The following is a 71,860-nucleotide window of genomic DNA, read 5'->3' on the forward strand; positions in this document are numbered from 1 at the left end:
ATTCCCACTGAGTCTGTTTGATTGGCTAAAAGGCGGACCCAGGGACGAACCGAATTTACATCAATGAGATGAATGCATAAACAGACACACATTGACTCAAAGAGCACTGGCATACTGGTTTGACTGAAATGAATTAAAGTGATTTGAAGTGTTCTAAACAAGAATTAAAGTTCTAAACAAGAATTAAATAATTTCTGTTAGAAACACTGCATCAAGGAAAAAAGGCTGAAAATCTTCAGAAAGCCACCAGAAATGCCACATCAGCGTAAACGCCGCAGGGGGACATGATGAAGGGGACATCATGCATTTTGTTGTTGTGTTGAACGCTTAAAATTTTACTACTGTACAGCTAAGTTTAAAATTTTACTAAGTATTGTAATCCATATCCTCATCAGTCTTAACATAATGAAAGAAAATGAATCACATTGCAGAAGTAATTTCCCATTTATTTATTCATTTACTTTTATTGAACATATTTTTATACTGCCCCAATCTGGGCAGTTTACAGCAAAATAAAAACAGAAAATAAAACATTAGTTAAAAACACAAACAAGAAATTTAAAACACAAATATTTAATTTTTTTAAACAATATTCTAAAACAAAATTAAAATATTAATTAAAAGCCTGGATGATTAGATGCATCCTTACATCTGTTACACTTCATAAGAAAGTTTCTTTTATTTATTAAGCACATCACATTATATACTTCAAACTGCACTTCAAAGGAAACATTGGTTGCTTCCCCCACCCCATCACATTCCAAAAATTATACATTTCGAATTGTACTTCAAAGGAAACTTTCGAAGTCCGAATTATCACTCTCCGGAATAAAAAAGTTCAACAATTACTGCAGTGTCTGAATCAGAGGTGTCTAGCGACTCCTCTTATGTGGTTAGGCTGGATCAGTTTCAGTTTGTGACTCGTGAGGATGTAGACAAGTTGCTTGGAGTGATGCGGCTGACCACCTATTCTTCTGACCCTTGCCCGATGTGGCTAATACTATCTGGCAGGGAGGTTGTTGTAGAAGGCCTGGTAAAGATCACATTAAATGCTTCTCTGAGGGAGGGCAGGATGCCTCCTTGTCTTAAGGAGGCAATTATTAGACCACTTCTGAAGAAGCCTGCCCTGGGTTCCTCAGAGTTGAGCAACTATTGGACTGTCTCCAACCTTCCGCGGCTGGGCAAGGTAATTGAGAGGGTGGTGGCCTCCCAACTCCAGACAGTCTTGGATGAAACTGATTATCTGGACCCATTTCAGACCAGCTATGGGGTGGAGACTGCCTTGGTCGGCCTGATGGATGATCTCCAATTGGGAATTGACAGAGGAAGTGTGACTCTGTTGGTCCTTTTGGATATCTCGACAGTTTTCGATACTATCAACCATAGTATCCTTCTGGAGTGTCTGAGGGGGTTGGGGGTGGGAGGCACTGCTTTGCGGTGGTTCCACTCTTATCTCTCGGGCAGATTTCAGATGGTGTCTCTCAGGGACTGTTGTTCTTCAAAAACTGAACTTCGGTATGGTGTCTGTCACGCCCTCGTTCTCAGATAGCGAGGAGGAAGGGGAAGCTGACAGCCCTTCAGCCGATGCAGGGGTGCCTGAGGGGCAGAGCCCGGCTATTGGTTCCCAAGAGACAGCTGAGGCAGGTCCGGCTGATGTTTCAGAGCAGCACAGCAGTCGGAGGCAGCAGAGACAGTGACGGACGAACCGGAAGATGATCTGTGCAGGCAACCGCCACTGACTCCACAGCAGAGGCACGTCACAAGGCAGCGGGCACAGCTGGAAACCATCAGGAGAACTAAGCAGCCCTTGCAGAAGGCTGATAAGCCTTGAATTCCTGCCAGCTGAGAGTTATCAGCGGACTATAAAGCACGTCGACAGCTTTCAGTTAGCTGCTGGAAGACAATGTATGTCATCCCTCGTGTCGATAGCTTTCAGCCTGAGCCAGAGAGAGAGAAATTTACAAGCCGTGTTCCACTTCTGCAACCCAGTTTGTTTTCTGAACTATCTTCCTGGACTTCCCTTCCGGGTGGCCAGATTGCTGATAGTGTCCCTCAGGGCTCCATATTGTCTCTGATGTTGTTTAACATCTACATGAAACCGCTGGGAGAGATCATCAGGAGATTTGGAGCAGGGTGTTATCAGTTTGCTGATGACACCCAAATCTATTTCTCCATGTCAACGTCATCAGGAGATGGCATAACCTCCTTAAATGCCTGCCTGGCGCCAGTGATGGACTGGATGAGAGGTAACAAACTGAGAATGAATCCAGATAAGACGGAGGTACTTATTGTGCGGGGTGGGAACTCGGGAGATGATTTTGATCTGCCTGTTCTGGATGGGGTCACACTTCCCCAGAAGGAACAGGTACGCAGTCTGGGGGTGCTTCTGGACACAAAACTCTCCCTGGTGTCCCAGGTTGAGGCAGTGGCCAGAGGTGCCTTTTATCAGCTTCGGCTGATATGCCAGCTGCGTCCATTTCTTGAGATAAATGACAGAACAGTAGTACACCTGCTGGTCACCTCCAGACTTGACTACTGCAATACACTCTATGTGGGGCTGCCTTTGTACGTAGTCTGGAAACTACAGTTTCCAGAACGCGGCAGCCAGGTTGGTCTTTGGGTCATCTCGGAGAGACCATATCACTCCTATCTTAAAACATCTACACTGGCTGCCGGTAAGTTTCCAGGCAGAGTACAAGGTTTTGGTTATAACCTATGAAGCCCTAAACGGCTCAGGCTCTGGGTATTTAAGAGAACGTCTTTTTCGCTATGAACCACACCACCCATTGAGATCATCTGGAGAGGTTCGTCTGCAGTTGCCTCCGGCTCGTCTGGTGGTTACTTGGGGACGGGCCTTCTCCATTGCGGCCCCGAGGCTTTGGAACACACTTCCTGCTGAAATAAGAGCCTCCCCATCTCTTACAACTTTTAAAAGGGCAGTCAAGATGCATTTGTTCACCCGGGCTTTTAATTAGCTACTGTTTTAATTATGTTTGTTTTAATAGTTTTAACTTTTTAATTTTAATTGTTGAAATGTTTTAATCTTTTATTGGCTGTTTTTATTGTTTTGTAAACTGCCCAGAGAATTTGCATTTTGGGCAGTATAGAAATGGATTATATAAATAAATAAATAACAAGGTCTCATCTAATTTTTCAGGATAGCCTTCATCCTCATTTTCATCCTCTTGTGAAATGTCAGTTGCATCGCTTTCAGTATTTTCAGATTGTATAATTCCAGCTTCTGTGAAACCAGAAATCACTGAATAAGTTTTAACAGCTTTCCATGCTTCCGAAACCCATTTTGTGACCTTGCCGTATGTTGCTTTGTGCATTTTCCCGCCATTTGTGAATGTATGCAGGCCTTTCCTCATCCAGTTTTCCCAATGCTTTTGCATTTCACATTTGAATGCCTTGTTCACAGATAAGTCTAAGGGCTGCAAGATTTTGGTCAAACCACCAGGAACAACAGCTAGCATAGCTGATACTTTTTTGCATTCATTTTTAACTGAATCCAGTAAGTGTGCACGCATCGAGGCCATTATTAAAATGCCACATGGTTGGAAAAAAGCGTATCAGGGACTTCCGGCTATATCCGGGCAACGGGGCAGAAGGGAGGTACACTGCTGCCCAAATCAGCTGCCTTACTGAAGGACACCAGCAGGGGAAAAGCGGCTGGAGGGGTAAGTGCACCCTCCCCCGCTCTTAAAGCAGCACCCCCGCCACCTTCAAACCGCCCCATCGCAGTTCCGTTCACACCCCTAACCAGCATGCATTCTCTGAGGTCAATTTCCCACCCTTTGCGCTCCCAACCATGACCTTTTTTCTGTTGGGAATTAGGGATGTGCACGGACCGGTTTGGAGGCCATTCTACTGGCCTCCAGACTGGTCCGGACACGGGGCGGTTCGGATTTGGAAGGGTTAGGGTGGGGGGTTCCATTAAGGGTGGGGGGGGCTTTACTTACCCCTCCCGCGTTTTCCCAACTCCTGCGCCGTAGTTAGTGTAAAAATCCAGCAGCAGGATCCCTCCTTGCCGCCTGCTTCAATCTCCGATGGCTCCTCCTCCATGGTAAACAATCAGGTGGCAGGATACCTCCCTACCGCCCCCTTGAAGCCCCCTGCTGCCCCCTTGAAGCCCCCTGCCGTCCCCTTCAATCTGGCCCCACCACTCGCTCGCGGCAGGGAGATGTCCTCCCGCCCCCTTCCCTGCCGGGCTGCAAAAGTCTTTAAGAAGCCTTTTGCTCGTGCAAAAGGATAGTAGCAATCTACATATCAAAGGGATAGTGTCAGAGCAGTAGAGAGGAGAAATAAGCAATGTCTTGACCCCTCTAGCCCTCACTAGTCTGTCCCCCTCTGTCATTGAGGCATGAGATAGTGCAGAGTCCTTCACTTCCAACATTTTCATGGTTACCCACTTGTTCATAAATAATCCCAAGGTTCTACTGTCTAGCCAAGGCAGCTAAAGAACAACGACTTCAAGACATTGTTCGCAATTAATTTTACCTCATGGGGAAACTTTGCTCTGCCAGATGGCCTCACCAGGGTGTGTGTGTGTTTATCATGCATTACAAACTCAAGAGCTAACATACACAAGAGAATTCCCAGGTTCTACGGACAAATTATATGCAATAACGTCTGACTTGCCATCCAACGCAGAACTTCAGTTTTCAAAATGTTAACTACAACCAGAAAAGCTAGAAATGGTAAAGCAATTTTGCTTGCACAAATAAGTGTGGCTGAAACTGCAGCTGCTGCTCAAACAAAAGCCTTCTGCATTTCTCTCATGCCCACAAACAGTTTGCCTATGTTAGAACTCTTCCTTGCTTGAGGCTGTGTTGCATTTTCTTTGTTGTCAATTTTGTTTCTAGGACAGCTGCTGGCCTCTGAGCATGTGCAGAGTGCAATTTTCCTACAGTGCTGCTCAGTTTAGGGAACAGACTTCGCAGGTCCTGGGGCATGTGTTTTTCAAGCAGGTCTTGAGTCAGAGCATCTCTGCCGTCCCCCACCCATCCTCTTAAAAATTTTGAAATACTGTATTATTTTGGTGGAGGAATAGGGGCCCAAAAGTGTTGTTTTTCTCTGGAGGCCAAGTGTTCACTCCAGGAACAATGTGTACACAGTCAAAGGTATCCTGTTCACTAGTGCAAGAGCCAAACAACATAGATTAGGGTTTTTGCAGCTTTAACCAATGCTGTTGATCGCCTCCATGAAGGCATCATCTCATATTGTGTGGGAGATGGCAATGGTAAACCCCTCCTGTAATCTACCAAAGACAACCACAGGGTTCTGTCGTCGCCAGCCCAGGAGTTGACACCAACTGAACGGCACACTTTAGCTCCATTCAACAAAGGGAGCTATAGCACAAACTTCTTCTAATTAATAACCCAAACAGTGGTGCATCAGCTGGTAACCTCTAGGCTCAACTACGGTAAGGCGCTCTACGTGGGGCTGCCTTTGTACGTAGTTCGGAAACTTCAGTTAGTTCAAAATGCGGCAGCCAGATTGGTCTCTGGGGTAACCCGGAGAGACCATATTATGCCTGTCTTAAAACAGCTTCACTGGCTGCCGATATGTTTCCGGTTGAAATACAAAGTGCTGGTTATTACCTTTAAAGCTCTGAATGGCTTGGGTCCGGGTTACCTTAGAGAGCGCCTTCTTCGGTATGATGCCCATCGCTCGTTGAGGTCATCTGGAGCGGTCCGTCTCCAGTTACCACTGGTATGTCTGGTGGCGACTTGGAACCAGGCCTTTTCTGTAGCTGCACCTGGTCTATGGAATGCACTAACAGCAGATAACTGCAGTTTAGGCTCACTTTCGGCCTTTAAGAGAGCCCTAAAAACCTATTTCTTTGGCCTGGCCTTCCAAGGTTTGTAAAGTGGTGGTGTTTTTTAAAAGTATTTTAAATGGTTTTAATCGTTTTTTGATTTGTTTTAATATTGTTTTTAGCATTGTGTTTGAATTGTGGGTTTTATGTCTTTTTAAAAAGTTGTTGTATACCGCCCAGAGCCTCTGGATGGGGCGGTTTATAAATGTAAGAAATAAATAAGAGCTGTTGCTGCATAATTGAGAATTAGGTAACATCCAACTAGAGAAGGGGTTTAACCATTTGCATCTACAATCTGCTCCCTGCCCCCTCCGCCGCCCAGATGCTCAAGTACTATCCCAAACCCTATTTACATATTTTTAGAAGGCTCCAGCAAAAATTAGTGTGGGGTGTGTGGAATTAATACTCTGGCTATTTCAAGTTATTGTCAAGAATTTTATTCTGGCTTACCGGGAAGCAAATTAAATTCAATATACAACAAAGATTGCCCACCAATTATCAAGCTTTGGGTATATTGCAGCAATTTCTATACACACAAAATAACACCCACCAGCATTGTGTACTCGTTAGGGCTATGCAAATCAGTCTTGCTTCGATTTGGGGGCCTCCTCAGTGCTTTGAGAGACCCCTGATCTAATTTGGGGCTTTGACGAGTTCCCACTTTGCTTTGGCCTGATTTGAAGCACTTTCTTTGATTTGAGTCTAAGCTTCACTCCCAAACAGTCATCTTTTCCAGGGCTGCACCCATGCAATGTCACTGCAGCACAGCAGGGAAAGCCCTCCAGAAGTCATTTTGAATCTCAAGTCACCACTTGCTCCCTCAGGGAGCAAGATGAAATTACCTCCAGCCTTTCTCCTGCTCCCTGCCCAGTTCAGTAAGTAGCTTCAGGAACTGGAAGAATGCTGGTGGAAGGAGGTAGGTAGATAGGTAGGTGGGCCGTAGCAGTTAAGCTTTGGCGGCCTACCTGAAGCAGCCTGATCTGCTTCAATTCAGTCTGGATTTGGCCTGAAACCAGATGACGATTCAGTTTGGACCATATTGAGTTGAACCCAAATAGGCCTCTGCGCTTTCACACAGCTGTAGCTCTTCTAACATTCCTGTCCTCTAACAAGGTTCTTTACCTAACCAGCCCTCTCCGTTACACATCGCTGAAGGTTATTCTCTGCTGATTTTATGCTGCCTGAATGTATGTACCTAGTAACAGGCCGCCCCACACTGGTTTGAAAACAAGGAAGGACTTGTTCTTTTGATTGGAGATAAGATCCCACTTACAATATATAATTCCCCTGTGCTATTATACTCCATATAAATGAACTGCTGTGTGTGAAATGGCATGTATTTCATCAGGGCCGCGCTGGTCCAAGGGTTGGTTGTTCCCCAGGTGAAATGGGTGCCTTGCGCACCATTCACTTGCACGGGTGCTCCATGGGCAGTCCCCATCACTCACCTGCCAGCTCTCCTTCCCATGGCAGGCTGCCACTCCTGCCACAGTGTGTTACAATCACATCACTGTGTGAGGGGGCAATGTGATTCTAAAGTTCCACAGCGGGCTGGGGGGAAGAGCAGCAGCCTGCCATGGCAAGGAGAGTGAGCAGCCGTCGGGGATGGAGAGTACCCACTCGTCTTCCCTACTGCCTTGCTCCCACCGGAGACCTGTGGCCTGGGTAGGGTTGCCATATCCTGGCTCTCCAAATCCGGTTGCCTGATTTGCATATTATGTAGAATAGCCCGCAAATAATTTGCATATGCAAATTAGCAGCTGCCCTTTCCAGTTGACTTGTATTTGCTCTGTATATCTACCAACAATAGTTGGGGAAGATATCTTTGCTAGACCTTTTTCCTTGACATACTAACCACAGCAATAGAACAAAAAATAAATAAAATGCACAGCTTTTTAATTAAGGCTGCAATTCTGTACACACTTCTTTGAGAGAAGTTCTGATTGAAACCAACAGTGCTTACTTCTAAGTAGGCATGCATTGAATGTAAAGCCAAGAAAGTCCTTAAATGTTACAATACACAGCCTAGTCAGCAGGCAGTGATTCACATCGAAAGTAAGCTATCCTCTCAACTGCCAGATAGAGATCCCCTCCTGATAACAAACAAGGCAACATTCCTCAGGGGATTACTGTACTTGTGAAAGTGAAACCCAAGAATGATAAAGTTGTGCTCTAGTAAAGTTTAACTCTCGTAAAATTGTGCATGCAAGTGTGTGCGTGTACACTAATACAGGGTTTCCCAACCTTTTTAAACAAGCATACCCCTTTTGCCACAAACCTTTAGCTGTGTGTGTGTGTGTGTGAGAGAGAGAGAGAGAATATATAAATGCACACATAAATTTTAATGTTGCACTTATGAGACAAGCTACTCCAGTCACTGGCTTTAATCCAGACCAAGCTGAAATACTCCCATTGAAATCAATAGGACAAGCAAACATATCCCATTAAGTCCTATTAATTTCAAAAAGACTTCTTATTGAAATCTGGAGATGTGAGCCAGTAACTGTAGTAGGCTGACCCATAACTGTAGCATTTAAATGTGTGTGTGTGTGTGTGTGTGTGTCCGCGCGCGCATACATAAAAAAACAAATCTAAGTGTTACTGTTAGGAAGTTCCTGATTATCCTAATACTGGGATTCTCGAACATGGGTCCCCAGATGATGATGGACTACAACTCCCAACAACTTTTAGCAGAGTCTACGCTAATTAAGTATGCATATCATGACTTCTTACAAATTGAAACATCATGCCTAACCTTTTCTCTCACCCTCCTCTCTTTTAGTTGACTTTCAGCCTGAACTTCCAGCTCTGGAGAACTCAGTACTTGCTTTCTCATGACTACTTAGTAACATGTTAGTAGGTTACTTGGACCTACTGTGGTATTAATTAAAATAATAATAATCTACTGTCAACATTTTATCAAAATAGGAACCATTATTTACCAAGGACAGGTACCAAAAATTAAAGTCTATTGACTGGGTCAGTCCAAATACAGAGAATACAGTACAGTGGTCCCTCGACTTACGAAGATAATCCGTTCCGAACGCATGTTCGGAAGTCGAAATTTTCGTAAGTTGAAAAGCGCATCCACAGAGGTCTGGAAACATTCGGAAGTCGAGGAAACCGCATCTAAAAATTCGTAGGTCGAGGAAGCCGCATCTAAATCGGCAACGACTTCCGGTATTTTTTGTCGTTCGTAAGTTGAAATCTTCGGATGTTGAGTACTTCGTAAGTCGAGGGACCACTGTATTCTGCTTTTCCTGAGAGCTAATAAAACATTTTCCACACATAGTAGTAAAATCCTGACCTCTGGTGGTAAAACAACACAAAGCAGTATACTGTATCATACGGTATAATATTGTGGCTGTTTGTTCTGCATTGAATTGAAGGGGTGCAATACAGAAAAATAAAATTATGAGTAAAATAAAACCTCTGCAAACAGGCTAGTGGATGAATCTTTAGCATTACCTACAGTACATTTTCCTAATTAATTTCCTATAATTATATTTTCCATTCACTGCAGACAAATGCTGTAAGTGTGGAAAGTGGGGGTGGGGCTTTTGGGTATGTTCTTGGGGATACTATACACCAGTAGTAACCGGTGAGGCCTGCTCCAGGGGGTAGTGAGGGTGGGAGGATATAACTTTTAAAAAGCTGAACTTACCCACTGCCAGCACCTGGAGGTTTTCCACATGCAGCTTTTAGCCTGCATCTACTCCAGAATGGCACAGGGGGTGGTATTAGGGATGTGCACAAATTGATTTTTTTTTATTTGATTTGTGCCCAAAATAAATCACCCCTGATTTGTTTTGTATCCAAATCTACCCCCTCCAAATCACCCCGATTCGATTTGTATTTGCTTTTATTCGATTCGGATTCGGACCACTTAACAAGGTGCTAGGGGCACCAAATGTGGGTGGTGGGTAGGTCCCCATTTAATCAATCAATCAATCAATCAATCAATCAACATATTTCTATACCACCCAAAAAGCAAGTTCTCTGAGCAGTTTACAAGAGAATAAATAATCCCCAGCTGCAATATACTTTGGCTGGGAAATATCTAGGAGCTGTAGTCAACAACATCTGGGAATCCCTCTTACAGGGAACACTGCCCCCAAGAGGGTTGTGTGCTTGCACTTAGCTCCCAAAATGGAACATACAAAGCGCACCAGCCTTTTGAGGGGGAGGCACGTGGGGGCGGGGCAGGAGAAAGAAAGAGAAAAGCAGCAGGTGTGGTGGGGTGAGCTACTGCAACCAGCAAAGGGGCAGCTAGTTCTAGACTCCGGTAGCTTGCCTCTCTCTATATATATCCTATATCATAAAAGGCTAAAGTGTGCGGCCGTGCTGCCCGTGTCTTTTTGGGCCGTTCTGGGCATGCGCAGAGCGCATGCCCAGATCAGCCCAAAAAGATACGGCCGCCCAGACATGGGCGGCCATGTTGGCCCGAACGGCCCATGCAAGGGCTGCCGTGGCCGCCCAATTCCTCCTTCCCCGCTCCCACCCCACATGATTAAGGGCCTAAATGGCCCAAAAAATTGCTGCCCCGGCCGCCACCGCCAACTGCCTACCCGCCCTCCCAGGTGCCCGACTCCTCCTTCCCCGCTTCCCCCCCTACATGATTAAGGGCCTAAATGGCCCCCAAAAATGCCCCCGCTGCCGACCAACCAACCACCCTCCCAGCTGCCCGATTACTCCTTACCCGGTTAGCAGTCCCTATTCTGAATAGGAGAGAGGAGCTCGCAAACAGAGGACGCAATAGGCGTCCTTTGCGCCCAAAACACCAGTTCGGAGAGAGGCTTTGCATAGAGAGGAGCTTTGTTTGCGAGCTCCTCTCTCCTACTGATGCGGTTTTTTGGGCCATTTTGGCCTTTAATCATTTGGGGAAGGGAACGGAGAAATCGGGCAACTGGGAGGGCGGGAGGGTGGTCGCCGGCAGTGGAAATCAATTAGGGCAATATGAACAATTTGGGCAACATGGCCGCCCGTGCCTGGGCCGACAACAACACACACACAGTGACACAAGCACTTCCCAAGTCCCCTGTCATTCCCTCTCCCCGGACAACCAATCACGATGCTGGAATACTCCCCCCCCTTACCAGCCAAGGGCGGGAAAACAGGCAGCATTAAAAAAAGGGGGGGGGAGAAAAACACTTAAAGGGGGAGAAAAAGGCTAGCGCCCGTTTTTATAACGGGCTTAAAAATACTAGTGTGTATATATATATATATACTCAGGGTCAGCTTTTCCTATGAAGCAAGAGATGCGTTGCATCGGAGCAAAGCTTGCTGTGGGCACAGAGCGCCACCCACTGGAGTCTGGGAAGGTGCCGATGGAACTTGAAGAAAAGCAACAGGCTTTTCTGTCTCTTTCAGGACAGGGGATCTTCTGCAGTCAGCCAAGTGGATTCCGAAGTGGATTGCAATGCAAAGACAGACAGACTCGCAGAGGTGGGGGTGGGTGGGGTGGCTTCCCCTTGTTCTCCCAGCTGCCCCCTCTGGGCTCTGGCTCAGTCTGAGTCAACAAGTCATCAAGTCAAAACAAAGGGACTCTCTTTGTTTTGCAAAGGGACTCTCAAACAAACTTGACCAGAGCCACGTAGAAAGAGGCTCTCCTCCTCCCCTGGCTTGCTCTCTGGGCTAGACTCCCTCTGTACATGCACATAGTCACTCCTCACCTCATGTGTGAGGCTCTTCAGATCAGAGTGAGGAGAAAGGAGACATGGGGAGCAAGACCACAGGCACAGTCTCATTTCAAAGAGGAAGCATCCTTTATCATTCCTATTTCAAAAACAGTAAGCAAAAATTGAGGGGTGCATATGAGGGATGTTTTGTTAGATGGGGAGATACCAGGCATGGAATCACTCTGTGTCTGTGATTCTGGGGATGGCAGAGTATTGAATGCAAAACATGCAGTGCCTGTAGAATCCAGAGCAAAAATGCAGTATGTTTTAGTTGCTTAATGTAGTATAATGTTCAATTTAATTTTCAGTATGATTATTTTGAGTTAATTGAGTAGAATTTACAGGCATAGGTAGGGACTATTTGAGCCAGCGTGGTGTAGTGGTTAGAGTGCTGGACTAGGACTGGGGAGACCCGAGTTCAAATCCCCATTCAACCATAAAACTACCTGGGTGACTCTGGGCCAGTCACTTCTCTCTCAGCCTAACCTACTTCACAGGGTTGTTGTGAAAGAGAAATTTAAGTATGTAGTATACCGCTCTGGGCTCCTTGGAGGAAGAGCGGGATATAAATGTAATAATAAGCTGTAAGGGACAGAGGAGCCATGAGATTTCATAACCCCATGAGAAATGAACCTGTTCTTCTATATGCCATAAATAATATAGCTTGAGAGGCAGATACTTATCTCTTCTCAGCTATCCTGGAGACCTTACTTCTTGTAAAGTCAGAGCCAGAGGTGAGGGGCTGGAGGTGAGATATAATGTTTTTGTGTGCCACACTGTGCATGGCACATTATTTGTGTGTAGGAAGATAGGAAGCTGCCAGATATTGAGTCAGACCATTGGTCTATCTAGCTCAGAATTGTCTTCACAGAATGGCAGCAGCTTCTCCAAGGTTGCAGGCAGGAATCTCTCTCAGCCCAACATACTGTATGCTTTGGTAGTTTGTTGGTTCAATAAAAAAATCTTGTCTTATAAAAAAAATCTTGTCCTATCTTTGGAGAAGCCAGGGAGGGAACTTGAAACCTTCTGTTTTTCCGAGAGCAGCTTCATCCCCTGAGGGGAATCTCTTCCAGTGCTCACACATCAAGTGTCCCATTCATATGCAACCAGGGCAGAGCTTGCTTAGCTAAGGGGACAAGTCCTGCTTACCAGTACAAGACCAGCTCTCCTCCTATTGTATCAGTCTGAATCTGTAACTGACATTTCCATCAGTTCCCCCTAATTGTCCTTTCAAGTGGCAATCACAGAAGCTGATGACAAAGGTGTGCTATCCCTTTAAATGCCACAGGCCTTGGACAGTTCTGAGCCAGGCCTGCCTTCTGACAGCTGGGATGGATTCTTCAGCCTTGAATTTTTCAAACAGGCTTGGCTGCTGTTCCCTGATGGCTTGCTTGAATTCTTGCAGTCCTCAATCTGGTCTCTCTTTATTTTATTTAATTATTTAATTATTTAATTAATTATCAGATTTATATACCGCCCTTCCAAAATGACTCAGGGTGGTTCACAACATGATAAACAATTAAAACAAATTAACAATTAAAATCAAACTATTAAAACTGGGTAGCCATTCCCCAGGTCATCAGTATCTAGCCAGCAATGACTCTCTTCCCTGGTAAACTGACTTCCTGAAAGGGAATAGGCACCTTAGCTCTTTGCCTGCCCTTCCTCCTTCAGCTCTGACTCCATCTTCAGCCATCTCATGTAGTATCTTCCACCCAATCTGCCTGAAACCCCCATCACAGGCCCTTAAGTGTGTGTGAGAGAGAGAAAGAGTTCACTTCTCTCTCAGCCTAACCTACTTCACAGGGTTGTTGTGAAAGAGAAACTTAAGTATGTAGTACACCACTCTGGGCTCCTTGGAGGAAGAGTGGGATATAAATGCAAAACAAACAAACAAAAAACCCCACCATAATTATATTATATACAATGTTATGTACATAATTACATAAAATCTTTGTGTATTAAATTTTGAATACACACTAATTGTATTTTGAATTTTTATTTTTCACAATAACTAAGGGCACTCAACAGAGTGTTGCATCTGGGCACCAGATCCCCTTTGTTGTGATATTTGACCTATCCGTATTTATACAGGAAAAGGAGAACTGAAACGGATTTCCCCTGCTAATGAATGCTTGAAATGCAGCTGCAGTTAGCAATTTTTCTATGTTATTGCAGCGGCTCTTATCCTTTAGTCATAAGAGCAGCATAGAGTCAGTGTGGTGTAGTGGTTAAAGTGTTGGACTAGGACAGGAGAGGCCCAAATTCAAATCACAGGGGTATTGTGAGGATAAACATAACCATGTATGGAACAGTGGGATATAAATAAAATAAAGTATTATCTGAAATACTCTTATTTTGAGGTATAGCAGTGAGGAGGCTACAGTCATAATAGTATTTATTATGTGTATTTATGCACTGCCCAACTTATACAGCTCTGGGTAGTTTACATAATATATATGAAAATATAAAATCACAACCACATGACAACACATTAAAATTTTAAAATAATTAAAACCACCTTGAAACTTTCCAGACTACATACAAAGTACTCTAGCCTAGGAGATCTAGAGGAGGTGTGTTGATTGCTAATTGAAAATGTTCCCAATATCCTGCAAATGATTGTGTGGAACACAGCTGGTGTAAGCAACTTAGGCCCATATTTTAGTGAAGCACAGTAGTAAAGTACCATTCTGGAGTTCTCTTGTCCTGGAGCATTTCCAGATGGGGCTTTTACCTGAGAATGGAAGGTGTGCTGTGCATTCGCACATCGGCTGGATTCATGCCAAAGTCCGAGCGAGATATTGGGAAGCATTTCACACACGATTTGGGTTTTTCATTGTACATTGGAGCAGAGCCTGATTTATGTCCTGGGTTAAAAACAAATCCACTTTTTGTGTCAGGTTTTTTTGGGCAAATTTGAACTTGTAGTAATGCCTCACAGTAATTATATTATTGTTAATGTAATAATATAAATATTATTATATTCATAAGCCTTCTGTCTGGAAATGCTCCTGGGTGGGTGTGGTTGGTTCTGCTGTGGTGCTTGGTTTTGTTTGTAGTTCATGATCCACTTTGGCTTTGTTGTGATAGCTGGTCTTTTTGCACTCCAAGAGGGGAGAGTGTGGTATAAATTTTTCCTTGAAACACCCTGCTCCCTCTGCAGTTTGCATAAGCAATTAGCATAAACAGTTCCACAGGGTCTGTCCAGTGTGCTGATGTACTTGTATGTGTCCACTATGGCATGCTTTCTGGTGTTCTGCTATTTAATTTACTATGTACTCTGCCCAGAGCCTTTTGGGGTTGAAAAGTGGGTTTTCTTGCCAGAAAAAAGTTGGGAATTCTACCTGGGGAAAGTGCATACTTTTAAATTACTATATGCAAGTATGCACCAGTCATTTTCATTTCACTTAAAAGAGAGAGAGTGAGATCGAGATCATGCATTTGAAAAAAAGCGCACCCAAACGCATCCTTTCCTCGCCTCTCACTCCCATATACAAAGTATTAGCATAACAGAGCCTGATAGCGCGGCGGGGCACAAGAGAGGACAACAGGCACGAATGTGAAGCAATTTATTTAGTATCACTCATGATTTCATCAAAAATTGAAACTCAATCATATGTGTATTATTATGTATGCTTTAAATTTTGACATATGAAACTCAATAGAAATCCGTGGAACGTGCAGCCTGAGATCGCTTACATGGATGGGAGCAAGATCCACTGAGGTCAATAGGCCTTACTCCCAAGTAAATGCGGAGAGGGTTGTCTGTATGTTTTTAAAATGCTTAATTCGGGCTAGTTCGCGCTTAGACTCTCCAGCGACTCTGTCGTGGGCCCCAATCCTAAATCCATTTGCCAGCGAATAAGTTCTAGTGAAGACACTACGGCTTACTTCCGAGTAAGCAGCACACATAGGGGTGCAAAAGTCTGCAGGAAGAAAATGCACGGTAGACCGACAGCCCCTGCAAAGTGAAACGTTTTCTCGGCTCTTCGAATAATTACGTCGGTGCTCCTTTAAAGACTCCAACCCCGCCTTCCTTCCGCAGCATCATAGGCCGCTAGATATAGGACGTCATCGAGTCCCTCCCTTTTAGTCACGGCTGGGTTCTTCCTGAAAGGCCTCAGAGCTGCCGGGCTTGAATGAGTGGCATCCCAACGCTCCAATCCGAGGGAGCACCAGTGTCCCCTGCAGTCCCTAGTTAGCTCCCCACCATAGTCTGTTGGGTTGCTGTTATTGCAACCGCTGGTGGGGTTGGATAAGCGGCATCGCTGTATATTTTGCTTTCGGTGGCTGGACGCTGTTGTTCTAAGGTAAACAATATCGGTATATTTGGATGCAGGTCTCACTTGACCTGAAGTCCCCAAATGAAGAGTGATTGGATGGACACCTCTTATATGCATGAGGTTTTCATTGGCAGAGCTTAGCTCTGAAATGTATTTCCCCCGTTTCCACGTTTTGCTGAGTTGTGTTGAATGGTGGTGTTCTTTTGGTGCGCGCTCGCTCTGTCTTTATTAAGACTCGGAGTGCTAAAAATGATGCTGAATTATGTTGAGAAAACTCATAGCTCTGTTTCCCTTGTGAGCTGGGTCAGGATTTGATGTCGCCTTTTCAGTGCCATGTTTTGGTTCAGCCATAACTGTTAACCTAAATAGAGGCTACGAAAAAGGTATATTTTGTGTCAAGCAGCAAGACTCTGGGAAGAAACGATGTTATAATAGCTTGTTTTCTTTTTTTGTATTCAAAGTGCTCCATTTACATTATTTCAGTAATTCTTACAACAGCCTTGCAAATAGGGTTGCCTTGCTTACCGATTTCTAATATTGGTGGTGTGAAGAGAGGGAGAAAATGGATGGATTCCTGAGTTTTTATAATACAAAAATATGCATGCTATAAAATAGTATTAATAGTAAGTTTAGGACTGGCTATTGGTAAAGCAGAACTTGGCAATGGTTCACACAAGCTCAGCAAAAACTAAATATTCCTCCAATGATATCGTAGTATTGAACTCAGTATTTCATTAAGACAAACTCTTGCAAGTGTGTTTTTGATTATTGTTCATGCCTGGCAATTTGACCTTAAATATCTCTAAGGGACTGAGCAGTGGCCATCGTGCTTTGCAGCCAGTCACGTAACCTGCAGGTTGAAAGCATTTTTATGATGTGTGGGAGGCATGCACTGGACACACACACACACACACACACCATGTACCAAAGAAGCCTTTGTGCATCGCTCTGTGCAATATGAGCCTATATGAACAAACACAAAATAGGCTCATGCTGCACAGAGCTATGTACAAAGGCTTTGGTACATGGGGTGGTGGTGGTAATAAGTTCTTCTTAGTTCAGTAGGACACCTTCCCAAGTAAGTGGGCAGAGAGTTATAGCTGCAACGGATTAAAGGTGCGTCTTCACATGCCCACCCCACTTAGGTAAAGTGTGCCGTCGAGTCGGTGTCTGCTCCTGGTGACCACAGAACCCTGTGGTTTTCTTTGTTAGAATACAGGAGTGGTTCACCATTTCCATCTCCTGTGGAGTATGAGATGATGCTTTTCAGCATCTTCCTATATCGCTGCTGCCCAATATAGGTGTTCCCCCCCATAGTCTGGGAAACGTACCAGCGGGGATTCGAACCGGCAACCTTCTGCTGGTTGTTCAAGCATTTCCCTGCTGTGTGACTTAAGGTGACCCCCCATCCCACTTACTGTTACTGAAAATCTGGGATGGGTACCTCCAAATAGCAGCTGTCTGTGATCCTAATTTGACAGCATAGTATAGAGTTGGAAATTATTTATTTTTTATTGTTCCAATGCAGGAACTATATTGGGAAGAGTCCATAGCTCAGTGATGCATCAAATCCTTTGCATGCAGAAGGTTCCAGGTTCAACCTCAGGCATCTCCAGGTAGGGCTGGGAAAGATCCCCTTCTTGAAGCCCTGGAGAGCTGCTGCTAGTCAGTCAGTAGCCCATCCTCCCCAGCTGCAATTTATTGTGGTTGGGATTGATGGAAGTTGTAGTCCAGCAACATCTGGAGTTCCAAAGGTTGGGAACCCCTGATATAGACAGTACTGAGCTAGATGGACCAATGGTCTTACTCGGTATAAGGCAGCTTCCTAGGCTGCTCTTCTGTTTTTGTATCTGTTTTTAAAGTTCTATGAGCCATTTGAAAGGCCGGATATAAATCTCAAAAGTCAACTAGAATTAACGAAAGTTAAGTACTCTTTTCCCCAGTAGAAATTTGCATAGAAGTTGTTGTCTGTGTTGAAAGCACAGTCTACAACTGGTCTTGAAGTTGCACCATTATCAGTCTGAACAGCTGGGGAGCCATGTGGGTAGAACACCATGCATGCAAGGGCTGACACATGCAAAAGATACCTCTCAGCTTAGTCAACCCCATAAAAACAGCCCTGCTGGATCGTGCCCAACAGCACCCTGTTTCCCACAGTAGCCCACCAGATGTCTCTGAGAAGCCCACAGGCAAGAGATGAAAGCATGCCCTCTCTTGCTGTTGCTCCCCTGCAGCTGGTATTCAGAGGCATCTTGCCTCTGATCCTGGAGGAACCTCTTATCATCAGGACTAGTAGCCATTGATAGACCTGTTCTCCATGAATGGTGGACCATTGTGGGAAACCAGATACTGGAGTGGATGGACCTTTGGCATGATCCAGCAGGGCTGTTCTTATGTGTCCCAGGATGGCTTCTGCTCAGTCTTTGAGCTCTCTCCAGAATGTGACAGCGGTAGTGGAACAGGGACATGGGATACCTCGGGTCAAATCCTCACTCAGCCACAGAGCTCGCATATGGCCTTTGGCCAATCATTGTGTCTCTGTGTAGCCTACCTCAAAGGACTGTTGTGAGGATAAGATGGGGGGAGTCACTATATATCACTACTTGACCTCCTTGATGGAATGTGTTGACTCTAAGAGTTTGGCCCATCATGGAAAACTGATTGTGTAGCAGGTCCATCTCCCCACATTGTGAACGACAAATGGAAACTGGGCAGCAAACAAAATCAGAGTTTAAGCAAGATTTGAGAACTTGGAGACCAATTACATACACAGTGGCTTATCTTCAGCAGACATTGTAATGTAACATGCACACAGTGCATAAGGTGCATTATTTCCAATACTGTCACACACCTGCATTTATGCAATTTTTGCATTTGCGTAAGCGCACACTTGCACAACTGTATGCATACTATATTACAACATGCACAGAACTTATGCAGTAAGTCAGATAGTGGTTTTTTATCACACACCAAACAGCATAGCTCTGTTTTCTGTATTTGTATGCACTAGCATATGAAACTACTTTGGAGGAAGGGCAAGATCAAAATGGAATAAAAACAAGTCCTGTAATCCAGTTGCCCTTTGTGTGGGGCCAGTATGTGTGGTGGTCAAGGCTCCAGTACATCAGATGAGTGCATCTCATCACTCGCGAAAGGGCCATCAAAACAAGTACACAAAGCACCTTTTCTTCTTGTTCTGATTGGACAGGCAGGAGACCAGTGTTGGCTCAAACTGTGCATTGTTTGGATGTACACGCCAACCCTATTCCAAACCAACATGTCACAGCACCCTTACTAATGATTAATCCTGTCCTCTTTATGCACCAATGTTCTTTGCAGAAGTGTTTTGTCCTAGTTTGCTTCTGTTCTTGTTCTTGAGCAGCTTCTGGGGACACCAGGAAGCAATCTTTTATTCTCCAAAGGAGCACTCTAGCCTTGAATATGTGCCCCAGTTGACTGAAGTAATTGGTCCTTGCTGTCCTTCCTCACTGGCTTTCTAATTCTAAAGACAGTACCCTGGACAACTTGGGTGATTCAGCAGTATTTGGAAAACTTCCTGCTAGGGTTGCCACTTATTTTCTGGGAGGGCTCCCCTATCCTTTGAGCAACTGCAGGACAAGCAGAAATTCAATATAAGGATTTTTTCAGCATGGAGCTGGAGTGATGGGGAAAATTTTTCCTGCTGTCATGGAAACAGGACGACAGTTCTACTTCCAGCACTTGTTAAAGCATTTGTGAAATGGGTGGTGGGTGGTGGTTTGTGTGTGTTGTTTTTTAAACTGGCCCTAATTCTGTGTGCTGAGCAGTAGCTTAATATCTGGCACTTTAAGCAAGTAAATATTTTACAAAATGATGGGGAAAGCTGTATTGGTTTACTTTCTGCACAAAGGCACAGGAGCTGGTTGTTTTTTGTTTGCTTTTTAAGATGGCAACTGCAACGTGAGATCTCCAGAAGGACTAGCAGCATTTGTAGACCAATTACAGCACTGAAAGCTCATCCTGAAAGTCCCCACATAAAATCCATCTTCATTTGAACCTGCTAGGAAAACTGGAAATGGAAACTTTAGAGATGGTTTTGCTAAAGGTTAACCGTTGTAGAATAATTTGGCAGATATTGCCAGTATCTATTTAGTTGCAGGGCACTGCTCACATGTCCCCTTGGTCAGCTGATGGACTTCTTTTTGAAGTCAGTGGGGTGACTCTTGCTGTCTGCAGAGCTTTTCGGAGTTTCAGCCCTAAGCCATTGTGAAAGAAGCTTGACGGGGTTGAGGAGTTCTCAGCTTAGCAAAATGGGCAAAGCACACAAGTTTAGTTTTGTTGTTTCCTTTTGCAAAGCTAGCAAATAGCTTGGGTGCATATTGATTGCACACTGTTTATGATCCATCTCTATCAGCATTATATATTCATAAAGATAAGCCTATGGAGCTGTATCGGAGTTACAGAAAATATTACTCTGCACTGCTTTTCTTGAAACTGGCCAATAGGAACATAAGAAGCTGCCATATACCGAGTCAGACCATAGGTCTATCTAGCTCAGTATTGTCTACACAGACTGGCAGCAGCTTCTCCAAGGTGGCAGCCAGGAGTCTCTCTCAGCCCTGTCGGAGAGGCCAGGGAGGGAATCTGGGACCTTCTGTGTGCAAGCATGCAGGTGCTCTTCCCAGATATTCCCTAAGGGGAATATCTTACAGTGCTCACACATGTAGTCTCCCATTCAAATGCAAAACAGGGTGAACCCTGCTTAGCAAAGAGGACCTTTCATGCTTGCTACCACAAGACCAGCTCTTCTCCTTACTCAGGGGCCAGTCAGGTTGAGCACTAGCAGAGGGCCCCAGTGCCCTCCTGGACTAGTGGGCAGCTATCTACAAGTGGGAGCATGCTTCAGAGACCCCTGCATGATTGCAGGGTTTCCATGGGATGCTCCCATTGGCTGGGAGGGGCAGGAAAAGGAGAAGTTTCTGCTCGCTCCCTTGGTCAACAGTCTATGCAGCAGCTCCTCCCTCGCCTGCTCTCCCAATGGGCCAGTGGGCTTTCTCCTAAAGACACTTGTGAGAGTGGCTGGAACTGCCGCCACCACCAAGGGAATTGACAGCAGCTCACTTTCTTCTTATTCTCTACCCCATCAACAAATGGTGGCGGCTCTTCATCCTCATACCCTCCAAGGTTGGCAGCTCCTTGTCTTCCTACCCTTTTGAGGGTGAGAGGGTGAGGAGCTGCCATTGCTGAAGATGCCCCCCACCATTTGCCAATGGGAAAGTGGGAGGAGTTTTTGCCTGCTGATGGTGGCAAGTTTGAGGGAGGGCATGGGGGCCCAGGGCATGGCCTTGCCCCCAAGGCCACCTGGATCTGTCCTACAAGCCAACACAACTTCCCCTCGGGAAGTAGCTCAGAATTCTGCTGTGCATAAATTCAAAAGACGTAGAGTGAAACCTTGAAACTGCTTATGAAACACATGTGAGGTGCAGACCATCTTCTTTAAGGCTGGCTGGCTGCTTTGTTGTCATCATGGAATGGCTCTTTGACAGCAAGGAAACTTGGCTGGTCCTTGGGGGAATTGCAGAAGCCATGCAGTGTGATTCAATGTACGCTTAGAGTTGCATGTAGCAGAGAATGGAATAATCTTTGCAGGCTGCTGAAGTTGGGGGTTGGCCCAGCAGGGAGAAATGATTACATAATGGGTCTCTCTCTCTCCTCCTACCCTCTGTGTGTGTGTGACAAATGAAAAGCAGACAGCAAACACATTCAGGGTTTAAGCAAAGTTTGGAGTTCAGTTGCAGGCACAGTTTTCCTCTTATCATGCACCCAACACCACAGTTATCCTTGTTTACATGTACTAGCTATTAGTGACTAGCATGTAGATATTTGTGCACGATACTTAAAGCCATCTCTTTGATTTTGCACTTGGGCTTTGGGTAGAATGTCTCTCTGCTGTTTGGAGATGGGTAGGAGAGTGCCCCATGTTGCTGAAGGAACAATAACTTTATGTTTCTCTGCTCTGATATTTGATATCATAGAATGCTGCTTTCATTTTACATGATACTTTAAAAACCAACAACCCATTTTTGGAATATTTTACAAAACAAGGGATTCTTAAACAAAAATTTATTTAGGAACATAGGAAGTTGCTATATACCGAGTCAGACCATTGGTCCATCTAAACTCAGTATTGTCTACACAGACTGAAAGTGGCTTCTCCAAGGTTGCAGGCAGGAATCTCTCTCGGCCCTATCTTGGAGATGCCAGAGAGGGAACCTTGATGCTCTTCCCAGACCGGCTCCATCCCCTAAGGGGGATATCTTATAGTGCTCACACTTCTAGTCTCCCATTCATATGCAACCAGGGTGGACCCTGCTTAGCCAAGAGGACAGGTCATGCTTGCTACCACGAGACCAGCTCTCCTCTCTCATTCATCGTATTTCTGTACTGCCTGATATAGAAATCTCCAGGCAGTGTACAAGTTAAAAACATAATATAAAAACAATATAAAACAGTTATAAATTCATAAAACAGATAAAATATTAAAATTAAAATTTCTGTTTCAAGCCTGGAAAAACAGGTACGTCTCAATGTTCTTCAGCGAACTGAGAGGGAGATGCTCTTATTTCAGCAAGGAGTGTATTACAGAGCCCTGGAATACATATATAGAAAACAAAATGATTACTTTTAATAAGTGCTTGAGACTGCAAATAGTAAAATCAAGACTAAAATGTGAAATAGACAATGAAACAATAAATATGAAATAGAGTATTGCCAAACTTGTGAGAATAAGGAGGGAGGTGTCAAACAAAGGGGGTGTTATATAAAATGGTGTGCTTTGAATGCATGCAGTATCATATTGGGGAAACAGGTTGACCGCAATAAAAAGATAGAAGTAATGTCTGGCAGACATACAGCACAAAGACAGAAGAAAACCATGGGCAGTGCTTGTTAAAGAACAGCACCAAGGCAGAGTAAGGAATACAAAGATATTCTACAGTGGAGGCAGATGTGAGGAAATGGAAAATCAGGGACGCCATATAGAACAGTTGCACCCAACTATTAATGTCAAAGAAGAAATGAGGGAAGCAATGAAATTAATTGGTTATTGAGTGTGGGTATGAACTTCATTTTATGTCTTGTTTTCTCCATTCTATTTTTGCTCCTGTTATGTGAGTTTCGGAATTTTATTCCCTCCCTCTGAGTATGAGACACTGGAGGTTTGTAATGGGATTGACACTATAACAGGATTGGCTGATTGCTGTCAGTCTTTTTGCTGAATCATGATGTATTTAAGAGAAGGACTCAGCCACTTCTGTATAGCACTGAAGCTGATGCTTTACATTGAAACCTTTGCTATCTTGAACATTAGTTTTTAACATATATTTGCACGTTAAAGAGGTCTCAAAAAGCTGGTGAAAAATGATTATTTTGTTGCTGCTGCAGAATCTATTTATTTACATTTGTTTAGTGCCCTTTGTTTTAAGAACCCAAGGCCATGAACAATAACACCTTCACTGGAAGAAGATTCTCCAGCTGCAAGACACGTGGCAAAATATGGGAATCTGCCTGTATTTGAAATGTGTGCATTTTGCAGCTCCATGTGTAAGCTCCCCCTTCGCATGATTCAACAGACAAATGAGTGGCTTGCACATTGATGTTTTGCTGCTTTGCTGTTGAGAGCAGCTTTTTGATTCCCTGGGGCTTCGGGAAGAAACTCTTGGGACCAGATAGGCCACTGACGGGTCACTGCCAAATGACAGAAGAACAGGAGAGAAAGGTCTGATAGATTTCACTTCTACATGATGCAGTAATGCCACTACCTTCGATGGCCTTTAAGAAAGAGAGAAAGAATTGGAATAATTAGTGGAGCTTGGTTATGTCGGTGGCTGTTAATCATAACAGCTAAACAAATCTTTGATTTGCTGCACTATATCTGATATTCAGATACTGGAGCAAACAAGATGGGTTGGATATTCAGTGCCCTGCTTGTGAACTTCCAGGTGGTCTTTGGTTTGTCACTGTTGGAAGCAGAATGCTGGATGAAAGAGACCTTTCGAATTGACCAGGGGATGGGGCATAGCTCAGGGGAGAAAGTCCCAGGTTCAAGAGGAGAGCTGGTCTTGTGGTAGCAAGCATGACTTGTCCCCCTAGCTGAGCAGGGTCCACCCTGGTTGCATTGGAATGGGAGACCACATGTGAGCACTGTAAGATATTCGCTCCAGGGGATGGAGCTACTCTGGGAAGAGCAGAAGGTTTCAAGTTCCCTCTCTGGCTTCTCCAAAACAGGGCTAGGAGAGATTCCTGCCTGGAACCTTGGAGAAGCTGCTGCTGGTCTGTGTAGACAGTACTGAGCTAGACAGACCAATGGTCTAACTCAGTATGTGGCAGCTTCCTATGTTCCTAATCCCAGGCATCTCCAGGTAGGGCTGGGAAAGACTCCTACCTGAAATCTTGGAGAAGTCACTACCAGTCAGCGCAGTCAACCCTGTGCTGGATGGGCCAGTGGTCTGACTTGGTATAAGGCAGCTTCCTATGTTAAATATACCATGCTGTTTTGATATCGTGCTGTCAAGTGATCATATGATAAACCTTTCTGTGTGCAGTCTGTCTGTTTAGCATCTCATAAAGTAAAACAATATGTTACCCTTCTGTAACATCCATACTTCTTGGGGTGTAGCTTATTAGTGCATTTATCAGGCAAAGGCTTTATTCACATTTCTCTCCATGCCCAGGAATATAGAGTTGCCATGCAACAACTCTTGGGAAGAAGAGCTGGCAACATCAATGTCGTCATTCTCACTGAGGCAGCAAACCTGTGTCTGGGCTGAACCACCCTGGAATGCAGGTTGGGACTCGTATCATGGTTCTCGATTACCATCTCCCTGACGTGCTTGCTGCCTATGTGCACAGATATTATTTTATTTTATTTTTGTAGGGAAGAGCATCCCCTCATGAGGTGAGCCCTCATCTGCAGTGGTACAGCCCAGACATAGGTTTGCCACCTTAAGTGAGAACTCTTACAGGGAGTGGGAGAGACAAGAAAGAGCGGTTGGTCGAATGAATTGGTTTGTAACTGCAGGAGTTTCACTGGATTGTCTTTTCCTTTCCTTTTAGGTAGGCTGCAGTAAGGTTATTTGCATGAGATTTGGTAGGATGAATGCGTTTGCAGCAGATACGGTGAGTATAAATGACTTTTGTCACCTTCTAAGTGGCACACTGCATGATTGGTTGAATACAAAAGGGATTATTTTCCCTGTATGGGATTAGGTCCAGTTTACATGTGGCTGTGGTGGGGATCTGGGAGACCCACATGCAAGAGAACTTTGAGGTGGGATGTGGGAGCTGCCTATAGGGGAATGACATCATCTTGGACGCATTTTTACTAGTCCCCAGTGGACGTAATGTCCGGCTTTGGTTTGGTCTGAACTTTCACTGGGCTTGACCAGTACTCCTAATTAGTTACCTCTGCTTAGCTGCAGGAACTGCTGGGTGGTCGGCCCATTCCCACACACACCAGCAGCCCCTGGAGGCAGTGGAGCCCACAGTAGCACTCACAAAAGTGGTTTTTGTGAGTGTTGATGACGGGGAAGGGGAAAACACCTCCAGCTAAGGGCTCTGGGTATAGAGAATCACCATGAGGCTGTCCTCATGAGCAGCCAAGCCCAGCGCCCAAGCCCGGCTGTTAGGGATGGTGTGCCGGGAACCGGCTGCCAGGATCGTGTGTCAGTGCAAGCTGGTTTCAGCTTGCGCTGACACAGAAGGGAGCCTAGAGTGCCTGTCCTCGGGGGGAGGGGGGGAATCCACCAGTGCACTAGAGCTGGTCTTGTGGTAGCAAGCATGACTTGTCCCCATAGCTAAGCAGGGTCTGCCCTGGTTGCATATGAATGGGAGACTTGATGTATGAGCACTGCAAGATATTCCCCTCGGGATGAAGCTTCTCTGGGAAGAGCAGAAAGTTCCAAGTTCCCTCCCTGGCTTCTCCAAGATAGGGCTGAGAGAGATTCCTGCCTGCAACCTTGGAGAAGCCGCTGCCAGTCTGTGAAGACAATACTGAGCTAGATAGACCAATTGTCTGATTCAATAGAAGGCAGCTTCCTATGTTCCTATGTTCACCATGCACGGTGTGTTGTGGGGTACCCCAAAGCAGTGTTCCCTCTAACAGGGATTCCCAGATGTTGTTGACTACAACTCCCATAATCCCCAGCCAAAGGCCATTGCAGCTGGGGATGCTAGGAGTTGTAGTGAACAACATCTGGAAATCCCTGTTAGAGGGAACAGTGCCTGGAAGCCGAGACATGTCGTCCCAACTCTCCGGGGATGGATCGTGTGGGTGAGCTGACGGTGTTCCCAACAACATTCTCTCAATCGTCTGGGAGGAAGGGGAGTGAAGTGAAGCTTTCTGCCCGCCAGTCGTGTGAATGACCTCCATGTGGTTAGGAGACAGGCAGCTTTTTACACAGATCACACAGTGGTTTGGTCCAAGTGCAACATCTGTGATCTAGCCATGGCCAGGGTACTGGAAATGCCCTGTGGGCTTTCAGGCTCCTTCCCCCTCCCTTCTCTGCCTCCTCCCCACCTCCCCTCTCAGGCTTAAATTTCTCCCTGTCTCTCATTTTCAGTGTTGGAACTAAACCAGTGTTAACACTCACTATAGTTAGCAAACCTGACCATGAAACTTGGAAGAAAGTCCTCCTATTCATTTGGATGGAACTTATTTCCAAGTGAGCATATTCAGCCTTTCTGCAATGTCCTGAACTTGGGATAGGGGACATATTGGTGAATGCCATCTCGCACGGAATGAAACAAAATTCCTGGAACTGTATTAAGCTCTGCTTAGTGGAAGACGCCCTTTTGTTGGAGGAGTTCAAACGAGTTGTATAAGAACTAGTGGAGGGCTGTAGGTCTGGTGAGAGTGTTCTTGATAGATTTAGTAGTGGGTCACTAAGATAAGAACTTATCGGCAGTTACAGTGGGAGGAAGCATGGATTAGTGAGGTCAGAGTTTTATCAGCATGTGTGATGGTATTTGAAAGATAAAGAAGGTAGTACGCAAGATGTAGACATCCTATTTCGGTACACAACCCTCTGTGCAGCCCAACTGGAGAGCCAAGTTTCACTGGGCGTGTGCCTCAGTCATATCCTGATCACAAAGAAATGCACGCAGGCTGAAATGGGGCTCAACAGCAGATAAGTGAGTGGTAAAACAAGCAACCATTTAACTACACCGTCTGCTAAAGCATATTACAGTAAACACTTACATTGTCACCAGTGTTCCCGGTAATCGAGATTCCTAGATGTTAGGAATCTAGATGTTAGGAACTCCCATCATCCCCAGCTGCCATGGTCTTTGGCTGGGAATGATGGGAGTTGTAGTCAACAGCATCTAGAAATCCCTGTTATAGGGAACATTAATTGTCTCATACTGATGGCCATTAGCACTGGCCTGCTTAAGCAATGCACATTCTGCTTGGTGATGACTTCTTTTTTCCCCCATGGTCCAAAGCAGTATTTCTAAAAAATTCCGATCTTTACCTTTTCTACATCCACTTGTCTGCTGAGAAACTCCTGCACATCAGCTATGGAATTGCAGCATGTTGCAGAGGATTTGGGCTGGTCTTGTGGTAGCAAGCATGACTTGTCCCCTTAGCTAAGCAGGGTCTGCTCTGGTTGCATATGAAAGGGAGACTAGAAGTGTGAGCACTGCAAGATTTTCCCCTCAGGGGATGGAGCCGCTCTGGGAAGAGCAGAAGGTTCCAAGTTCCTTCCCTGGGATCTCCAAGATAGGGCTGAGAGAGATTCCTGCCTGCAGCCTTGGAGAAGCTGCTGCCAGTCTGTGTAGACAATAATGAGCAAGATGGACCTATGGTCTGACTCAGTATATGGCAGCTTCCTATGTTCCGATGATGATTTTGAATATTTATATACCGCTTTTCAACTCCCAAAGTTCCCAAAGCAGTTAATGCAACAAAAGGAATGAGATGATGGTTCTCTGTCTCAAAAGGAGCCGTACACAGTCTAAAAACAAACACAAGGGAGATACCAGTAGCAACCACTGGGAGGGACACTATGCTGGGCTGGATAGGGCCAGTTGCTCTCCTCGGCTAAATATAAGAGAGCCACAACTTTAAAAGGTGCCTCTTTGCACACTTAGCAAGGGTGAATGTGTTCTGGTGCTCACATTCACTTCACAGGTGGCACAAGCTGAACTAGTTGGGATTCGTTATTGCCCTACCTGAACGAAGACTGTGATCTTGAATGGGGGTGAAAAGAAGGTAGATTGGGATCTACTGGCACATGTCTGAGTGAGTTACAGTAGATCTGCAAAGATTTCTAGCTCCCCATAACTGTTCCCTCTAAGGCGTGTGCACGTGCTCACAAGTTTTTGGATGCCCGTTCAGTTCATTTTAGATCCCGCTCAGGCTGAATCAGGAAGGCCCCATTCCGAATGCAGGTGTGCACACACTGCCTTGATACTGCCGCCCAGAACAAAACTCATTCTGCACAGAGGTGAAAAAAATTAGTGGGACCACTGCTCCCCATTGTATAACAATAGCGACAACAAAAAGGGTTCCCAATTCCCCATGTTCAGTTATTAGAATCCCTGATATGTAAGAAGTCAGATGGAGATTTATAGTTGTCTACACACAGGTCGCCAGTGTGTGGCTCATGGGGCACATTAGGGGATTGTTCTACCCCCGAGTAGCCATGTTGCATCTGGCTCCACCTTCTGGGGGCCACTAGTTTGCACCTGGCCCAGTTGGTGGATCTTGGGTTCTAGCAAAAAACAAAACTGATCATGTGAGCCTGAAGAATCTCCCCTGCTGATTTCCCCTTGCAAAGTGCAGCCGCAGAAGAACATTGGGTGTGTACCAGATCAGGTATGCTGATCTGGTGTGCATGCCCGACACTCTCCAGAAGCTGCACATTTTAAGGGGAGATCGATACTGATGGGCAGGCATGCAGCCTTTTAGGGAAGCTTGTTGGCCATTCCTGATGGCCTCATTAAGGAGCCCCTGGCAAGGGCCAACACGTTCTGCAGTGTAATGTGGATGATTCCGAGTCACCCATGCTCCTGGATGGTTTATGATTTCCAATGTAAGATGTGCTACTTTAAGTATTAGCACTCTTACAAATATAGGAAGCTGTTTTATACTGAGTCAGATAATTGGTCCATCTAGCTCAGTATTGTCTGCACCAAGGGTTCCCAACCTTTGGTACTCCAGATGTTGCTGAACTAGAACTCTCATCATCCCCATGTGCAATTTATTGTGGCTGGGGATGATGGGAGTTGTAGTTCAGCAGTGTCTAAAGTACCACAGGTTAGGAACCCCTGGTTTCCACTGACTGGCAGCTACTGTCCAAGTTTTCAGGCAGGAGTCTTTCCCAGCCCTACCTGGAGATGCCAAGGATTGAACCTGGCGACCTTCTGCATGCAAAGCAGATGCTTTCCCACTGAGCTACAGCGCCATCTCCGGGTGGTTCCTTAGGAGCCAGCAGCAATGTGGGCAGCTCAGAACTGCCCATGTTGTACTGAAGAACATGTTGGCCAAGGCACCCACATGAAAACCATTCCATGCAAAGCTTTTGACCTATGTCCGTGATCTTCACTATTTTTCAAGTAGATGACCACTTGGAGAAAGGAACTTCAGTGTGGGGCCATTTTCCACTGTGCTGACCTCTTCACTGTACCGCCCTCCCCTGGGAGGGCCCTTCAAGAGCGATGGAGCTCTCTATTAAGAGCTCTATGGGGGAAATGCTGAGAAGGGCTACATTTCCCAGAATTCTGGGTATGCATTCCAAGACGATGCAGGAGCTCAAGAGGGCTCAGTTTTCCCTAAAGAAGCCTACTGGCGCTGGGCAAAGCTCAACACTGTACGATGAGAGTGGTAACCTCCGTGTGGCACCCGAGGATTTGTGTGGAGCATTCAGCTTGGGCTGAAGCTTCATGCAGGCCTAGTAAGGACAATCCCAGAGTCCCACTTAGGGTTGATAGGGGCCACCACTGGTCCCCCAGCCTTTCCATGAAAGAATACTGACCTCTGTGCTTCATTTCCCTCTAGAAGGCTGCTCATTAGACACGACTCCTGCCAGAAACCCAGGAGAGTCCCGGCTGAAATGGCCAAATACAAATTAGTGCTGCTGAGGCATGGCGAAGGGGCCTGGAACAAAGAGAACCGCTTCTGCAGCTGGGTGGACCAGAAGCTGAGCAGCGACGGTGTGAAGGAAGCGCAGAACTGTGGCAAGCACCTCAAGGCCCTCGGTTTTGAGTTCGACCTGGTCTTTACGTCCATCCTGAGCCGTTCGATCCAGACTGCCTGGCTTGTGCTGGAGGAGATGGGGCAGGAATGGGTGACCACCGAAGCGTCATGGAGGCTGAACGAACGGCACTATGGGGCACTGATAGGCCTCAACAGGGCCGAAATGGCTCTGAACCACGGGGAGGAGCAGGTGAAAAGGTGGAGGAGGAGCTACGCCGTCACCCCGCCTCCCATCACAGAGTCCCATCCCTACTACCACGAGATCTACAGTGATCGCAGGTACAAGCACTGCGACGTGCCCTTGGAAAAACTCCCAAAGGCCGAGAGCTTGAAAGAAGTGCTTGACAGACTCCTTCCCTATTGGAACGAGAGGATAGCCCCGGAGGTGAAGAGGGGCAAGACCGTTCTCATTTCTGCTCATGGGAACAGCACGAGGGCTCTGCTGAAGCATCTGGAAGGTAACTCTCTTACTCATTTTGGCATGAGATTTCTGTCCCGCTCTTCAGGTGAGCCTCTCCGAGTGCATAGCCCTGGACAGCCGTCATCGAAACAGTGCATGTATGAATCTGAAAACCATGGCTGACATCTAGACTAATGACGCACCAGGAGTGGCAGTGCTTTTGAAGAATTCCAGAATAATGCGGCACTGGTGTGTGCAGGGGCAGGGGGGGAGGAAGAGCAAATTCCAGGAACCTCCCCTACCCATTGAAGTGCTCTGTGCCACCCAGAAGCATGTTTTGGGTGTTTGCTTTCTCTGGGTGGGTAATCAATAAAACTGTCATGCTGTCAGCTGAAATGGCTTATTAAATCAGATCTCGGTATCTACACTGTTTCCCAATATTGCATCTACCTATCAATCACCAATTAAATTGGCAGGGCTCAGCCCTGCGTGGGCCTCAGACAGCTGAGAGGGTGGCGGGTTTCGATTATAGTAATTCTAGGCCATTGCTAAATTTGGGGCAGGCCTTTTCTGCCGAGCTGACTCCAAGACTCTAGTCTCCATAAATTAACAAGGCATGCCTTCAGTTATGACTTCAGTTCCTGCCCAGACTAAAGGCAGTGATGTCTGTTCTGTCCTAGAGCAGCAGTGTAGTTTTAACAGAAGGGCAATTCTCTTTGCTGATCCTGTGCCCATGTCTGTTTTGCCGTCTAAGTTAAGCTGCTTATAAATGGCTTGAAAGAGGGATTAAAAAACATCTGTAATGGAGCAGTCTATCCATGACTATTGGTTATATTGGCTTTGTGGAAACTCCATCTTCAGGGGCAGTATATCGGTGAATATCAGTTGCTTGGGAACAAGAGTTAAGGGTGGGGGTGGCTTTTGCCTTAATACCCTGCTTGTTGGCTTCCAAGAAGCATCTAGCTGGCATCTGTAATAGGCAGAATGCTGGCTAGATGGACCTTGCTATGGCCCACGGACATCCTGTGTTCCTGCTTGCTCTAGTACAGGGGTTGTCAGCCTTGGGTACCCAGATGACGTTGGACTACAACTCCCATTGCCCCCTGCTAGCCACCATTGTGGCAGGGGGTGATGGGAGTTGTAGTCCAACATATCTGGGGACTTGAGGTTGGCAACCCCTATACGAGGGCATTTGTGGGAGGAGGGGAACAGGTAAAACTACATATAATAGCTTTTCTCTTGGGTGAATTTAAACATTGCCTTGCTGGGTCAGCTCTAAAGTCCATTTCACACGGCTGCTATCTCCAGTACTGGCTAACCAGAAGTTCCCCAAGTAAGGCATCATGGAGGCAGCTGTCCCATATAGTTTGTTCTCAACTTTTGTTAATTGGGAGTATGCTTCCTCTTCACATGGGGACTTTGTTCTAGCCTGTAAACAGGTTGGCGTGACTATCATTGCCAGTCACTTATGGAATCGTTTGTGTTTTCAAGGAAAGTTGCTTGGGCGACATCTTAGAGTTGCAGTGGGAAGCCCTTTGCATCCTGGAGAATAGAATGCATGCACTGTTCTGATTTACAGGGCTTATTGCTAGAAGATCAAGTTGTAGCTGGCACCTGCTGGAGCGCTTCTGAACTTGGATGCCAGTTCAGATAGTTGCGTGTGGAGGACCAATCTGTCCTGTTTCTTTGGCAAGAAATTGGCCAACAAGCAGTTCTGCAACAGCTTTAAAGAGCAAGGCAGAAGAAAATTTGTAACTCACAGTTCATTGTTTCTGCAAGTAATGTAGCATAAGAACAGCACTTGGTGATCAAAGCGGAAAAATGCAATTGTAGATTCAGCATTAGCAGTGGCGTAGCCGGCTCTGAAGGGGCCTGTGTGCCACAACTGAACCTGGGCCCCACTGGATGATTTCCCCATAGAGATCAGTGGGAAACTAAAAAATAGTAATGCCTTCTGAATGGCTGGACAGAAGCCCTGAAATTTCACATAGAGTTCCTGAATGATGATAGGATTAAGTGGGTGAAGCCTTGGTTCTTTAAATTTTTGTTCATCTCTAACCTAAATAAGAGAAAGAGATCCTAGCTCAGGAGTGGAGCAAAACATGTTTTGTATGCAGCTCTGACTTCAGTCCCTGCCATCTAGAAAGACAGCTACAGGATCAGAGAGTATACTTTGCAGAATGGCACATCCATGGAAAGCAGCCCCTGTAGCCACAGCTCTCTATTGTTTCCAGGCCTGCTAGGTCCCAGTTGCTGAGTACAAGAGATAAGTGGAGAGGAGAGCTGGTCTTGTGGTAGCAAGCATGACTTGTCCCCATAGCTAAGCAGGGTCTGCCCTGGTTGCATCTGAATGGGATACTTGATGTGTGAGCACTGCAAGATATTCTCCTCAGGGGATGAAGCTGCTCTGGGAAGAGCAGAAGGTTCCAAGTTCCCTCCCTGGCTTCTCCAAGATAGGGCTGAGAGAGAGATTCCTGCCTGCAACCTTGGAGAAGCCCCTGCCAGTCTGTGAAGACAATACTGAGCTAGAGAGAACAATGGTCTGACTCAGTATATGGCAGTTTCCTATGTTCCTATGACCCTGATGTGAAATCCTGAGGAGCTGCTGCTAGACCGTGCAGACAGGACTGTCCTAGTTGGACTAAGGGCTTGGCTCAGAATAAGGCCATTTTTGATCAATCTTATTTCTTTCTGAAACAGCGTTCAGTGGTGTTCTCTCTTTCTTTCTGTAGTTTTCTCATTCAGATCAAATACCTTATTACAGCCACAGACCAGTACAATAGTAATACAGACACACAGAAACCCAACAGAATAAACCATAAAAGTTGTACTATAACATTAGAAAGTTAAACCTCAAAACAGAACAGCTAAACTGAGTTCATAATGAGCTCCTGGCGAATTTTGCTGGCTATCAAACAAAACCTATCCACATTATAAGAGATTAGATCATTCTGGTCAGCTAGAAGATAAGATTAAAAGGATCCGTACGACCTGAATGACAACTTATAAAAGCAGTTACATATTTATGCTGTAGATCTTGATAAAAGAGACGAAAGTTTGGGGTGGTGTACAAATTTGATAGATAGATAGATAAATAAATAAATGAGTTGTAGTTGCACATGAGTTGTAGTTTCAATATATTCTGAATTACAGTGGCAAAAACTTTCTTTATAGGGGATCATTTGATACCTCCCTTCCCAAACTAGTGTTTGTAAAGCATTGCTCTGCAGTATTTTGGCATTGTGATTGAGTTAAGGTATCTGGCAGGGTTAAAACTCAAAACGTGGCTACCCAAATAGACATTAGCAGGAATGCAGCCCTGGTCAGTTTGTCGCTCCATATCATCTATTTGGTGTCTAAGGTTTGCCGTGGCATATTCGTACCCCAGAGATATCAGTGCAGGAGGAGAGAAACCGTAGTAGTGCAGCCTCTCCTCTGACTCTCTTTTCCATCTCGAGGGGTAGTTGTCTGATAGCACAGATGGAACTAGACCTACGGGATGGAAAACCAGCTTTAGCCAGAATGCAAAGATTCTAATCCATACTCTAGCCTCCATTTTAAGCAATCCTGCTTCCAGATGAAGGATAGCATTAGACATATATCGGGGTACTTGGAAAATGTAGACTCCTTGGATTCCTCTCATTAAATCTGAGTCAAAAGTGAATCTCATTAGCTTTTTTTTTTTTTTCATTCATGCAAATACCTAATGGGACACTGTGATTAGCACCCTGATCCAATGGACTGGATTTTGCTGCAGAACCACAAGTCATGACTAATACAACTGCAGCAAAAGCATGGTCTTCCCCCTTGGGAGTGGGATCCGATTAGCTATGTAGGACTGGAGCTGTTAGTCTTTACACACATACCTTCAGAAAACTGGCAGTGACTAGTTAAACTAATTAAATGCAGTGAATGGATCATATTATATCTGATCATGCTTTATTGTAGGTGTTGGACTTGATAATTTTGCAGTCAGTTTCCCACCCTGTGCAAGGTTCAGGTGGGGGGAAAAGAGAGAAGTGGTTCTGAGCAAGAAATCAGGGATCTGCCTTGGGTCTGCAGATGTTGTTGGGCTACAACTTCCATCAACCTCTGCCACAATGGTGGGAGATACAGTCCAATAATATTTCAGGATCCAAGCTTAGGAGTTTCTGCCTTAGTTAATCAAGCCATGATTTCCAGGGTGGTTGGTGATGATTTTGGAGAGTGGGGTGAATCTTAGCAGTTCAGCTGAAAAGAGTTAGTTTCTGTGTTCCGGCTCTTTGGGGTGGTCCTTCCATGGGGCAAAGTGAGGCAGTTGCCTTGGGCAACAGATTATTGGGGCACCAATAGGGTGGCAAGATGCCCTCCTGTTGCTGACATCAGAACAACTCTTTGATCTAACCCTTGCGAGAAACACATGGAGAGGAGATAAGCTGCTGGCAACTTTCCCTTCTCCCTGTCCCCTGCATCACTCTCAAAGATTGCAAGGGTCAGTCTTGAAAAGGGGTTGTCCTCCACCAGGAGTACAGGGCGGGCAACATTTGGCACCTTGCCTCAGGTGCTGCAATAACTTGGGTTGCCCTTAGATCTGTATTCAGGTTCTCAGATCGGCACCCTTTTGTAAATGGCTGTCAGGGTGTTGGTTTCAACCAAGGATGTTGGTTTGAATAATTCTGCAGAAGTTGGGTCTCTAGGACTAGAAAGGATTATGGAGCAATTGTGCCTCATAGGAAGCTGCCTTCTACTGAGTCAGACCATTGGTCCATCTAGCTCAGTATTGCCTGCACAGACTGGCAGCAGCTTCTCTGAGGTTACAGGCAGGAGTCTCTCTCAGCCCTATCTGGAGATGCCAGGGAGGGAATTTGGAACCTTTGATGGCCTGTGGCTCATAAGGTGCCTCCTGGAATTCGTTCTGCAATGCAATTCATCAATGGGCCAGAAGTTATTTGGGCTGCAGTTGTACAGGTGATGGAGAAGCACACACACACAAAGAGGTATTTTAAAGTGTTTTTACTTGCAGTCGGTGATATAGATGACCAAGCAAACTGGTTTACCTTACCGTGGACAAGTGGCCTGCTCATTCTTCTGGGCTGTGGGTTCCAGTAAAGTAAAGTGTGCCGTCGACTTCTGGCGACCAAAGAACGACCTGTGGTTTTCTTTGGTAGCATACAGGAGGGGTTTACCATTGCCATCTCCCACATGGTATGAGATTATGCTTTTCAGCATCTTCCTATATCATTGCTGCCTGATATAGGTGTTTCCTGTAGTCTGGGAAACATACCAGCGGGGATTCGAACCGGCAACCTCTGACTTGCTAGTCAAGACATTTCCCGCTGCGCCATTAGATGGTTTTACCAACATTCAAAATGCCTCTGGTTATGTGCATGCATGTCTCCTCCACTTCTGCTATAGTCTAGATCTATCTATCTATCAAATTTGTACACTGCCCCAAACTTTCGTCTCTGGGTGGTTAACAATAGCATAAAACAAGTTAAAAACATATACAAAAACTAAAATCAGCAGGGAGCGCATTCCACAATCTCAGGGCAGCGACCGAGAAGGGCCGTCTCTGTGTAGCCACCAAACGAGTTGGCAGTAACTGGAGACAGACCTCCTCAGATGACCTCAGTGGGCGGTGGGGCACATAGTGAAGAAGACGTTCTCTTAAATACCCAGGGCCTAAGCCGTTTAGGGCTTTGTAAGTTATAACTAGCACTTTGTATTTTATCTGGTAGCCTATTGGCCCAGCATAGGTACATTTGGCCCGACATACGTACATGTGAGCAGGTGAACCAACTACTAATGGCTGCAATCTCAAGCAGGCTTACCAAGCAGGGAGGCTTTCTGAACTTGGCACACCTCACATAGCTAGATCAAGCTTTAAACATTTCAATGAGCTTTAAATTCTACCAACCTCTTTGCTGATGCCGTCTACAGCATAAAGTGTAATCCAGCTTTGAATGAGTCTTACTCTCCTAACTTTCCTTAGGGTGTTTTGAAGGTTGGGGCATGGGCAGAATGCTCTGCTAGAGATCTCTAGCCCTCTGATGAAACAGGGCTCTGGCACGGGAAACCCTGGCGGTGAACTCGAGTTTCCATTTGTCAAGTAGACGTGCCATTGAATTGTCACTGATTACTTTCTTTTGCGCCTTAGTGTTAGTTTGGACTTCAGTGGCTCTTCTTAGTTGCTTGACAAAAGGTGCTGAGTTTGCAACACAGAGAGACACGGATGCAGAAATGCCACGAAAGGTCGGCTGGTTTGTGTTACAAGTCTAGGGAGTAACTGAATACTGGCTTCAGCTGACATTCACCTTGGGTGCCAGCAATAACGCACAGGAGTTGCCCATTGCTGAATTTTAGAGCAATGGCAGAGCCATTTTCCTGAGGAGACAAGAGAGGTGAGGAGAGAGTCCTAGGCCACTCGTAGGCTCTCTTCATGTGTCCAGATTCTCCCCTGTTCTTGAAACAGATTTGAAGTGGCTATCCTAGCACTAGAAACCTTAGCTGACGAACTGAGTCAATGCTGTACTTGCAAGCTGCAGTGCTATTTTAGGTAGGGATGTCCATGTTTAAAGGGCATGGCTGCTCTAAAGGTGCAGACTAGATCTGACTCTGCAAGAATCCCCAAATTCCTCATCACGGTGGGCATCATTTGCACTGCTGCCCTGGCTCCTGCTACCCAGCTGCAGTAGCACGACTACTCTGGTTTCATGAATGTGCCATCGCACCAGCTTGATGGATGGACTCTTTCTTTAAAGCCAGTTTCCCAAGCTGCCGCTTGCCCAGTTGCCCTTCTTGAGTGACAGACTGCCTTCTGGCAAGCAAGTGGGGCCACGCTTGCAAACTGGGCGGGGGCTTGTTGCCTTGTCCTCAAGCGGTTAATGTAGCACAAATGGACAAGCATACGTGTATGTGCCAGACAGGCAAGCCATTGATGTTTGTGGAGCACTTACAATTGATAAAGCTCTCAGGGTACGAGTGAAAGCATCTGTTGGTGTCAGCTAAGGTCAGGCAATCAACAGAGCGCTTTAAGTCAGGGTGTCTGCGGAAGCATCCGTTAGTGTGAGCTAAGGTCATTGTTTCTTGCTCTGAGCAGACTGGTCTTGTGTATACCTGCTCGGAAGCACGTCCCTCTGATTTCACAGTGTCTTAAGCCTGGTCTCCATGTGCTACAGAATGGGGTGAGTGTATTTCAAACTGGAGGGAGACAGGGAGGAATCACACTTTAAAAAAAAGAAAAAAGCTCCCCCTTAGAAATCTTTTCTTGCAGAGAGCATGCTGGGATAGAACTATTTGCCATGATGCACGTGTTCTAATTGCAGGAGTTATCTACACGAGGGAGAGTTAAAACATGGCATCGTCCACCTGCAGTCTGAAATGGTACAATCCACTCTGCCACCTCATTCTGTGTGTGTGGGGGGGGGGCGCTAGGGGTATGTGTTTGTAGACCAGGCCTTATTTCCACATGGACACAGGACTGCAGCAGTGTTCCCTGTAACGCGGTGGGTGGTTCTTAACATGAGGTCCGCCAGATGCTGCTGAACCACAACTCCCAGCATAAATTGTGGCTGGGGATACTGAGAGTTGTAGTTCAGTAACATCTGGTGGGACCCCAAGTTAAGAATCCCTGCTGCAACGGATCCCCAGATGTGGTTGACTTCCCCTCCCATCATCCCCAGGCAAAGGCCATTGTAGCGGGGAATGGTGGGAGTTTTAGTCAACATCTGGGAATCCTTGTTGCAGGGAACTCTGCACTGCAGCCTTGGTGGTGTGGTGCATTTCCCAGAATTTCTCTCTCCTCCTCCGCTCCTAATGTGAGAACCAATTGACAAATGTCCATCCCTTTACCCTGGGAAGGCAGCCTGTTGGCTCAGCTGTCAACAGGCTTCCAGATGTTTGTCCTTCCTCCTTTTGCTGTGCCCAGGGGAGGGGGGATGTTTTGAAGCTGTGCTTGTCCTCCTCTCCCCTCTTTAGTCCTAAGCAGCTGATCGCATCATTCTGGGCAAGTCCTGTCACTTTCAGCTGTAGTTGGCTACGTGTGCATTTCTTGTTGGAATGACAAGATTGATGGAGACAGGATTCTTTGCTGCTCCTGCCTTGCTGCCTTTTCTTCCTTGTGCTGAGCTCTAACTAATACAGTAATGCCGCCGTTGTTTATACTGACTCACTGGAACTCTGTCCTCAAATACTCCTGCAGAGAGCAATGTTAGCTCACTGAAGAGAGAGATGAGGCAAACAAAGGGAAGATCCTACAGGACATGCCAGATGAGATGCTGTGCTTGGGGCTAGAAAATGGGAAGAGTGTTTCTCTAGAGAGCACAAGGGGGCATCATTAACTTGTGGAATTCAATGCCACAAGAGTCTGATTCAGACATTATGCCGTACCAGTGTACAGATGTCTGTACACTGCTTGTATGAATGATTGTACCTGTGTTAATTTTAAATGTGGACCTGGATACAGGCTCTTCAAATGCATAGTGTGGATAGGAGTGTACTTGTGAATGTCTACCTGTGTACCCTGTACACTCATAGTACTATTGTTGAACATAATGTGTGAATGGGCCTAAGATGTGGTGATGGCTGCGGACTTAGGAACATAGGAACATAGGGAATTGCCATATACTGAGTCAGACCATTGGTCTATCTAGCTCAGTATTGTCTTCACAGACTGGCAGCGGCTTCTCCAAGGCTGCGGGCAGGAATCTCTCTCAGCCCTATCTTGGAGAAGCCAGGGAGGGAACTTTAAACCTTCTGCTCTTCCCAGAGTGGCTTCATCCCCTGAGGGGAATATCTTGCAGTGCTCACACATCAAGTCTCCCATTCAGATGCAACTAGGGCAGACCCTGCTTAGCTATGGGGACAAGTCATGCTTGCTACCATAAGACCAGCTCTCAAGTTCATGGAGGATAGATCTATCAATTGCTGTTGGTCATGATAGTTCCATGTTGAGAGGGAGTATGCTGTTGGATTCCAGTTGCTGGATCACAACAGAGGGAGAAGGCACAGAGGGAGAAGGCACAGTCTTCATTCTCTGCTTGTGGGTCAAACTAACATCTGGTTTGCTACTGGCCAGGATGCTGAACTACTAGATTGACCCTTTGGTAAGACCCAGAAGGGGTTGCCCCGTGTGTGTGTGTGTGTGTGCGCGCGCTTTAATATTAATAAAATCTCAATACTATACACAATGCAACAAAAATTGCAAACTAGAAAAAAGACCAATGTTACAATTGATCTTATTTCTAATTTGTAACTCTTGTTTTGAATTTCTAAATTATAGCTTTAGAAATACTTTTAAAATTTATACTTCCTTACTTATCTCTTCAAGCTACTTTATACAACTCTCTAAAGAAAGGAAAATCTCATGAGCATAGAATCTTCATCCATATTCCAGTAGCCTCTATTATTTCAGTAGTCTGAGTAGGCCCCACACTTTTCCAATGCTTTTTTATATGTCAGTTTTGTCATCTGGGAAGTATATCAGATTTTCTTAAGCCAGTCCTGGAGGGATGGGGCCACCTGTGATTTCCATTTCGCTGCTATGCAGACCTGGCCACAGCCAGTAGACTGGGTTCCAATTCTAGATCCACTTCCAATTCAATATAAATGAGTTCTTTATGCAGCCAAATAATATTACTCTTGGGTCTTTGGGAAGCAAATATCCTGTTATTTCCACAATTTTCTACAATACCTCCTTTGGAACAAGGTCATCTTATGTTCTTAAGTGTGTACTAGGGGCATTCTGTGGGGAGGGGGGATGAGGCAAAATGATACTAAACCATACTTGAAATTTTGAGTCGTTGCAATGCTGGGAGCATCATAACTCAGTATGTAACTGAATACCAGTGTTAATGGTACTGCCCCGGGGTGATTGGTGAATACCCCAAAATTGCATCTGGGCTTTGTGTGGGGAAATTAGCTCTGGGTAGGACAGTTCCATGTTAGATTAAATTTACGCAAAGTTGTGGACCCAGGAAATAACTGGATTGAGGCAAGGTTGAAGTTTCAAAAATCAAAAGAAGGGTTTATTGAAGGAAGGGGTACAGAGGAAAGAAATTTGTGGTTAGAACAATCCTATTAAAGGTACATTCAACTGCAAAGAGGCATTTTAGCTTATAGTCCTAATTGTGTGAATTCCTAGGCAGACTAGAGAAAGTGGCTTAGAGAAAGAGGCAGCTGGACTTAAGAAAAAGGAACAGGGATAGAGATGGGCCCAGCGAAGGACAAACATTCATATTACCTGAGTTTCTACTGGTGCAGAAATCTTGGGGATGCCTGAACAACCGAGGGACCTCGTTCCTCCGGGATAGCTCGGTTGGAGGCAAGGATAAGATCAGAGGGGATAGGTGATAGAGATTAATCCATTGCGGGGTGGGGGGGGGGATGCCTCCTCCATGGAACCAGCTTCCTGCGATGGCGAGGAAGACTGGGCAGAACAGGTTAGGCCAGGGAGCCGATCTGGAAATTGGCACAAAAAGCTGGACACGGCCTGGTGTGATGGCATGTGAGCAGCAGATTGCCCAAGGGGTGTGTGTGTGTGTGTGTGTGTGTTGCAAAGGAGCACACTGGTTCAAGAATCCAGGGGCAGATAAAGCCCAAAACGTGTCCTCAGGGGATATTCCAATTTATCTTCTTTCTTGGCTGGGGAACTTCCAGGGAATCTCAAAAGATCCCATTGTTTGTGTCTGCCATGCTGCACTACAACACAGTGCGTGAATAAGATGATGCAAATGGAGTGGTTGAGCGTGCAAACATGGGAATTCTTTGGAAACACCTAGTAAACTAATCAGCGTTTTAATGGGCACATCTTATTATGTGCCCATTACATAGTTCCTATGGTCCACTTAGTCTCCTTGTGTAGGAAACTGTCTCATATTGAATTGGACCATTGGTGCATACAATCCATCTAGTTTGGATTGTCTAAACTGACTGGTAACAGCTCTCTGGGGTTTCAGGCAGGAGTCTTTCCCAACCCTACTTGGAGATGCCAGGGATTGAACCTGGGACCTTCTCATGCAAAGCAGAAGCTCTGTTACAGATCTATGGTCCCATCCCCTTGGTCTTAGCTAGAACTAAGCATAAAGCATATGTAAACATTTGTTTGTTCTTGCTTTGCAGGCATCTCTGATGAGGCCATAGTCAATGTGACCCTCCCCACCGGCATTCCAGTTCTCCTTGAGCTTGACGAGAATCTGCGCCCGCTTGGCCCACACCGGTTTCTTGGAGACCAAGAAGCAATCCAAGCTGCCATCAAGAAAGTGGAAGATCAAGGGAAAGCCAAGCCAATCATTGAGAAATAGACCACTGTCTTTTACCATATGTGGTAAAGGATAATGCTTTGTGATTGCACAATGTGGGCTTGCTTAATTTTAAGTTCTCAGTAAGGAGTAGCTAATGGCAGTTCAATGTTAGTACTTCAGCTTGGAAGACTAGATCCCGGTACCAGTGACAGTAGAGAGTGAATTGTCTAGATGGCAGCCAGCACAACAGAAGGCTGTTGTATAATCTTCACAAACCCCTTGAAGCTCAGGACGAGAATCAGTATGCTATGGACTGGTATCAAGTTTCATCCACGCTCTAAGGATGAAAATACTTTCTGCTTAACAAGGGAGAACGGCAAGCTCTCAGGTCCACAAATGCTAAACCCTCACAGAAATGCTTAATTCAGAGTATTACTTACTTCCCCCAAGAAAGTTCTTACTGTTTGTAAGTAGACATCCTCCAGGATCATCTCTGCCACCAGATTAATATATTTGCTTGGTAGACTGGTATCCCTTATATTGCATGGTTGACCGTGTAACTTTGAACAAGGCCCTTGGTATTTACAAGCGCAAGAATGTTCACACTGCTTGAACTGTCTCAAGTTTCTCTTCCCTCAGAGAAGACTATAAGAAAGTGAAGCCCAAGTTGGAGCTGACCTTTAGACGAGGTTCAAGAAGGGTAAATGTTGATGATACCACATCCCCTACACCAGTTTTGAAACACTTACCCAATTATACATTTTGCTGAGAGGATATAAACTATGCTTTAGAGATAGGTGAGGTGTGTGTGTGTGTCGTTTCTTTCATTCCCCAACCAGCAGTTTCCATGCACTGCATCCTGTAGGAAGTCTGACCTGGTCCAGGTACTCTTGTGCCCTGCCTTTTTTCCCTCTCTACTTTGTTCTCCTTCTCCCCTTGCATACCTGGCTGATTTGAAGCTTCTTGGTTTGTTAAACCACGGCTTCCTGTGATGTCTGAATTGGGAACATAGGAGACTGCCTTCTATTGAATCAGACAATTGGTCCATCTAGCTCAATATTGTCTACACAGACTGGCAGCAGCTTCTCCAAGGTTGCAGGCAGGAGTCTCTCCCAGCCCTATCTTGGAGATGCCAGGGAGGGAACTTGGCACCTTCTGCATGCAGCTGCTCTTCCCAGAGCAACCCCATCCCTTAAGGGGAATATCCTACAGTTCTCCCATTCAAATGCAAACCAGGGCAGACGCTGTTTAAGAAAGGGGACAACACATGCTTGCTACCACAAGACCAGCTCTCCTTCCAGTTGGGGAACCATGGCTGAAGTGATCCCTATAAACCTGAACCCAAGTTTAATCCTAGTTTATAATCCAGGTTTGTAGGGATCATGTCAAGCCCAGTTTTCTAGGAAACCGTGGTTTAAGAAACCAGCAAACTTGAAAGCCATCTGAGTGTGCAAGGGAAGTAGGAAAGGGGAAGGGAGAGCTTGTGCTTGCGTCACTTATTTGCAATCCATCTGTAGTTTCTTAGATAATCTGAACTGGGCGTTTCTGCAGAAGCAACTGGCTCTGACACAGTGTTAATTGCATTCTCTCCAGGTGGTTCCCAACCTGGGGGCTTCCAGATGTTCCAGCTGCTGCCAGTCTGTGTAGACAATACTGAGCTAGATGGACTAATGGTCTGACTCAGTATATGGCAGCTTCCTATGTTGCTGAACCACAACTTCCACCAGCCCCAGCCATAATAAATTGTAGCTGGGGGTGATGGGAGTTGTAGTTCAGCAACATCTGGAGCCCCCCAGGTTGGGGACTACTGCATCTACCCTATATGGCATGTTATCTAAAACTTAGGTACCCAGCTGTTGAGACAACTCTCATCATCACCAGCCATTCAGCCTTTGTGACTGGGGATGATGGGATTTGTAATCCAACAATAACTGGGGACTCAGATTTGAGACCCCACCATATAGATATGTATGCAAGGCCTATAAAGTGACTGTATATGAGCAAGGGCTCTGCTCGAATAGAAACCCTTTAAGATTTTAGGATGTTGATAAGCCTCTTTTCTAGAGCTCAAAGTGGTTAAGACCACACTCAAAAGAAAAGAAAAATAATCTGTATAAAACAGTAAAGTCACCAAAGGTTCTGGAGTGAAACATAAGTCATGGGATAAGAGGACAGGTCCTCTTTTGTTCTAGTAACTCGCTAAAGCATAGGAACCAGAGAGTAGGAATGAATGGAGAATTTTCATACTGGAGAGAAGGAAGAAGGGGGTGGAGTTCCCAAGGAACTTTATTAGGATTGGTGCTTTTTTATTTGTTCATAAATGATCTAGAGTTAGGGGTAAGCAGTGAGGTGGCCACGTATGTAGAGTTTAGCAGGATGGTAAAAGCCAAAATGGACTGTAGAGAGTGCTGAAAAGGTCTCTCTCAACAGGATGAATGGGCAATAAAATAGCAAATGTGGTTTAGTGTGAGGTGATACACGTAATCCCAACTTCACATGCACAGTGGTGGGGTCTGAGCCTTGGTGGCTAACTAAGAAAGAGACCTTGGGATTGGGGTAGATAGTGCAATTAAAATGTCAACCTGGTGTGTGGCAGCCGTGAAAAGGCAGGAGAGGAGCATGCCTTGATCTCTTGCCTGTGGGTTTCCCAGAGGCATCTGGTGGGCCACTTTGGGAGACAGAGTCCTGATAGGACTTGATAGGCCATGGGCTGTTCTTATAGAAAACAATATAGAACTAGCCACCGAACCATTCGGGGTTTAATGTCTTGGCCAGCCTTCAAAAGAGCCCTTAAGACATCTTTTTCTTTCTTTTAGTACTCTCTGAACATTTTAAATTTTTTAATTGCTGATTTTAACAGTTTTATTTTTCCCCTTGTGTGTATTTTTGTGAACCACCTAGAGCCTTTGGAGTCAGGCGACATATAAATTTAATAAATAAATAATCATCACTATAATACGTTTATTAACTGAAAAAGAAAATCCCACCAATCAGCTGTTTGGTAGGGAAGGGGGACTAGAGGCAAAACCGTATCTAAGCCCCAGTTCCCCCTCCCAAACATCCAGTTAGTGGGATTTCAGCTTTGTCTTTCTGGGGTTCATGGGTGCAGCACTAGCTGTTGCATGCCCAGCACCTCAAATATACAGAGAAAACTATAGCTAACTAGATGCTTTCTTATGTGGGAAGATAAGTATGTGGAACCTTTTACTGGAAGGGGAGGGCTTCTCAACAAAGCAACACTTCGTAATGCAAGACTTCCTAGCAGTGTTCCCTCTAAAGTGTGCACATGCTCACATTTTTGATGTCCATTCAGTTAACTTTAGATCCCACTCAGGTTGAATGAGGAAGGCCCCACTCTGGATGTACATGTGCACACCCACTGCTTTGATACTGCCGCCTGGAACAAAACTAATTTAAAAACACTAATTTAAAAACACATAATTTAAAAACAAAACTAATTTAAAAACTAATAAAACACAGATGAAACAAAATTAGAACACTGCCTCCTAGGGGGCTAGTCCAAGGCTACAAAACAGTTTGTAGCATTTGGATAATTAATTCCTTGCATCCTCAGCCTACCCTCCCCGCCACACCGCAACCCCCCCTCCACACTTTTTAGTGGAGAGCCTGATCTGCTCTCTGCCAAAGGCTCCTGAGGCCAGAGATGATGGAAGCTGTCATCCAAGAGCTGGGGACCCATGTTTGAGAACCCCTGAGAGAATTCATTCCATGTATTCCCCCCCCCCCCTTTTTAGTAGTGAGCCTGATCTCTGTGTGCACATTGGGCAAAAAGAAGAGGGGTTTCCCACACACTTAGAACTGTGCTGTCACGTAAACCACATACTGGCAGGAAGCCTTTTATCTCAGACACTGATGTGCCAGACTAGTGCAGGGAGACTGTGGTTTTGAATAAAACCTGCAGCAGAAACAGCCTTTTGTAAGTCTGGTGATCTTTCCCCCACTCCTAGGATAGTAATTCTCTGTGCAGGCATATGCTGTTTGCTAGCAATAGCTGTGCATAAGGTCTCTTGCTGATCACACCTGGACAGTCCAAAAAGACGATACTGCTAATCATCTAAGGCCATCCAGTTTTGATAAAACCAGAAGGTGGACTTTTGAGCACCATTTTCCCTCCACGACAACCTCCTCTCTGAATGTGTTCCCTTCTGGCAAGAGCTGTGATTTACCACGTCCCACAGTATTGTCTTAACACTAAAGTTTGCCAGTGTCATATCCAAGATCCCACCATATGAGTGACTGGGAGAGGAGTTTCCCTTAGAAGAGTGACAGGAAAAATGTACCTTGTGACAACTTTATTTTTAATCTTATTTAACATATTTATGTATCACCCCAAATTCATGTGTCTATGACATAAAAACAATAATATGAGGATCTGTCCTAAATATTTGCACAAAGCTTCCTTCAGAACTGCAGAGTGGCAGTTCAAATGGACTGTTGCAGTCTAGAACTAGTCAGATACCATGCTGAACGAGTGTACAGATGAGGAGAGCTGGTCTTGTGGTAGCAAGCATGACTGGTCCCCTTTGCTAAGCAGGGTCCACCCTGGTTTGCATTTGATGGGAAACTACATGTGTGAGCACTGGAAGATATTCCCCCTTAGGGGATGGGGCTGCTCTGGAAAGAACACCTACATGCTTGCAAGCAGAAGGTATCAGGTCCCTTCCCTGGCATCTCCAAGATAGGGCTGAGAGAAACTCCTGCCTGCAACCTTGGAGAAGCTGCTGCCAGCCTGTGTAGACAATACTGAGCTAGATGGACCAATGGTCTGACTCGTTAGATGGTAGCTTCCTATGTCTGCAAACTCATGTTGTGTTCGCGTCTTTATTTCACCCCATCTTAGATTTCAAATGGGTCGGCCCATGTGCTATAAACCAAAGAGCTTCACCCACTGTATTCCAACTCTGCAAATTCAGCAAAGGTAAAGTGTGCCGTCGAGTTGATTTCGACTCCTGGTGCCCACAGAGCACTGTGGTTTTCTTTGGTAGAATACAGAAGGGGTTTACCACTGCCGCCTCCTGTGCAGTATGAGATGATGCCTTTTAGCATCTTCCTATATTGCTGCTGCCCGATATAGTACCAGCGGGGATTCGAACCAGCAACCTTCTGCTTGTTAGTCAAGCATTTCCCCCGCTGCGCCACTTAAGGTGGCTCCCAGCAACTATACCTGCATTCATTTTAAAAGTGAACCCAAGTACAGGCCCCTCAAGTGCATGCTACAGATAGGAAGTGTACTGCTGTATCTGCGTTCAGCATACTGTGCAAATAACTGTCTACACTCGTCCAAGTGTTGTACATAACGTGAATACGGCATGTGTGTCCTTCCCTTCCTCCGGCACCTCAGACTTTGGCCACTCAGTATATAACACAATGGCTTTCTCTGCTTCTTAAATGCATTGGCTGTTGAGGTAGTGATTTGCGCTTATTAAAAGTTCTGAGTGGATCAATTGTACCAACAAAGTACGACTGATATCTCAGTGAGGAGCTTTTTCTACCATATTTACCCAAATAGAAGGTGACTCAAAATTTAATACAATGCCTTAGAAAATAGAAGTTAAATACAGGTTATACCTGTACTTACCGAAAGAAAAAGGACATGAATTCAAGACAACCCCTTATATTTAACAGGAAAGAATGGGGTGGGAGACTAATCTTGGATTCAAGTACATAGGATATATATTTAAATGCATGAATAGCTTTTGGAAAGTCCGTCCTCCGCCACCCCTTCTGTTTACTCTTTTGAGATTCAAATGTGTTGCTTTCACTGAAGTTCAGGAAGAGAACACAATTTCCATAGATCAGTCTGCTGCCCTCAAAGATAGAATAAGAAACGCCTGGCTTCCCATCATGTAATGATTGTAGTGAGCATAGTTCGCTATTGGGTATGTGCATGGAACCGATTTGCCCGGTTTGGTTCAAATCTGAACCAGACTCAAACCAGACTGGACATGTTCTGTTTTGACACCCTGAATGAGGGCCCTGGCTTGGCTCAAATTCAAACTGGTTTGGGCCCAGTTTGGGGGTTTCAGTGACATTAAATTTTGTTTTATTAAAAGATGGACTTACCGCCACCGAGGGTTTGGCAGCCTCGGGGGGTGCTGCTGAGGCTGTGGGGTGGTCTCCAGCGGCTCCCCTCCCCCCAGTCTCCCACAGGCTGGTTCGGCCCATTTTGGGGCTGCACCAGCCATGCAAATGGGTATTGCACGATCACAGAGGGCTGAAATGGGAGACTGGAGGGGCTGCTGGAGACACACACCCCAAAGCTGCTGAAGCCCTCAGTGGTGGTAAGTCAACTTTAAAAAAAAACAAAATTTAATGATGCTGATACCCCCAAACCGGCCCGGGGGGCTCAGCTCAACCTTGACCCAAACCAGGTCCAGTTCAAGGTTGAGCCCTTTAACCAAGCTGGGGTCCCCCTCAACTTTCTCTATGCAATTCCCCTGTTCTTGGGAGGCTGCCAAGCAGCCCGCAGCAGTTGTGGTTTTTTACATGCATTTATTATTCCTTGTATATGATATTTTGAGTCATAATTGGCTTAATTGGTTAAGCTCAGCAAAGGTCTGCTTCCTGTTGGCAGAGGAAGGTGTTACAGCCAGCCTGTGCAATGAAACCCACAAACCTGAACTCCTGAAGATATCCCATCAACCCATTCTTAGTGCTTGCTTGGGACTGTCAAAGCAGACCACAATAAAGAAGCTGCGTTCAGGTTGGTGGGTGGGTCGCAAATATTGCAGAACTGTTTAACGTTATGTAGGTTCTTCCTTATAAGTGTGAGGTTTTCTTAGAGTGGATGATTGTATGCCCACTATGGTTCCACCAGAGCAGGTATAGGCAACTTGAACTTTCCAGCTGTTGCTGAACTACAGTTCCCATCATCCCCAGCCACAATTATGGCTGAGGATGATGGGAGCTGTAGTTCAGCAACAGCTGGAGAGTTCAAGTTGCCTTCTGTTGCACTAGAGACTTCTACTCATGATCCAGAAGGCTATGATTAATACAATGAATAATTATTTATTCATCACAGAAGTCTTATGAATTTCATAACAGTCCCCAATACATTCAGTAGTCCTTGTTCCACTACATTCTGCCCTGATCATACTACCACAATATTATTATTATTATTATTATTATTATTAATTCAATTTCTATGCCGCCCTTCCAAAAATAGCTCAGGGTGGTTTACACAGAGAAATGATAAATAAATAAGATGGATCCCCGTCCCTAAAGGGCTCACAACCTAAAAGAAACACAAGATAGACACCAGCAACAGTCACTGGAGGTCCTGTGCTGGGGGTGGATAGGGCCAGTTACTCTCCCCTGCAAAATAAAGAGAATCACCACGTTAAAAGGCGCCTCTTTGCCAAATTAGCAGGGGTATGGCCGTGGGGAGAGAAGACTGAGCAAAAGAAAAAGCATCAGCTTCTAAATTGTCCAGGAGGAGTTACAAAATTGCAATGAGCTACAGTATGTGGGGTGGTTACTACAGCTCTGTGCAGTAGTAACTCTTTCTAGGGATGTACATGAATCTGTTCGGAAGCCCTTTTATGGGCTTCCGAACAGGTTAGACAGACCGGCCGTTCGGCCAGTTTGAAGGGGTGTGTGTGTGTGTGTGGGGGGGTGATACCTTTAAGGGCACAGGAGGGTGTTCTTACCCCTCCCGACACATTTCCACTGCCGGTGCTGCACTTTAAAAGGGCCGAGCGGGGTGGCAGCACACCTCCCTGTTGCCCCATTGCCTCATTGGACCGGAAGTACCCAGTGCGTGCACACATGAGGCCCTCACGGGCGCACACACCCAACATGCGCATACACGCTGGGTACTTCCAGTCCGACAAGGCAGCAGGGAGGTATGCTGCCTCCCCGCTGGACCCTCTTAAAGTGCAGCGCCAGTGGGAGAAATGTGGCAGAAGGGATAGGAGCACTCTCCCCCACCCTTAAACGTCCCCTCCCCACCTTGGAGTCACCCCCCACCAGTTCCGTGCACATCCCTAACTCTCTACTCTTTCTGCATTAGGCCGTGAGGCACTCTGCCATTCAGCAGAGAGAGGTTTCTCAGTAGAGATGCAAATTCTTTTTGGAAATTTTGGAGACACCACAAAAGTTGTATCCTCTAGAGGGGAGATCTCAGGAGTGGAAACTTGAAGGGAGCTCTGGAATATGTGCACTACTTGGTTACCCAAACTAAACTGCTGACACCTGTACAAGTGACAAATTGAATTATATTTGCACATACAGAATGCTGCTTTTGTGTCTTTATGAAATGAGTAAAGATCCTTAACACTCGATTCAAATGGCTATTTCATTTATTTCATTTACGGCCCCCCTTTCTGCCAGCAAGGAACACAAGGCGATGTCTATAGTGTTCCTCCCGGGATATCTCCTATCCAGGCACTGATCAGCACAGTTGCTGCATAATGTGCCAAACTCCAATGACAAACCCTAGTCATGACAAATCTATGTATGGAATTAGGTGTGGCAGGAGGTACTGCCTTCTGGGTGGGGGGGGGAATGTAATACACCATTTTAAAAGATGGAAATTTCTCATTGTGATCAGATGTATAGCAAAGTTCAAGTGTGCCCTGGGACAATAAGTGAAGAAAGCCCCTGGTCCCCTTGCCTTATTCTCCCACCCCATGCCTTTGCTGCAGAAAAACTATATGGATATGGTGAAAAGCAGAACATGCTCGGCATGTCCTTTCCGTCACTCCTATGCAAATAGTACCATACACTCCCCACACTCTGATCAAGAGCCAGCAGTTTGCTAGTGAAGCAGGAAGGGAGAACAAAGAGTGGAGAGAGCAAAGCTGCTCCATCCCTCGTTTACACTCATACTTGTTTTACACAAGAGCATAGCTGTAGATAGCAAGTCCTGGCTGATACCTTCCAGTGTTGGGGCATCTGACTGATGGAAAGCAACATTGGATTCTTTTACCCCATAATCCTTCCCCAACACTGAATTGTGCGTATGAGATTTACTATGCTTCTATACCTTGCTGGCTCCCCTTCCAGGAAATGTGGGACACCTGTTCAACACGTTATCAACCTGGAAAGGATAAAAGTTTCATCTCAAAATAACTAAGATTGTTAAGCACTGATTGATAGGTTTACAGTTCCTGTGAGTGCTTGCTCATTGGCCGCATTCACACGTAACACGGAACTGTGGGTCCAATGGACCTGTGGTTCCACTCCCACCTCCCATTCTCCTGTCTGCATTCAGACAAAACAGCGTCCTCTCCACAGTCAGCGAGACTACAAAGTTGCTGAGAGGAGGGGGAACGGCTGTGTGGGCTTCCTTCTTGCTTTGAAGGACAGCCCGCACAGCCAATCACAGAGGGAGGAGCTTCCTCCCTCAACTCCAGTACGGCTGAATGCAGCCTCCAGTTTGGACATACTGGAGGCTTGATAGCACCTTGGTTTTGAGCAGCGGAACTCATTACAAACTGAGGGTTCGAATGGGAGCCTCCGGAGCAAAACCTCTGGTCATGGACCAGAGTTGCACATGTCCGGGCGTAATGGTAGAGAAACCTGTGGACCCAGCAACTTTGGTTCCTTGGTATGTACAAATGCAGCAATTGACATGAAACTCCGAGACCAAACCACAAAAGATAGAAACATGCAATTTTCATTGTATTTACCTGACTCAAAGACTCTTAATTTAAAGTGACCCCCCTTAAAAGGTAGAGGTTAAATATAGGTTATACCTGCATTCACCCTAAAGAAACAGAACTCTGAATTAAAGATGCCCTCCTGATTTTCAATATGAAAGAACTTGGAAAAACCTAGCCTTGGATTCAGGTAAATACAGCTGGGTTTAAGACCTTGCCCACACTAACATTTTTTTTTTTTTAAACTGCTTTATTTTCCCGGAAAACACAGGGAAACTCCTACTGGAGAAGCATGGAAAATGATGCTTTCTGACAAACTTGGGCAGTTTTCTCTGGTACTTTTAGGAGACAGAAAGTCCAGACTTTTATAGAATGATGAAGAAACAAGTTTTATTGTTTCAGTTCATGAAACAATGAAACTCCGTTAAGAAATGGAAGGACATGAAAAATGTTGCACTAGTTTTCTTTGTTCATCTGTCTCATTCAATCTGCTAGAATCTTCATTTTTAAGGATTCTTGGCAGCAGCAGCACTATTACATCCTCAGAAGAAAGCATCTCTTCTGGTCATCAGCTAGCAAGGAGTGAAGAGAGAGTGCATGGTCATTTTGCAGTACAGGAAGAATGCTTGCAAACTGCAAGCCCTTTGACCAGTAATAAATAAAACATGTGAGTTTTATTTTATTTACAGATTAATTGCCTGGCTTTCTGGACAATCCAGTCTAAAGCGGCAAATGATAACAAAAATGCAGTAGAACAAAACTAAATACATACTAAAACCAGCAGATGCAAGCAACCGTAGCTGGTAAAACCATCCAGCATTAAAAGACCTTGTGAAACAAATATTTTCAGTTTTTAAAAGGGGAAACCAGATTAATCTTTGAGGAAGGAATTCAAGAGCGGAGAGAAAACTCTGTAAACAAAATCCTAGACTCAAAAGGTAGGATGCTTAATGCAAGAAGCTATTCCTTAGTTTCAGTTGCATGAGTCATAACTAAGAAGCAGATACTAGGGCCAAGTAATTTAACAAATCTGCCCCAGCTGTGGCTTCTCAAGGAGAGAAATGCCCAGACACCTGCAGCATCTTATATAATGATGTTCCATATGTCTCCTAAAACATTTTATCAATGTGGTCATGCATGGGACTGTCCGAAAACCAAGAGGGATAGCAGGTAAGAAAGTGGATTTGAGAAGACTACTTTTTCCATCCCAAATGCCCTATTGCCCTAGGAACAGCAGTAATAAAATGGGTTCTCTCAATGCAGATTTAAGGGCTATTTATAATGATATTGGTAGCAACTAGAGTATTTTTTAAAATTGGGAGCTGTGAGGCTATAGGGTGCACTTTCTTTTTCAACATCAAAACACTGTTCATGATTTTGTACTAGAGCAGGCCTGCTCAACTTTGTCCCCCCCCCCGCCCTCTGTTTTTGGACTTTGACTCCCATAATTCCCAGCCACTGTGGCCAATAGCCAGGGATTATGGGAGTTGTACACCAACATCTCTGACGATATGTTCCTGGGCAAAATACAAGGTGTTGGTCATAACCTATAAAGCCCTAAACAGCTTGGGCCCTGGGTATTTAAGACAACGTCTTCTTCGTCATGAACCCCACCACCCATTGAGATCATCAGGAGAGGTCCATCTGCAGTTGCCACCAGCTCGTCTGGTGGGTATTCAGGGACGGGCCTTCTCCGTTGCTGCCCCGAGGCTTTGGAATGCGCTCCCTAGTGAAATAAGAGCCTCCCTATCTCTGACAATTTTTAAAAAGTCTTTAAAGATGCATCTGTTCGCCCAGGCTTTTAACTGATACTGTTTTGATTGTTTTAATGTTGTTTTTAGAATATTGTTTTACAATTTTAAATTGTGTTTTAAATTTCTTGCTTTTAAATTTTTTTGTTTTTAATTTATGTTTTACTTTTTAATCTTTGTAAACTGCCCAGAGACGTAAGTTTTGGGTGGTATAAAAATATGTCAAATAAATAAATAAACAAAAAAACAAAAAAACATCTGCAGGAGGGCCGAAGTTGAGCACCCTGTACTGGAGGTTTGTGGGATCACTTTGTGTATATATTTTCCTTCCAGCTTCTCTAATTGCAAAAGGAATACTTTGAAATAATTGCAAGTGACATATTGTAATGGAAAACATGGACCCATCCTTACTGAACTGAAGTGGCTAGGGACAAGTTTAATCGATGGTGAGGAAATATGAGTTTACTGGAAGGGAAACCTGTAAAATAGCCAGAGCCATCACGCCAAAACAGTGCTGCCTTTTAAAAAAATCTATCAGGCGCTTACTGAATTGCAAACAAATTAACAGCAGGGGGAGGTAGAGTATTGATTTCTGTTTCTATCAAGCAGCTGTTTTAATGGCCCTTATGTAGTACAGAGCGCAGGACTGTAGACAGATGAAAATAGATAATCCAAGCTGTAGATGAAAACCTTTGCTACCCGGCCCTTCTCACCTACTCTCCACCCACCGGAAGCTCAAATCTGTTTCTGTGGAGGTCCCAAGTAGTCATCCCTGCAGGTACAGTTGAAACTAGTGAGCTTAAACACTATAATGTAAGAACATAAGAACAGCCCTGCTGGATCAGGCCCAGGGCCCAGCTAGTCCAGCATCTTGTTTCACATTGTGGCCCACCAGATGCTGCTGGAAGCCACAGGCAAGAGTTGAGGGCATGCGCTCTCTCCTGCTGTTACTCCCCTGCAACTGGTATTCAGAGGCATCCTGCCTTTGAGGTTGGAGGTGGCCTATAGCCCTCCGACTATTAGCCGATGATAGACCTCTCCTGTAGGGCTGCACAACATTGGCTGTCCTGCAAATGTTGGACAACAACGCCCATAGTCCCCGACTCTTTGCCATTGTGGCTACAGATGATGGGAGTTGTAGTCCCAAAACACCTGGAGGCTGAAGTTTTGTAAAGGTAAAGTGTGCCATCGAGTTGGTGTCGACTCCTGGAGACCACAGAGCCTTGTGGTTGTCCTTGGTAGAATAGGGGTTTATTTATATTTTTATATATTTATATTTATGTATATTTATAGGAGGGGTTTACCATTACTATCTCCTGCGCAGTATGAGATGATGCCTTTCAGCATCTCCCTATATCTCTGTTGCCTGATATAGGTGTTCATACCAGCAGGGATTCAAACCGGCAACCTCCGGCATGGTAGTCAAGCCATTTCCCTGCTGTGCCATTAGGTGGCTTGAAGTTTTGTAGCCCTGATATAATACCATCAGGTGTCCATGTACCACTGTGTGTTTTGAGAGGACTGCATTTGCACACCCTAAATCACCAAATGACTTCAGAAAATGCAGTATGTGTCTGTACACAGAACAGGTACAGTCAGATGCATCACACTCCTTCCAGTCCTTGCAGTATATAGCACCCTCCCATATCCACTCCAACAATCCCAAGCGACACTTTGCAGGGGCAAGCTGCCGCTTTTATAGACATTGTCTTCCAAGTAAGCTGGTTGGAACAGAGCTGTTTTGGAGGAGGGGTATTTTACCAACTGTGTTCCGGGTGTGGATCTGCACTCCGATTCCAGATTTCTATTTATGGTGCTCCAGTGTTTTGTGTTTATACTGTTTGTACAGTTGGCTTTGTAGTAAGTTTCCATTTGTCTGGCAGGAACGTTGACTAAGAGACGGGAAACTATCCAGGGATGTCCTACTGGTGTTCTAAAGCTTCATGGAAATGTACAGAAAGGATGGAGCAGCCAGTGTTAACGAGCTAATAATGCTGCCACACATTCCTTTCATTCATTCTGTACTCTGGAGCAGCCCCCAGTGCAGAACAGATTCAAGTGGAGGCCTTGCAAAGGAGGATCTTAATTTTTCAAGGACTTGTGTGCCTTATCTTTCATTTGCAATGCTTCTAGGCTTAATGCTTGCATTATAAAATTGAACAAAAATGGGAACAGGGACAGACGCTGGGCCTATCGACACAGGCAGAGGAATAATGTGGGGCAGTCTCCTTAGGACTGTACAATTCCAGGCTGCATGTTTCAGTGTGCGCGTACTCACACCCACACCCACACACCCATTTACAAATCAAACCCCTGTTATATTTGGAACGCATAAGAAAGATCCGAAAGTACTTTATTAAGAGCAGTTCCAACACAACAGTAGCACAAAACAACCTGGCTGAACTGAAAGGCCTCCCTTACCTACAGATTCCACTCAGCTGGCTTACACTTTCAAGTCACTTAAAGGCAGAGTACAACCCAAATCTTAAGACCGCAGCCCTGCATATAGCACCTCAGGAAGAAGGTTAGGTGAGCACCTTCTCTTATATGTGCTGCCATTTTACATACAAGGAAAAAGGTTGCCAACTTTATCAGGCCCTGCAGGTAAGATCATCTGCAGAAGTTAATGGTGCATAATAATACTGTACTTCCTTCTCTCCATGCTATGGAAAGCTTTATCTGCTTATTTCTGCAGACTGTAGGTCATGTTAAAGGCATGAAAACAGGCCAGACCATGGTTGTTTTTTGGGGTGGTGGTGGTGGTATCAACTTTCACAAAAGTTTTGGGATGTATTTATCTAATGTGAGGAAGCATTTCTATTGGAGTTCTAGTGCATCAACCTTTTGCACCAACTATCCTAATGACCACTAGGGGCATTGGGAATAGAGGTAGTGAGTAATGGTCTCCCTAGCTATTCTACCTGGCTATACTCTATGACCTCTGATATGACTCTTTAGGTATTTCCTGTGCTGAGTCAGAATCCCTTCCTTTCCTCTCTCTCTCCCTACCTATTCATTATGTAGTTCTTTAGATTAGGGATGAGGTCTTTCATATCCAAAGTGTACTTCACCAATCAATACTTAGTATTTAGTTCTATAAGAATCTCCATGTGTCTTCTTTAAATATCTGCAACAACTTAACTCTGCATTCTACTCGGTAACTGGAGTGGGTAGCTTCTTTAGTGCTCTGCTAATTAACTGGGGGATAAAAATTACAACCCCCAGCAATTTCAACACTGGATCCTCCATTGCAGTCTGAAATGCTACAGTTCTAGGGATAAGGCTTCACCATATTGGAGACTCTTCCATGGGTGTCCCCAGCATTGGCGGTTAGGCTGCCAAAGTTTTTTCTGTGGTGGCACCTTGTTTTTGGAACACCCCTCCCCAGAGGTCTTTGTTTAGCATCCAGGGGCATATCTAGGGTAGGGCAGGGAGGGCACATGCCCCGGGCACCACTTGAAGGGGGGGGCGCCATTTTTAAAAATTAAATTTTTTTTTTAAAAAAAATGGCCACCAAAACAAAATGGCCACCGTGCATGCTCAAATGGCCTCTGTGAGGCCCTAGGCTATGCCAGGCCTTGCAGAGGCCATTTGAGCATGCGCCATTTTGTTTTCAGCAGCCATTTTAAAAAATATATATTTTTTTAAAAAATGGCCACCACAAATGCTCAAATGGTCCCTGTGAGGCACTAGAGGCCAGTTGGGGGAGAGGAACCTTTGCAGACCCCTCCACGGCTTTAGGAAGCCCCCCAAAGGGGCTACAGGTAAAGATTTTTTAAAAAATATTAATATAATATAAGTCACTGTACACATATTCAGATTGACACTATGTACAGAATCAGGGCTTGTGAATACTGAGCTGAAGCTTATGAGCTAGGATTGTATTCATTTACTCTTATTTTGCTTCTTGTGATAAGTGAGTTAAATGTGATGTCTTAATAATATGGCTATTAATGGTGAGTTTGTCTTTGAATCAGTGTGAAATCCTTAGTATTAAGGCTCACTGGGAGTTTCTTGCTCTCTTTCTCTCAGTGCTGGATTAGGTCCGGGGAGGGAGACCCAAGTTCAGATCCCCATTCAGCCATTAAACTAGCTGGGTGACTCTGGGCCAGTCACAAAAATAAATAAATAAATAATACTAGAATATATTCCAAGCAGTGACACAGTTTACTCTGCATATCCTTTAATTATTTTCAGAGTATCTGGGAAAAGTCAAATTTTCTGTTTATTTTAAAAACTTATGTAATAGTGATGCTACAATGCATAGTAGAGAATTAGACAGGCACGTCTGTTTAGTTTTCCAAGTACACCTCCACATAGTATTTGGGTATTTCATGAGCCCCAGCATATTGAAATTTGTAGTTTTCCAGCATTTTTTGGTCTGTCTACATCCACTGCTAAATAGTTTTTGAAATATTAAAAGATTAACGAGCTTGACTTGTACTTTTCAGCTGATATTATGGTAAACTTATCTGAAAGATGGGCGTCAGATGTTTGGACAGGGGGTGCAATTTCAGTGCTTGCCCTAGGCACTATTTTCCCTAGATACGCCTCTGTTAGCATCCTGTCCTTTGGATGGCAAATTACTCCTACGAAGTACAAATTCTATAACTTGCCTTGGCAGAAAGCAGGAAAGAGGAAAGCGTTTTCTTGCTGGCAGGGTTAGGAACTACTTGCAATTACATTCTACAGTACATAGAAATGAGGGGGCAGGCAGATAACTGACTGGGATGACGGTCCAGTCATTCAGAGCCAATTTGAGCCTATTGACTCGGGGAGAGGAGGGGGCAGGAGCCAGAGTACAAGAAGACACCTTGACTCCATGGAAGGGGGCAAGGAGCAAAGAAGTAAGTGGCTTCGTGAAGCAGGTATTACTTGTAAAAATGGCACCCTTTTCCTAAAGTGTATACTGTATTTACCTGAATCCAAGACCAGGTTTCCCCCCAAGTTTTTTGACGTTAGAAATGGGGGTGGGTGGGTGTTGTCTTAAATTCAAAGGCCTCTACCTTTTGGGCAAATACAGGTATAACTTGTATGTCACCTGCATTTTTAAAGGGGGTCATTTTAAATTCAGAGTTGTCTTTTATCTGGGTAAATACCGGCGCTCCATGTATTATACCGGGACTGTTTTTAAACAGGGAAAAGTGTATTATCCGGAAATGATGGGAGCTCATAAATAAGTCTCTCCACCCTTGTACCCTGCACCCACTGGCAAGAAAAGCTTCCCAGTCTCTGCTAAGCTGACCACCACCAACGGTTTCCCCAGCCTATTATCTCTGGCAGCAGCGACTTTCCCCTGAGCGACTCAGCGAATTCTTTTAAGGTGAGAATGTATGAGAAACTGGCCAGAGAAGCTCCTCATAAGTCACTGGGAAGAGCTCAGCCCACTCCTATGCCCTAGGGAAAGCAGTGGACCTCAGAGCAAGTGCGAAGGAGATGCAGCTGGTGCAGAGCACGTCAGCTCCAATGGCAATAGCTGGGAATAGCTCTTGTCCAGGGCTGTGGGGTGTGTCTCGAAATGTTGTATTGAGGTGGTCTTAAGGGTAACAGTACACCAGAGGAGGAATAGGTGCAGAACAGCCAGAACCTAAATAGAGAGAGCCTAGTATACTTAGTTATTTAATTGTAAAGTTGTGCCCTTGAGTTGGTGTCAACTCCTGGCGACCACAGAGCCCTGTGGTTGTCTTTGCTAGAATACAGGAGGGGTTTATCATTGCCTCCTCCCATGCAGTGTGAGATGATGCCTTTCAGCACCTTCCTATATCGCTGCTGCCTGATATACAGGTGAAACTCGAAAAATTATAATATCGTGCAAAAGTTCATTAATTTCAGTAATGCAAATTAAAAGGTGAAACTGATATATGAGATAGACGCATTACATGCAAAGCGAGATAAGTCAAGCCTTAATTTGTTATAATTGTGATGATCATGGCGTACAGCTCATGAGAACCCCAAATCCACAATCCCAGAAAATTAGAATATTGTGAAAAGGTTCAACAGTCTAGGCTCCAGGTGTCCCACTCCAATCAGCTAATCAATCCATAACACCTGCAAAGGGTTCCTGAGCCTTTAAATGGTCTCTCAGTCTGGTTCATTAGGAATCACAATCATGGGAAAGACTGCTGACTTGACAGTTGTGCAGAAAACCATCATTGACACCCTCCATAAGGAGGGAAAGCCTCAAAAGGTAATTGCAAAAGAAGTTGGATGTTCCCAAAGTGCTGCATCAAAGCACATTAATAGAAAGTTATGTGGAAGGGGAAAGTGTTGAAGAAAAAGGTGCACAAGCAGCAGGGATGACCTCAGCCTGGAGAGGATTGTCAGGAAAAGGCCATTCAAAAGTGTTGGGGACTTTCACAAGGAGTGGACTGAGGCTGGAGTTAGTGCATCAAGAGCCACCACACACAGACGGATCCTGGACATGGGCTTCAAATGTCGTATTCCTCTTGTCAAGCTGCTCCTGAACAACAAACAACATCAGAAGCGTCTTACCTGGGCTCAAGAAAAAAAGAACTGGTCTGTTGCTCAGTGGTCCAAAGTCCTCTTTTCTGATGAGAGCAACTTTTGCATCTCATTTGGAAACCAAGGACCCAGAGTCTGGAGGAAGAATGGAAAGGCACACAATGCAAGATGCTTGAAGTCCAGTGTGAAGTTTCCACAGTCTGTGTTGATTTGGGGAGCCATGTCATCTGCTGGTGTTGGTCCACTGTGCTTCATTAAGTCCAGGGTCAACACAGCCATCTATCAGGAGATTTTGGAGCACTTCATGCTTCCTTCCGCAGATGAACTGTATGGGGATGCTGACTTCATTTTCCAGCAGGACTTGGCACCTGCCCACACTGCCAAAAGTACCAAAACTTGTCAGTCCAAGTACTTTCAAGTACCAAGTACTTGTCAGTTAATCTCACTGCTATTGTACTTGTGCTGAACAACAAGACCGGGGGAGATTTATGTCTTACTGAGTAATTGCGCAGAATCCTGCCTACACTCTCTTGCTTCTGCCTTCGCAAGTCGAAGGGAGACTTGCTTTATTTTTAAGTGACAGCTGAAGATTTAGGGTGCTGCTACAGAGAAGGCCCTGCCTTGTGTCCCCACCTGCTATACTTCAGACAGCAGAGCCACACAAAGTAGGAAGCAACTAGATTGGCCTAGAGTTTCCAGAAACCACGATTGCTCTTCTGGAGACTATTGAAAGCAGATTTTAACAGCTTAATATTGTGAAAAAAAATTGGGGTGGGGAGTCTCTAGGCATAGCTTCAGTCAGAGATGACAAGTTTACCTCAGTTATCCTCACATAATTTTATTTGTACAGTTATGCAAAACTTACATTTGTAAACAGTCTTGTCATAAACCGCACAGTGATTTACCACATATTTGAAAACACCATAAATCAACTGAATATAGTTGTAGCCCACCTGTGAGGGGGAGAAAGTACATCTGCTAGAAGCTAAACATCTCAAAGAAGGCCATATGAGGCCAAAAGGCTAAGTTCATGTCCCCTTTTAGCCTACTTTCTAGTAGGCTTATGAGATCACCCAGCATTCTGTGTGTGTGTCCCCCACTATCAACTTCATAACGCCTGGACCAATATGAACCAAACTGGGTACAGTTGTAGGGACACATAGGGACATCTCAACGGTGTAGATTGTGACAATGTCATCCAACCCAATTCAAGATGGCAGACATGTTAACTATAATATAGTTATATAGTTATAGTTATATAATATATAATAATAATAATAATAATTAATAATAATAAATTAATAACTATTGAAGCGCAAGTGCACTAACTTGTGGCCTGTCTATCCAATTTGAACCAAATTTGCTACAGCTATATGGACACATAGTGATGCCCCAATGGTGTAGTTTGTGGTGATGTCACCCATCCCGATCCAAGATGGTGGACATGTGAACTTTTGAGGTGCAAGTGTACTAACTTGAAGACTGTAACCGATTTGAACCAAATTTTATACAGTTGTAGTGAGTGACACACAGGGACACCTCAGTGGTGTAGTTTGTAATGATGTAATCCACCCTGATCCAAGATGGTGGATGCACGAACATTTGAGGTGCAAGAGATCTAACTTGTGGACCTTGATTTGAACCAAATTTAGTCCAGTTGTAGACACAGTGAAAGGAAAGTAGGCTGATTAGTTCTTACTAGAACAACTTGTTTAATTGCCCCAAAGCCCAGATTTAAAAAGGACCATCTTCAGCCACCTGTAATACATGTATTGCTCTGTCTTTAACTTTTATCTGGGCTTTGGGGACCCAACTTTAAGAACCCCTGCACAAACCTATATTTTTATATGTAACCAAACAACCTTGTATTTCTTCTCTTCCCATCCCCTTACCAGTCCAACCTGAATTTCTCACCCTGAGTTTAAAAAAGATTTGCTCCCAATGATCAATACAGTCTTATGTGTGTTTACTCAGAAGTAAGTTGCATGTGCATGATGGGTCTTACTCCCTACTAAGTGTGTTAAGGATTGCAGCCTGCACTTGATAGACCTTTCAATCCTTTCTTTGAAATCTTTTTAATTATCTGTTGCATGTGTTTTAATCATAGACATGCTCCCAGAGGCCTTTAGGCAATTGGCAGGTATGCCCTGTTAGAAATCTTAATAATAATAATGTGGTAGTAATTTAAACTGTGGTCTGCCCCACGGAAACATTCAGGACAATCACACATTCAAATGTACAAGATGGAGGGGGGGGGAGTTTTCTCAGGAAATTAAAACAGAATGGCTAGATCTATGACTGATATCCATGAAGAATCCTTTTGACTAGTGTCTAGATTTCAGCTGCATCATCCAGCAACAATTAACCACCAGAAATGTCTGTCCTTCTTCCTCTTCTCCTATGCTTACCCTTCCTGATTTCACAGCCCTTCTAAGCAAATAAGACAGGGCTGGCGGTAATGATCACCTCATGTCTTTGATAGATGCATTTTGTCACTGCAAATATTTGGTTTTTTTAAGCATTGTTAGGTATGTTTGAATTGTTTAATGAATCTGCAGTAAGGTTTCACTCTATTGGAATACGTTGAATCTGCCAGGCTGTTCTATCTGCTATCTTTACTTCATTTGTGTGTTGCTTAATGAAAATGCCTTAAGAGCTCTGAGTCTGCCTGGAGTTATTCTTGTGTAAATCCTACTCACAGGGGCGAATCTCATGAGTGGGTGGGCGGGGAAGGCTCCAAGAAGCTTACCTTCCCCACAGATGATGAAGGGATTGGTGGTGCTCCGTGCTCAATCAGCAGCCCTGCTCCATGAAGTACGGAGCAGGGTGGAGTAGGGTTGCCATGTCCCCTGGAATTCAGGGTAGCCCCCCGGAATTTGGCTCCTCCATCTGGCTGCTAAATTCCACCTGGATTTATGCAGATTTCAAATGCGCTGCCCGGATTGCCTGGATTCTACTCTGGATCCGATCACATGGGAGGGCAGAGAAGGAGGGGAAAGTATACAAACCTGTCAAATACATAAATGCAAATTAGTTGCCACATAATTAGCATAATATGCAAATTAGGCTGCCTGGATTTGGGGAGCTTGAATATGGCAACCCTAGGGCTGAGAGATCTGGGGCTGGAACTCCTTGTTCTGGCCTTCATGAACCCCACAATGTGCATTGCATTGGGGGATTCCCCCAAGAGACAGGCTCTCCGCAAGCAGCCCATATTCGCACACCAGCAAGCAGCCGGGGGTAACTAGATTGTGAGCCCTTTGGGGTCAGGGTCCAGTGAGCCATTTTATTGCTATCTATGTAAAGTGCTTTGGAAACCTTTGTTGAAATGTGTTATATAAATATCTGTCATGTTCGTAAGAGAGCCCTCGCTCCCTTAATCTTGGCTAACACTCAGGGCAAATAGCGGGGTTACGTGGCACTGCCCCACCAGGATTGGGCCCAATCCCAGCAGTTCTCACATGCAGCCTAATCCGGGCTGGGCATCACTAGCCCAGGTTAGGCTGCATGTGAGAATAGCCTTAATATATTACATATTACATTAATATTATTATTCCACTAAATAGCATCCAGCACAACTCAGTAAAGAGATTACCTTTCATTCTCCTCCTTCCATGCTGCTTTTTTCTTTGCAGTCAAGCTTATTGAGCATATCTGATCAAAGGACCATCTAGTTCTGTTTGCAAGGACAGTAGCAAAACTCCCATGGATTTATAGGGCAGGGGCAGGAGCCACTGGGGTAGGGGAAGTCTGGGAGAGCAAAGAACATTATTAGGGGTGCCAAGATTTTGCTATACTTGTGGTAGTAAGCATGACTTGCCCTCTTTACTAAGCAGGGCTCACCCTATTTGCATATGAATGGGAGACTACGTGTGTCAGCACTGGAAGATATTCCCTTTAGGGGATGGGGCCATTCTGGGAAGAACACCTGCATGCTTGCGTGCAGAAGGTTCCAAGTTCCCTCGCTGGCATCTCCAAGATAGGCTGAGAGAGACTTCTGCCTGCAACCTTGAAGAAGCAGCTGCCAGTCTGTGTAGACAATACTGAGCTAGATTGACCAATGGTCTGACTTGGTATATGGCAGCTTCCTATGTTCCTAAATATCTTTCAGAGGTAGAGTAATTAATGAGTCTACCTATCTGACTGTACTCACTTCTGCAGCTTGTTCTGGGGTAGAGGAGAGACTGAATGAGGCTTCTTTAAACAACGGGGGCCTTTAAAAATACATCCAAGCTATAGGACCACAGTGTAAGAGTCTTGGCTGATCCTTTGCTGTCAAGATCCACTCCAGTCTAGATGGGGGAGCAGGAAATTTTTTGGGGGAGCTTTTGCTACTTGCTGGAGTCATCCTGGGCCAGGGGCTTCGAACCTTGGATCCCTGGTAGAGCTGCAGGCAAGAAAGCAGGGACTGCCAGTAGATGACTTGGGCACTGCTGGCTGTGAAGAAGGGGAAGCTTCTTGCCTGGGAGATGAAGACTCCTTTTTTTGTATGGGAAATTTGCTTTCCTTAAGATCTCTCATTGGCTCTATACAGTTTTAAAGTCTATGTCGTAATAATGGACTCGCTACCTTACCTGACACAGCCACCAGGTGGTAGTATTAGCCTTGGTCAGTTGCCAGGAGTGAATTCCTTTCTTAGGAGCTCTGCAACAAGCCGACCTCTCCCATCTGTTGTTCTTTTTTGCCTCTCTGCCTAAGGGGCGTGTGGCCAGCATTTCCTGCTGGGCCCCACTTTTTCCCGTTCTTTCTTTTATCCGGAATCCTACAGCGCCTAGGAAGATGCTGAGCTAAAGGCTTTTCTTTAGTGTCTAAACTCAAGGTGAATGCGACCAAACACATGCTAGAGTCCATATCAGGGCCTACTCTGTGGCAGTGGTGGCCGAGAACCAACCCCTCCTAACTTGGCAAAGAGGCACCTTTCAACGTGCTGATTCTCTTTATTTAGCAGGGGAGAGTAACTGACCCTATCCACCCCCAGCACAGGACCTCCAGTGACTGTTGCTGGTGTCTATCTGGTGTTTCTTTTTAGCCTGTGAGCCCTTTGGGGACAGGGATCCATCTTATTTATTTATTATTTCTCTGTGTAAACAGCCCTGAGCCATTTTTTGGAAGGGCGGTAGAGAAATTGAATGAACGAATGAATGAGAAGAAATCTTGCCTCTCTGGCACCATTGCACTTGTTTAGTGTCGTAAGTTAAGTAACAACAATGTTCAGATGCAATTGTTGCGGCAACCACAATGGTGGTTGTCCAGCAAAGCTTTTGGGGTGTGTGTGTGTGTATTTACTTACTTACTTTTGTATCCTGCTCTGCTGTAAAGTAGTCCAGAGCGGTATACAACACAGTATTATGTTTATCTTCACAGCAACCCTGTAAGGTAGGTGAGTTTGAGAGGTAAGCGACTGGCCCAGAGTGACCCAGTGAGTTTCATGGCTGAACAGAGATTTGAACTTGGGTCTCCCCTATCCTAGTCCAACACTATAGTCATGAGTGGTTTGGGGCCTCCTAAGAGAGGGCTCCAAAGACCATCAGATTTAATCCACACAGCCTGCTGTGACCAATTGGTGTTGCATTTGGCAGATAACATCTCTTGTCTTGGCACCAACTTGGACACCAAATTGTTCTTTGTTGCGGGGAGGGGGGCTCACGATTGTGCTGGAAAGACAGGGTGTGTGTGTGTGTGTGTGCGCGCACACACACGCACACACAAAATTGTTGGACTGCAATTCCCATCATCCCCCGCCCCAATGGCTGGAGAACCCTGCTACAGGGAATGAGATTCAATTGCTGAATATTTATCTGTATCAGCTGAACCAGTGTAAGAAAGCAAAAATACCCAAGACTGGAAAGGGAATGATTGGCATCTTATCTCTTTTACCTAATTCTGACAAAAAGCTAATGCCGTTCTGGGTCAGAACCGCATCAGGGGGGAAATGTTAGCCTTATCACCTTTCTTTCAGGAGTGTCCCTATACCTTAATTCAATCTCAATGGGTAGGTTGGGTGAACCTTTCCACCATCAGCATTTCTCCATGCCAGGAAAAACATCATTTGTTGATTTTCTGTCTTTCAAGGCGGTAAAAGGTAAAGTAAAGTGTGCTGTTGAGTTGGTGTCGACTCCTGGCGACCACAGAGCCCTGTGGTTGTCTTCGGTAGACTACAGGAGGGGTTTACCGGGGGGTGGGGGTACAGGAGTCATAAAAGCAGAAACCCCTAAAGAGCTTGCATCTCCCAAGGGTCAAGACCCCTGACAAATCACATCACACAGAGCGGGGTGGGCAGAAAGTAGAGGCCAGCTCACCACTGGGTCATTGGCTAATTCCCAGTGGATTGCCTAGTGCCTGTGGGTTTCTTGGTTCTTGCAAAGAATGCTGGACTCCTTGGATTTGAACTTGCAAGGCCCTTCTTGTGTGTTGCAAGAAAGCTTATCTGGGATCACTGAACACAAATTAGTTATGGCTTAACAGTTCAGATATCTTGAGTATGCACTCTTGCTTTATAATATAAAACACATCCATGGACAATGTGCAAAATAAATAGGCCACAGAAGACTGAAGTTAGCCTTCCTGGAACCAATGTAACTTCTCATTGCAGATGAGAAGTCACATGTTTTGAGTATTCCTGCCCTGCCCCACATCATGCTCTCCCTGCTTGTAGAAAACTAGGGTGTCAATGAGACGGCAAGGACAGAATCCTCTCCCTGAAATGCTAGTTTTCCATGTGCAGAGAGACAATAGCCTGATTCAGACATTATGCTGTACAAGTGTACAGATGTCTATACATGCAAATACAGGTCCTAACCTGAATACAGGTCCTTCAAATGCATGGTACAAATGGGAAGTGTACGTCTGTACCTGTGTTGAACATGTGAATGACTGTACTTGTTTACAGATCTGTACCTGTTATATGACAGTTGAACATAACATGTGAATGGGCCTTTTGATGTGGGGGATCCCTGGCATGTGGTTGTTCCACTTGCAGTCCCAAAGAATACAGCCCCTGGAACTCCCATCCATGTGATCAGACAATTAAAAAAGAAGAAGGTTCCTTAAGAGGCCTGAACCAACCTTCTAATTAAATCTAGCCCAACACCCGCACCTGTCAATAAAAAATCCATTTGCATATGTAGATGAGCAGTGGGCAGGGAGAGATAATAAATCTATTTTCAATTCTGGCATTCCTAAAAGTCAAGAAGTGCAAGATTTTGAGACGTGTTCTGCTTCCCCAGTATATGAAAACTAGTATGTAAGGCCTGTCATTGACCAGGCAAAGTTATTTTGCGTAGATTACACTTACATATAATTTCTTGAACTTCCTTATGATAGTATTTTTAATGTGCTTGCAAAAAGGAAGTTTAAACAGTTTAAATTTGCAAGATTTCAACTTCAACTTCAAACATTATTCATTTTGTTTAGAAGTTTAATAAATAAATAGATAAATAAATAAATAAATAAAATTTTATTTAATGGCTACCATATATAGTAAATTTGAATCTGAGGAAGATCTTCTCCTTCTCTTGAGCATGATTTTGCTTTTGAATTGTTGATCGGATTGAGTGTTACAAATCTTTTGAGAACCGTTAACAGTTAAAATATTATTTTTACAATCCAAGTGTCTTCTTTAAAAATACAAAATAATAATAATAATAATTATTATTATTATTAATTTCACTCAGCATACCCAGGTTCCAAAAGTAGTGCATCCAGCTAATTGAAGTGGCAGCATTGTGTATGCAAAATTTGGTATCTGTAGGTATTCATGAAGTATGACTTTATTTTGCACAACCCCCACTCCCCCACCCCCCACAAACTCACTCTTCACAATATATAATTGTACCAGTGGCAGTTTCCCTCCCAAGGCAATAGCAACTAGTGCAGTATGTGTGTGTTTCTGATAGCGGCCCTTCTGCAGCTGCTAAATGCAATTAAAAAATTAATAAACTATGTGCTTAATCTAATCTCTAGTTTGGGCCAGAGAAACATGTGAGAAAAGCAGTTGGGTTTCTTCTACATTTTAAGCACTATTAAGCTAAACTATCTCTTATCCTGGCAGTCAGTGGCTGGGAATTTTCTCAGCCTTCATCTTGGCCATTGTCCACCAGGAAGTCTTCAATTACAAGTCCCTTCAAAATGAAGAGGGGTGCACACTTGCCTTGGGTGGCTCCCATTCATTTCCCTGGGGCCTCTGCAGGAGAACTTCCCAGGAGACTGTGCTCTTTGTGCTTCATTTTATTCCACTGCTTCTTTTTTCAAATTCTGTGAACTTTTAGGTTAAACTCAAGAAACAAAGGGGTACCATCACTACTTTGTTCTAACAGCTGACACAATTAGAAGCTTATTCGCAATTATAAGTACTTCATTGCATGTTGACACACCAACTTTCTCTCTCTTTTTCTACTGGAGATAATCCTCACCCTGTCCTCTTTAGTAAATTATTGCTCATCTTACCTAAGTCTTGGCATTAAAGCAGATGCAGATTTATGAAGTTGACTTATCCAAACATGGGAATTGGGAATTACCCCAAAGGTTTAATAGACTGAGATCCACAAAGTGGTTGAGAGATTCCTAGAAGGGTTGTCCATGGTGATCAGGAGTGCTTCGGGGAAATCAGAGGTTAAAAATCCTTCCCCACCCTGTTTGTAACTTTTACAGTCAGTTCATATTTTTGGAATGCTTTCCTTACTAAGTAGGAAAGTTTAGAGAATGTTTGTCCATATTTTCTGCGAAGGTCAAATTGTTTGCCTGAATAAGCCTCAATTAGTACTGCCTTCAGTTTCAAAAAAACCCACGTGCCTAGGGAAAAGGGCTTCTGGAGAAAGCCAAAAGCAACAAGTAGGCTTCTATGCTTTTTTAAAAGGAAGAAAATAATTTGTTTTCTGAAAATATGCTTAGTATTGTTATTTACTTTGTCGTTTCTGCTTTGAAAACTGAAATGGCTGAAAGATCATTTATAATGATGAGTGGGCATAAAGCATTTCAGGAAACCTCTACTCCGCTATGACTCTCCCTGTGCTTAGATCAACTTATGAGACCCTTTTCTGAATGCCTTGGTGGTCTGGAGCTAGGCTAGTGACTACAAGGAGCAGGGCTTTCTTGGTCTTGGCCCCGTCCTCTGCTTTTCTCTCCCAAGGCTCACTGTGGTTCTCTAATACAGTCATCCTTCGCCAACCGCAAGGGTTCCATTCTGGGAAAACCTCGCGGTTGGTGAATTTGCGGTTGGCGAGCCATTGAAATCAATGGCAAACAGGGGGTTAGGGAAACTGCAGCTGCGAAAGGACTGCAAAATACAGTAAAAAAAACCCAGAAAAAAACACCATGAGTCAGTAAGAGGAGTGATAGGGGACCACCACAAATCACCCCTGGACCCTCCAAAATCGTGAAACGCATCCCCCTCCATTGCCAAAAAATCTCTCCAAACTGCAGATACTCAGGTTGTAGTTGGTGAGACCTATCACAATCTCCCAGTTGCAGATGTTCAAAACTGCATCAAAAATCCTGCTTTGGCTGGCCTTTGGATGATCTGTGATTTTGATGTGCAGAATTCTGCCTTGAGAAATTTCACGTCTTATAGAAATTTGTTTGGCTTCCCTGGAAAATTCTCAGATCTTTCTCCTTGGGATGAACCTTGAGTTGTGCTTCAAATGTTGACATGTGTGACATTTCAGCAATGCACAGCCGCCCTGAGCAATTTCACTTTTATCCTGTGGAAACGTGTTTAAAATATTGAGTTATTTTTTTTCCTTGAAAGGACTCCTGAAATCTACTTTAAATTTCACTTTCTAAAAATTTTGGTGCCAATGCTAGTTGGTTTGTTTAAAATCTTGCCTCTCAGTGAGACTGGACTCTCAGTGATTGACAGTTGAATCAGCTAGTTGGGTTTTAAAACAGCAAACATTAACATCACAAAAAATGGAAAACTAAACATACATGACAGTAAAGCAACTAGAGAGAGGAAGAGGATATCTAGTTTGTTAATTTAAAAGGTAGCATCCCTAGTTCAGATGGCAGAATACTCTCTGGGGTTGCTAAGAGGATGAAGATGTACACTTCCTGAGGAAGCTGCGACTTCCCCTACCTGTTTCTCCCCAACAAGATCTTCTCTCCTGGTTTGGTATTTTTAATTACTTCCTTACTACATTTATATCCCGCTCTTCCTCCACGGAGCCCAGCATGGTGTACATGGTTATGTTTATTCTCACAACACCCTTGTGAAGTGGCTTAGATTGAGGAATAAGTGATTCCCCTTTCCCTTTCTCTCCCTGATTCTCCACTTTATCTTTTACCACCAAAAGTTGGGAAGGGTGGCCAAAAGGTTGCTTCAGAAGACCTCAGGGACTACGATCCTGTGGGATCAAGGGCTTGGGCTGTTGTGCTCCGACATAAGCCAAATTGGTGGCAGCCATAGGCTGTCCACATTGAGAGTGCACACACCAGAGTGTGCCCCCCCCCTTGCAGGTAGCAAAGAGCAGAGCCTAAGCAAGGATGGTTTCCAGCCAATTTTCCCAGATAGGGGCATCCAGCAGGTGTCCCCTTCAGTACACGCAACCTGCTCACACACCCTGCTTTCCTCCTCTCCCTTCCTCCCAATCAAACCCAAGCTGCTTCAAATCAGTTTGTCCTCCCCCACCCCAACTGCAGACCCTGGTAGCATGGGGAACCACTTCTCTCTCTGATTTCACTTCCTGGTTCCCAGCCGCTTCTCGAAATTTGCATCGTCCAAGCCCTAGCTCCGCCCTTCACAGGAGAGCCAGCAGCCCCCAGCTCTCCTTTTAACAGTAAAACAAACCGCTTCTTCTTTTTCCTCTTCCCAGCTTGTCCTGGCTACAGCCCCACTCCTTCTCCAGTGTGTGTGTGAGCTCTTTTCCACCTGTATTTTTGCTGGCTTCACTCTCTCCCCTGGTTCCCCCCAGTAACATTTTGTCCCTACCCTTCCATTGTTCCTTGACTGGTTCTCCTCTCTCTTTTCCTGATTGTCTCCCAGGCCTCCTCTGCTCCTGAGCGAGTTCTTTCCTCCTCCTTCCCCAGCTCCACCTCCTCTGTCCGCTCCATCATCCTCTTCCCAACTATCTCACTACTTCCTTCCCCACTCTTCTGGCTTCTCTCCCTGCTCCCCAACCAACTGGCTTTCCGTTCAGCAGGCTACTCACCACCACCACCTCCCTTCCCCATCTCTGTCAGCAATAAACATCAATTTACTAAGGCATAGCAGAAGTAAAGCATGGAGCCAAAACACGGGTATATCTTTTGTGTCTGTGTCATGTGGGGATCCCCTCATTAACACCATAGTCAAGCCTTTTACTTTGTACTCAATAACACTTCATTTTATTTGATGCCTAAGCCTGTGGTTGTGACTTTCCTGAGAAACTGCCTGTTTTATAACTGTGCTTACAAGGTCCTGCAAGGGGACGAAAGGTTCCCTGCATAACAAGACTATTGAGGTCCTATGCTGGGGGGGGGGGCTCAGCAACCACCATTACTACCACCACCAATGTTGATATACTGTTTTTCAACCAAAGTTCTCAAAGCCGTTTACAACTAAATAAGACTAGCTGGGCCGGGTGAAGAGTATCTGCGCCTCTAGTCTGCCACAGCCTCCATTTTCTTCCCCCATGGGCCGACCACTGGCCGCCCGCCCACCCCCGTTACCATTTTCTCCCCTGCCTGCCCGCTCATCTCCAGTTCCCCCTCCCAGCTGCCATTTTATTCCTGCCCGCTGCCACCACCACTACTGTTTTCTTTCTCGGTGGCTGGCCACCCTCCTGCCACCGTCTTCTCTCACCCTCTGGCCACCCACCTGCCCCCATTGCTGTCCAGTCACTTGCCCCTGTCGCTGGTTTCTCCCCCTTGCCCGCTCGCTGGCCGCTCACCCACCCCCTGCCGGTTTCTCCCTCACCTACCCGTTCCCGTCACCAGTTTCTCCCCCACCCGCTCCTGTCGCCGGTTTCTCCCCTGCCCACCTTCCTACCCACCCCCATCACCGGTTTCTCCCCCCAGCCAGCCCATTTATCCCCGTCGCTATACGGCTGGTGAACTCTCACGAGAGCTGCTCACACATGGGATTAGCAATGGGTACGTTGAAGAGAATTACATATAAAGATGGTCCCCTGTCCCCCAAAGGCCTCATAGTCTAAAAGGAAATATAAGGTAGACACCGGCAGAGGATGCTGTGCTAGGATTGGATAAGGGCAGTTCCTCTGAGCTGTGCCCTGCTCTAGAACTCTGGGCCCCCACAATGGATTCACCTCTGTCCACAGCTTGGTTCTGTTGCCCTCCATTGCCCTCACCAGCTGTGGGGAGCAGAATTCCAGGTGTGTGCTCTCTGCAAGGGCTCTCTGCAAGAGAGAAATGAGCAGAAGAAGACCTGACCGCTCAGTCGGTACATGTTTT

The 71,860-nt window shown here is 45.1% G+C and overlaps 1 protein-coding gene across 5 annotated transcripts; it reads left to right on the plus strand.

The window, feature by feature from the left end:
* The first annotated feature begins 14,172 nt into the window (after window positions 1-14,172).
* Window positions 14,173-49,943, plus strand: BPGM (bisphosphoglycerate mutase). Of its 5 annotated transcripts, XM_053255234.1 has the most exons (5): window positions 15,609-15,812; window positions 17,314-17,401; window positions 24,879-24,941; window positions 29,824-30,479; window positions 41,519-49,943. In XM_053255234.1, the coding sequence occupies exons 3-5, from the start codon at window positions 24,922-24,924 to the stop codon at window positions 41,698-41,700; spliced, it is 858 nt and encodes a 285-aa protein (XP_053111209.1). In that variant the 5' UTR covers window positions 15,609-15,812; window positions 17,314-17,401; window positions 24,879-24,921; the 3' UTR covers window positions 41,701-49,943. The 5 variants fall into 5 exon arrangements, with proteins under 5 accessions (XP_053111208.1, XP_053111212.1, XP_053111209.1 ...); XM_053255233.1 differs by lacking the exons at window positions 15,609-15,812; window positions 17,314-17,401 and adding an exon at window positions 14,173-14,249; XM_053255237.1 differs by lacking the exons at window positions 15,609-15,812; window positions 17,314-17,401 and adding an exon at window positions 14,220-14,249 and having other exon boundaries at window positions 29,827-30,479.
* Window positions 49,944-71,860: the final 21,917 nt, after the last annotated feature.

The sequence above is a fragment of the Hemicordylus capensis genome, chromosome 5 (genome assembly GCF_027244095.1).
Source record: "Hemicordylus capensis ecotype Gifberg chromosome 5, rHemCap1.1.pri, whole genome shotgun sequence".
Taxonomy (NCBI): Eukaryota; Metazoa; Chordata; class Lepidosauria; order Squamata; family Cordylidae; genus Hemicordylus; species Hemicordylus capensis.

What these genes read in the sequence shown, in the direction of transcription:
- BPGM (XM_053255233.1), top strand. Translation starts at nt 24,922, where the DNA reads ATGCGTTTGCAGCAGATACG. An exon ending in ATGCGTTTGCAGCAGATACG is followed by an intron (nt 24,942 to 29,823) that starts GTGAGTATAAAT and finishes ATTTCCCTCTAG; the next exon opens with AAGGCTGCTCATTAGACACG. An exon ending in TCTGCTGAAGCATCTGGAAG is followed by an intron (nt 30,480 to 41,518) that starts GTAACTCTCTTA and finishes CTTGCTTTGCAG; the next exon opens with GCATCTCTGATGAGGCCATA.